Source organism: Rosa rugosa, chromosome 3 (genome assembly GCF_958449725.1).
Source record: "Rosa rugosa chromosome 3, drRosRugo1.1, whole genome shotgun sequence".
NCBI lineage: Eukaryota > Viridiplantae > Streptophyta > Magnoliopsida > Rosales > Rosaceae > Rosa > Rosa rugosa.
This window is the reverse complement of record NC_084822.1, coordinates 1,915,862-1,987,503: the sequence shown is the minus strand read 5'-3', so window position 1 is coordinate 1,987,503 and position 71,642 is coordinate 1,915,862. Positions and strand designations below refer to the sequence as shown.

The window sequence follows — 71,642 nt, the reverse complement described above, 5'->3', positions numbered from 1 at the left end:
CAAGAACCGCCATGAAGGGCCAGGCAGTGGCGGACTTCATTGCTGAACTCACCGAGCGTCAGCCAGAACCCGGTACTGAGACAGAGCCCAGAATAGAAATGGTAACCGTTGGGGAGGCAATTCCCCTACAGTCGGATTGGAACCTGCATGTAGACGGCTCCGCCAGCGCCAAGGCCAGCGGCGCCGGAGTCATCTTAACAGGACCCGGGGGACTGAACGCGGAATACGCGTTGAAATTCAACTTCAAAGCTTCAAACAACATGGCGGAGTACGAGGCACTCATCGCCGGTCTGCTCCTCGCCATTGACTCAGGGGCTGACAGCGTCAACATATTCAGCGACTCCCAATTAGTCGTTAACCAGGTCAACGACAGCTTCCAAGCCAAGGACCAACAGTTAGCGGCATATTTGGGGTACGTCAAAACGTTACATGTCAAACTTGAACTCTAAATTGCAATAATACAAATTAGTCCTTTGACCTGAGACACCATAGTTGTCTTATGAGTGAATGGATTATCTCTTGATGATGCAATAATATTGTGTCCCTTAATGGATATAATAGATGCATTCATTGGTATAATCAATTCGGTCATGGAGACATGTGAGTGTACAACAAGGAATCTCTATCCTTAAGTAAATAAGGAGTATGTTCAAAGATGTGATTCAATGAGTCTTTGGCCAAAGCATTGAATGAGATTTAAAAAGGAGTTTTTAATCACATTCTAAGAATCACATAGGAATGAAAATCACATTAGGGGATTGACATATCAATTCCATACCCCGATGATGTGATTTAGAACATCGTGTTAGAGAAGGACCGTATTGTATTGTAATTCCAATTGAATAGGTTCTTTGTCATTCTACATTAACTAGGGTAGTCATGATATGTTGCAAGACGTCACTCATGACTTGTGAAGTCCCCGAGGATTAATAAACATTTATTATCCTAATAACAAGGGAGAATCAAAAATGGAGTTTTTGATTCGTAAACAAAATAGAATGGTTTCTATAAACTTCACTGCCTTGTTAATTAGAACCTAAGAGATCGCACACCATATAAGTGGATCCTTGAGATTGTATATGAAGAAGATTAAACAAGAGTTGGTTATGAGCAAATAATTAATTAGATTTATTATTTGAACATAATTAGGATTTTCGGGTAAAACCGAACCTATTGGGCCTAAACGATTGTCGGGTTTTTGGTGTGGACTTGGGCTTCACTAAATGAGATTTAAATGAAAGCCCAAGACACATTTTTAGTGCCCAATAACATGTACGGACCAGCCAAAATATTGGCTTTATGAAAGTCAATATTTTTCTTTTAGTAATTGGAGTTATTTCCTATTATATAAAAGTGAAATTATGGACAAAGAAACAAGGTGGTGTCTCCACACTATTATTTTCAGATTAGAGAGAGAGAAAGAGAGTTCTCTCTTGGTCCATTTTTCAGAAATTAAAGGAAAGAAGAACACTTGCATAATTTCTTCTTTTCTTTCATCTTTCTTCATCTCTTGATTCACTTGGTGAAGATCCTTAGAGGCTATATATTTTTGTGGCTTTACTTGTTACATCAAGGAGGAGATTACAAGCACAAGAAGGAGTATAAGAAGGAGTTCTTAATTCAAGGTGCTTCAAGGTGGAGGAAACACACACAAGGAGAGATCAAGGAGAGGAACTTTGGTGGTTCACTTGGATCGGATTAAAATCACGCTCCAAGGGTGAGTAGAACATAAACTCCCTCTTTGTTCTTCCTTACTATGCATGCTATGTTTATATACATATCACAATAAGCCAAGATCATGGGTTAAAGGAATGGATTTTATGTTTAGTTAGTAGTTTAATTGTTAAACTAATTCCGCACTAATTAAAAAGTTTTTGAAATTCATCCATTCCTTCAATGCTTATTGCTTTTAATTACTTTGTTTTGTTAGTTGTTGCTTATTTACTGTTTTCAATAAGGAGATGTGGACGTTGTCCCGGTATAGGCACCTTGCATGTCTTGATTGCCCTAGTTAGGCGGCGAGTTCCTTACTTTGTTAAATGGTCGCAACCTCCTAGTGGCAGGATGAAACAGAGTGTCGCCGGATTAGATTCTGTGTGGCAACATAGTAGGAAAGCTGTGCTATTTGTTATGATGCTTCTCTGTTGTAGAGTTAACTTTCTGTTATGTCACCGCTTTGTCAAAGCGAATAGAGTTGACAGGATCCGCCCCGAAATCTCACCCTGAAATTCGAGGTGGCCTTATGGGACCCACTTGTAAAGAAGGTTTTACCAAAAATTCGGCAGAACCTCCCCTAGAAGTAGGCGACCCAAAACCTGTAGGAACACATTTACACTTCTAAAAATTCACCCTTAATCTCCTGGAGCCACCCTACTCCCCAAAACACAACTCCACATCCACGTAAAAAACCCAACCAACACTCCCACAGTTCACAAAACTATTTGAATTTTAACATGATCCCAAGTACATAAACATCCCTCCCAAAATATAACAATTATCCCAATAGGTAATCAGAGCTATCTAGGGAAACGAACTGAATTACATTACAAGTAGGTTAAGCTAGTAACCTACACAAAATGGTAGCAGCGAAAGGATGCTATGTCTCAACTCCTAAATATGTCGAACCAGCAACACTGTAAACTGGACATTTAAAACCAAAGGGCCCAGGGAAAAGTATTTGAAAATATTAGAGTGAGTGGACAAAAAATAACTAAATTGAAATAAATGAAATGAATAATTTAATACTTTCCTGCTTCAAAAACGCTTTTAAAAACCAAGCATGCGATTCACCATAGTAAAAGAAAAGGCTTTAAATCAACATTTATGAAAACACATTTATCAGACAGAGAAACCAACAATTCAAGACTCACACATATGTTTACCCCAAGTAAACAACAATAGCTCAAAGGGTCCACAAATATACATGTATACATCATTACATAAATCTCCGAAAATGACAATCATTATCTTGGCCTCCAGTACATCCCCTCTCTCGTGGAGCCACCGCTACTTCTACAGTCACCAGTACATCCTCTCTCTCCTGGTATCTCCATTTGAAGACCACTAGTTCATCCCTTCTCTCCTAGTGTCTCCGACTCAACTATATAGTTACCAGTACATCCCCTCTCTGCTGATGCCACACTCCTATGAGACCACCAGTCCATCCCATCTCTCCTAGTGGCTTGAACAACATAAATCATAATTCAACAAACAAACAAATATAACAAGTCAGACAATAACTAACAACATCATAGTATCACTATGGTCCTCATAGCCAAACCAATTTTAGAATCCAACATACCATTTACCGGAAATAAAACATCGAAAGCTCAAAGTCAAACAAATGGTAAAGCGAAATCTTTCCCGAAAGTCAATATCAAATTAAATCACAATTAGGTCTCCAAAATCATCATCAAAAGCAATTCACGAGGTAAATCGAAATTAAATTCCTAATACTTAGAATCGCATGCATTTCAATTCAAAATAAATGTCCACTCACAGTATATATATATATATATATATATATATATATATATATATATATATATATATATATATAGCTAAATCCATCAAGTGTGGTATCCTTTGTTGAGTGATGGCTCTGCAAGTCGTCCTGAACAAATTGCAACTCATAAACCACAATTTCAAATGCTCGACAATAAAAACAATTCGGAAACAAAACCCATAAACTTCTCGTAAATTAAATTCGTCAAAAATCCGAAAATCACATCGGATTCAACCCAAACTCCCATAGTTTTGCCAACTTAATTATTTTAACATCCCAATGAAAATTAAAGACGATTCAACAGTCGGATCTCCTCGAATCACGACCCGAAAATCCAAAACTGAGGAAATCCCAATCGATATTAAACATTCTCCGATTTTCACAAAACACATACTAACATGCTCCACAAGCTAAACTGAACCTAACTAGCAAAATTAGGAGGCCGGAATCGCCCCCATGCACCATCCAAACAACTATGCCAATGCCAAATTCTTCCTCTCATCCACCCAAACAACATTCACAACTACCACAAAGTCCAATTTGAAGCACAAACACTGGAATTTACCTCGAAAGCAAAAGGGGCAAATTTGAAACCCTAGATCTTCAATCCTTCAATTCGTCCTCCACACTACAAATTGGGACAAGAGGATTGGAAGGATTAATGAGTGTTGCAAGAGCTCCAAGACTCACTAAGTATTGTTGTCGGAGGTGGCCGGAAACTCGAGTTCCGACCAAAATCTGAGAACTATGGCACAGGCACTTTTTCTCTTCCTCGCTACGTCTTCTACGGTACAAACCGAGCCACCAAACCACCCTAGAATTGAAGAGGACTGTGAGAGCTTTCCAAAGGTACCACCTAGTGGCGCTCAAATCCGTTGCCGGACAGAGGAGAAATCGCAGGCGAAAGTTGACAGGGTTAGGGAGAGAGAGAGAGAGAGAGAGAGAGAGAAGAGAGAGAAACTGACGGGGTAAGTTTCCGAAAATGGAAACTTACAGTAACTCCTCCTTTTATAGAAGAATTACCATGAACAATAACTTACATTTTTTACCATAACTTTCGCATACGAACTCTGATTTAAATGTGTCACGTGTCCATGGACTCGGTCTAACATCCTCTACAACTTTCATGAAGGAAACTTTTTCAAATTAGGAACGAAACAAGTCAACTTTTTGGTCCACTAACAGTTCGAAATAAAGTAAAAAAAGTGAAGTCGTTTACCGTCCAAATGACTAGTAAACTAGTAAATTGAGGTACGGGACGTAACAAGAGTTGCCAGACGTGCATTCTTTGCTAACTAGTGCATGTTAGAATACATTACATATTGTAATATGGGGTTCAGGCTCTATGTCCCCCCCCCCCATTGTATTCTATGGTTTCATTAATCAAGGCTTAAGGGCAGCCGCATCGGCCCTCATTCAAAAAAAAAAAAAAAAAAAATTTGCCTCGCTATTGTAAGGTTTGATTAAAAAAATATGTTTATTCATGAACCTTCTACAACATTCATTCATGAACCTTCTAAATTTTTTTTGATCGGGAAGTTAGGTTAGTAACACACACCCATGCAGTGGTATCTCAGCACCTGCACCGTCATTGCGGCGAAAGCCAGACTAATCCACTACACCGCAGATGCACGAACCCAAAGGGTCCCTCAAATCTGCTGGCCACGGGATGGAACTGGGATTCGAACTCTAGACCTGAGGGTTCCAGAGTAGGCCGTTCGACCAGCACACCACACCACGTGGTTGAACCTTCTAAATTTTGAAAGTAAATATAAAAATGGATTTGCTAATAAACGTATGTCATTACAAGACTATATTTAGTTATCATGCTAAAGTAATGCGAGACTATTTAGTTAAACGAGTGGGGAATAAAAAGTTTATTGGCGTGAAACTCCTTTTAGCAAGATCTTCATTTTGAGATGGAATACATACAATGTGATAGTAGACTATTATATGAGAAAGGAATTTATCAATTGAAAAAATAAAGTCATATATATATATATATATATATATATATATATATATATATATATATATATATATATATATATATACAGATTCTATCCAGAGCGGAGCTCCGCTTTGAAAATTTATGTGTGAAGTTCGAGTTTTGGGTCACTTTTCGGTCGCATATCCACATCTCAACCGTTCAGTTTTTAGGTACTAGTGTATAGATCCTCTCTGCAAATTTTCAGCCAAATTGATGATCGTTAAGGCATTGATAATTGCCTTAAAGGTAGTACGGTTCAGGTTGACAGATTCAGTCCGTCCATTGGTTTAAGCGAGTTAGATACCTTAACGATCATCAATTTGGCTGAAAATTTGCAGAGAAGATCTATACACTAGTACCTAAAAACTGAACAGTCGAGATGTGGATATGCGACCGAAAAGTGACCAAAAACTCGAACTTCACACGTTAATTTCAAAGCGGAGCTCCGCTCTGGATAGGATCTGTATATATATATATATATATATATATATATATAAATTTGAAAATGAGATATTGAATGAAACTAAGAATATATTTTTCAGTTTTAGTTCTATAAGCCAAGCCAACCTGAGATATTGAGTTCTTCATAATTAATTGTTTTGGTTGAATTATGTCTTAATTAAAAATCTGATTAAGGTGGTGTTTGAGCCCAAAAGTAATTTTGGCAATATCCTTTTAGAGGATTTAGCATAGCAGGCCGATACCTACGGCCCAAAAATAAGCCTACTTGAGTTTGGGTTACAGCTTCACCCATTCTGGGATCCATAAGGAAAACGAACCCTTATTGGAATCAAGTAGAGCGGAGATTGAATAGGAAACTTCAATCAATAATCCTTCTATGGCAAGGAACAGTCGAAACCCTAAGGTATAAATATCAGGTTTCAAGGACGAAAAACAGACAACTCTCTTCAATCAACTAATCGCACAGATTATCAAAGTCTCTCCAGAGCAAACCTACCTGCAACCTAGTTGCAACCCAGCAAAGCAAGAGTAACGCCCTCGCAACCCAGCGAAGCTAAAGTCACGCTTTAGCAAAACCCGTGCTTTCTCCCAACTTTCCAGTGATTGCTCTGCTTAACCTACAACGTTAAGTATCGATTCGGTGAACGCAAGAGATCACAACCAAAGCCCTTACCCGTAAGGCAAGAAGTCCTTTTCCGAAAGGCAGAGAAAAGAACCTTGTGACGAGGTTGGTGCTCTCCTCGTCCACATCGTTTGATCAAGAAGTCAGGTCAAGGGACTCCCCGACGACTGCACCCCACGGTGCTGACACGCCTGCGCACACTCAAAAAGAGATTGTTTGCAACTAGACTGGTTTTGGAGCCAAACAGGTGGCAAGTAAGTTTGAATTTCTTTGAGCATTTCTTTGTCAAAGCAACCCCTCCTGAAGAATTTACCATGCTCCATTGTACTCTTTATATATGTCAGTATCCTCTTTGCATCATAAAGATGTTATTTGGCAGGTATTTTGAGAGTCAAGTTATAATCATGAAGAGTAAACCAATATCGATTTAGGAGTTGTAACCTTGTACATAAATGTTTCAATCAGAATGCATGCATTCTGCCCATACTATCTTACTATATGCCCTCTTGGACAAACTGTTCTTTACTCAAAACAAAATGATAAAGTTAAAAGGAGATTCAATGGTCGTGCGGTTTGGACCCCAATGATAAAGCTTCTTTCCCTACAATCATGAATTGCAAGATTTCTTGAATAGGTGATCTATATATAGCTCATAGTATGATAGCAAAACCAATACCAATACCAATACCAATGCTTTGTCAAAATTCTCTTGGTCATGCATGGTCTCTTTGGTATATATGACTTAACTAGGCACCAATTATAGTCTATTTTCATATGGATATATGTTTGGAACTTTGGATCCTAAGGTTATACACACTATAGTTGAAGATATGGATGCCATGTACTTGTTCGTTGATCAAGTAGTTAGAAGATCGAAATTTGAAACATACTGAAAATATGTTGATATCTCACATAACTCAGTTACTTTCATTTCCAAAATTTATCTGAAGTCAAGAAATTCAAATTTATTCAAGTCATTTGAGTTTAAATTATATTTCTTATAAACCCTAAACTACAGAATGACCGAGGAAACATTTAATTGCTTATATAAAAGTACTTACGTTTGGAAGTGCTTTTGCTAGAAGCGGATAAAGGTTCTACTAAGATTTTTATGCGCTCTCTGTAAAAGAATTTGCATGCACTGATGACTGATCTAAAAATTACAACAAAATTGATTCGCAAATTATTACATAATGTTATTGATTTAAATCATTTGACCGAAATGAATGTTAATCATGTCGAAGCAAAATTCTTCCCCCCTCCCAAACACGAATAAAACGATCCCAAAATACAAATCATCAATAGTTTCTAAACCAAAATTTAAGCCTCATCAAAGGAACAATGCCCCGAGTACTAAACATCTCCCTTTAAAGCCGAAATGATTGAAGTCTTGAAGTCAAATTTTTGAGCATGGAAGTAGTAAAGCCATGAAAAGAAGAGAGAGAGGTGTAGGGAATCCAATGCTTTGCTCCACTATTTGCACTAGCAGCAGCAAAAGTAGTAAACTGAGGGACCCCAATCCCACTTGCCTAGGTGGCGGTATCCAACGGTCAATCTATCTGACGTGGCAACAGATTAATTAGACCCACACAGAAACATCATTATTATTATTATTTTCTTTTAAATAGAACCTCTCTGTAGGATGTTGATGTTGATGTGACTTGGAAAAAAAAAAAACATTTTTGATGAGAAAAAAATAAACATTGATGGTTATTATCGGTTTTGACCCAAGGGATTATTATCGGCAAAAGGTTGGAGTCTTTGTTGACTTTTCTTGGCCGTGAGCCACCGTCAAGTTATAGGGATTCACGTACTGGAATGGCCTCGCCACACTAGGGAAGCATGCATCTAATCTCAAACAGCTTAGAGCATCTTTAATGGAGTAGTTAAAATTAGGGCAGTCATTCGGTCGGTTCGAATCGGACAATTGGTTATAGGTATTACAAACTTCAAAACCAAAGCTTTCGGTTTCAAAATTGAGTTACCAATTATCAACCAAAATTTTCAGTTTTTAATCATATCTACCAAATTCGGTATTTCGGTTTTCGGTATTACCAACTTTAGAACAACTTAGAATGAACAAAATTAGGTTTTTCAATTTTATAACCGTAAACTTCGTATTCATCTACTAATCATAGTTTTCTTTTGTATATATGACATCAAATTTTAGTCATTTTCAATAAAACTAGGTTATTTAACCATCTTGGACTAGGTTACTCAAAATACATGTACTATTAATTATGTAGTATATTGAGTAATGTTCATACTATTATGAAAACTTTTATGTTTGTTTCTTAATATACATGTATGTGTATTGAAAACCATAGTATATAAAGCTAATATTTAGATAATCGGTAGATTCGGTATTTACCAAAATCAAACCAACTTTTTCGGTAATTTTCGATTTCGGTTTTATCGGTCTCAGTTACCAAAAAGTCGGTTTACCAAACCTAAAGTATCGGTTGGTATTCGGTCGGTTTGGTAATTACCAAATCAAGTGGCAGCCCTAGTTAAAATGCTTGTGTTAAATTTAAGGGAGAATATCACAAATGGTCACTCAATTTTTAACTATTCGACACTTTGGTCACTCACTTTTTAAATATATCACTTTGGTCACTCAACTTTAACTCTGTTATTCATTTCGTTAATTTTTTAATTAAAAAAAATTATTTGCCACAATATTAATGATATTTTCGTCCAACCAATTGTGAAAAATTGAGAAATCTGTATTAGAATGATTGGAAAAAGTGATTAAAGTGAGATAAAATGCCCTTTGGGTGACTAAAGTGATTGACAGAGTAATAGTTGAGTGACCAAAGTGATATATTTGAAAATTGAGTGATCAAAGTGTCGAATGAGTCATAATTAAATGACCATTTGTAAAATTCTCCCTAAATTCAAAATCGAAGGTTGACGTAGCAGTGTTATTTTTGCTACACTCCTTCTCCAATAGATTGGTCAAATAATAAGAGTATTTTATTTTTTAAATTGTTTTAATTACTTATTCAAGAAAAAATAAAAACAATTTGTATTATTTACAAACACATAACATCCTTCCGAGTTGTGGAAGGTTTAACGAGATCACTACATACTCCTTTTTGTAGTTCTTCAAATATGAATGAATCATTCTTTTGATAAAAAAAAAAAAAAAAAACATCCTTTCTCTCTCCTCAACTTCTCCTTCTTCTCGACTTCTCTTCTGATTTTTTTTTTCTTTTTGTCTTTTCTATAAGAACAATATCAAATGCCCAGGCTTGTAATCAATAGATTCCAAGATTCAAAACCAATGAAAACTAAAACACAGCAAGAGCAGATCCAAGCAACATCACTGATCAAGGTTTATGTTTCAATCTCTCTCTCCAAAACAAGCTTCGCCGCCGATCTCAACCATCATCTCAACACCGCAATCGCCGATTGACACCACAATTGACCATCATCTTGCCCTCTTTTCGAATTAAAATTGATCTGAAACTCTGCCATGAATGAATGATTATGGTCTGGGATGAATGGTTATGATCTGGTAGGAAGAAACAGAGAGAAGAGAAGGAAGGAGGGAGAAGAGAGAAGAGGCAAGAAATAAATTGACCGTTTCGAGAGAACTGGAATGTCAAATCCACGTCGGATTTAACAGATCGATTGAAGGGTTTTCCTCTTTCATTTCTTACCGTTAAAGCTCCACCCTGTCAAATGACCAATCCATTGGAGATGGTCTTAGGGTTTAGCTACCACCCTATAAATGTATACCCTTTTCATCATTTTTCTTTAGGCAAATCAGTTAACTTTGATTAGCTACAGTTTAAGAACTAAATTTTTATAACTATAAAAAAAGAGAGTCTTATATAGGTGGTGCAAGTGACTCAACACCCATTACACTCTGAGTGCATGAATTCTCAGAGTGGAATGTTTTTGTTAGTCGAGCAACATAATTTATTGTTTGGGAGATACTAGTGTTTTGGTCCTAAGAATCACCTAATTGGCTTATGAGTGATGTAGATAATGATTTGTCAGAAGTCTCCAATTTTAAGATACCGTGAAATGTTTCTCTACTTTTATAGATTTTCTTCTAAAAAGCCATAAAACAGGTTTAGATTAAGTCGGATAATATCAATTTAGGTGAAAAGTAGGTGTTGTCTAACTACTAAGATGATCAGATCAACTGACATTTTGGTTTATTTATTCTATAGTTGTAGATATCAGATTATTGGTAGAAACTAGAAAGACAACGTAAACAATGTTTTTGTCAAATAATGAGCACTTAGTAAATTAAAGAATTCTTAGTAATTAATTTGAAAATTCTTTTATGTACTGGCAGTGCAAGTGATCCAGCACTTATTAGGTAATCTCAACTTTTGATATTTATAGTCAACATTTTTTTTAATAATAATAAAATATATTTAATGTTATCAACCGTTCATTCTTGTTAATACAAGTACACGTCAGTGATTTGAATTCTATCCCGTCAATAAAATTATGTCAATATAGAATGCCAAGATTAGTAGATGATAGAGTGCAGAAGCAAAGCATAATTATACGACTTGCAATGGAATTATTTCTTTATTTTTTTTGCAACGGAATTATTATTATTATTTTTTTTTTTGCAACGCAATTATTTCAGTCTCTGCTAGGCTATAGTTTCTTTCCTCACAGGAAACAATATAATTGAGAGGGACTGACACAGTAGCTAGAGAGCTCTATTATTTTATACTTGTTGCTCAGTCTCTCTCTCTCACTCACTCTCTCCCCAAGAATCAAAATTGTCGTTTTACCTCACAAACCCCAAAACCGGCCACTTCCTCTGTTCCTCCTCAATCCCCATTCGCCATTCCTCACTGCCTCACTGCCCCATCTTCCTCTATTTTCCCATAAACCCTTCTGCATTATTCTACCCCAAAACCCCATTCTGCTCCAACACAAAAATGGACAACTTAATTCTCAGCCTCCTTCTCTTACTGGTCACCTCCAAAGGTAAGTAAAGCTTCAATCTTTCACTCTCACTCTCTGCTTCAAGGCTTTACAGTCACTCCAACTGGGTCTCTCTCAAAAATCGCATTTCTTCATGGGTTTCTGTTTAACTCTTCCGGGTCTCTCACAAACTCTCTCGTTTCTCTCAATGTTTTGCACTAACCACTTTATGTGTTGCAGGCGTTTCCGGTGCTACATTCACCTTCGTCAACAGATGTGACTACACAGTCTGGCCCGGGATTCTCGCAAATGCAAACAGTCCTAGGCTCGACAGCACAGGATTCGAGCTCCCAAGACAAACTGCCAGAACATTCCAAGCCCCGACCGGCTGGTCCGGCCGTTTCTGGGGCCGAACCGGCTGCACTTTCGACGGATCCGGGTCCGGGTCATGCCAAACCGGCGACTGCGGCTCCGGCACCGTGGAATGCAACGGCGCCGGAGCCGCCCCGCCGGCTACTCTAGCCGAGTTCACCCTCGGCACCGGCGGGCAGGACTTCTATGACGTCAGCCTCGTCGACGGGTACAACTTGCCCGTTTTCGTGGAAGGGACTGGCGGGTCGGGTCAGTGCGCTTCCACCGGGTGCTCCACGGATCTGAACCTGCAGTGCCCGACTGAGCTGAGGAGCGAGGACGGGAGCGCGTGCAAGAGCGCGTGTGAGGCGTTTGGGAGCCCTGAGTACTGCTGTAGCGGCGCGTATGGCTCACCCTCGACTTGTCGGCCGTCGGTTTACTCCGAGATGTTTAAGGCTGCTTGTCCCAAGTCGTATAGCTACGCGTACGACGACGCTACGAGTACGTTTACGTGCACCGGAGCTGATTATACGGTGACGTTTTGCCCTTCATCTCCAAGGTAACTAAAGCTTGAAGCTTTGATTTTATGGTTCATTTGCTTTATTGTTTCACAAGCTTTTATCTTTGTGCTTAGTTTTTAGTATTCAAAGATTGAATCTTTGAAGGTATATTTAGATTTTTATACTTTAAACTTGTCAAATTAGGCTAATTAATATTCTCTAAAAAGCAGATTGTTTGTTAATCTATCTTTTTCTGTTTGTTCTTGGTGATTTAGTGGCAAATTGCCAATGCCATCCTGCCAAAGATTCTCTTTTTAGTGGTGGCCGGATGGAATTCCTTATTGTTTTGTTTAGTATATTAGGGTTTCTATTCAGGATTGTTGGGTTGGTTTCCTTGTGAAAATAGTTTTATGTTTATCACTCTCAACTGTCACTCCAAAGTAGCTAATTAACAATTATTTGGTTCCCAATAATTGAACTTGTGGTTTATAGTTTTCTTAACATTTCATCATGCGGTTCATGTTCTTTGCTAATAAATGATCACGTGTTTTGCAGTCAGAAATCTTCTAGAGATTCAACACCAACGACAGGAGGAGCAACTTCACAAGATGGGGTTGCTGGGGCAGACCCGGGGTTCACTTATTCGGGTTCAACTGCAGGGTCGGTTCCGGGTACCGGGTCGGTTCCGGTTACTGGGTCAGGAGGTTCTGGATCTGGTGAGGCAATGCTGGCAGATGGGTCATGGTTAGCTGGTTTAGCCATGGGAGACTCACCAAGGGCATTGTGTCCCTCAACCCTAATGACTTTATCAACTTTATTTATTATCTTGTCCTATATTGTCTTGTAGCCCCCTAACTTTCTCTCTGGCTTTTGCTCTTAAATCTGAACCCTTCAGAGAGATTTGCAGTGCTTGTGGTCACTGGAGTTTTGCCTAGCCTTGGTAGAAAAGCTGAACATTTCATCAAGATTGTAAACCACATCCTTCAAGATTCCCTCTAGATATCATTGTAACATAGTTCACTTTAGTATTTTATGGGAATAGTAGGTCACTTTTTCTTTCCCACTCAAGCTTTTTTAGGGTTCTGTTGCTTTTTAGGTTTTGTGTCTCTGTTTGATTTTTGATTAATCAAAAAAAGGAGCAACATGTGGATTTTGGATTTTTCTCCTAAAAGGGAGTTTGTAATGTGAATGTGCAAGTAAAATGGGGAAGAGGATTGTATGCACCGACAGTGCAAGTGCACTGTCAGTTATTTTAATCTCTAAAAAAATAACAGCCACTCATCTAATCTACTCCTTTATATATTTTAATATCAAAAAAATTACATCCATTCATATTGCAAGTACCCATGCACTGACGGTGCATGGAATACACTCCCGTAAAATGGTGGCTTTAGATCACTTTGCGGGTATTTCAAGTTTATGTTAGCTTTGCTGTGTCTGCAACTCATTTTACAAGTTCCATGCTCCGTGTTTCTTGGATAACAAGAAAAAAAATTTATGCTAAACTTCCTTGATAAAGGCTCAAGTAAAATTTGAATATGTGCAATATTCCCAAACTAAATGTACTGCATTAGTTAAACCCGCTTGTTTATGTGTTCACGATGCTTCAAAATGGAGGATGTTCTATTTTATGTCGAGCTCATTACTCGCCTTAATGCATTGATTTGATCGAGTAATGATTCTAAAAGACTCTCACCAAATGTCTTTAAGGCCTCGTTTGGTTTGCAAAAAAGAAATTGGTTCATTGGTCTTACCCATGACTATGAGCATGGGAAACTAAATTTTCCACTAGTTTTCCTTCCAATGTTTGGGAATTTTACGAAAGTAATCTGAAAATGTATTTTACTTTCCTTTCTAATGTTTGGTTTGTGCATGAATAGGAAAGTAAGCAACATCAAATTTCCAATAGTATCCTTAATTTTCAAGATTCAAAATTTTCTGAGATAAATTAGTAATAATAATATTTAAAATAGGTATTTAATGTGCAATTAATGAAAGGAAAGTAGAAGAGAAAGTGAATCCCATAGGGTGTGGGAGGATCCACTTTCCCCCCTATTTTCCCTTCATGCAGGAAAGTTGTTCATTTCTTTGAGCGTGCCAAACACAGGAAATGATAAAATTTTCATTCCCAAACTTTCAATTCCGCGAACCAAACGAGGCCTAAGAGCTAAAGAGTAGTAATGAAAACCCGAATGTTTGTGTACTCAGGATTCAAATTTAGAAGGTTTGAATTTACAGCTACTTTAATTACTCACTATCCAAGTTCAGGTTCTGTCGATCGTGTTTGGTGGAATGTGAAAGGGTTGAATTCGTTTGTTGAGTTTTTCAGAGGATACTAACTTAAGCTGTCAGTGGGGGTTGGCTGGAGGGGACAAAGAACAAATGCAAATCAAATCTTTACGAGAAAAATAAGAGGGAATATGGAGGAAAAGTGAGACATTCGTGTAAAAAGATATAATTAACTGCAATATCATTGTTGATCTAATCATAAGACCTTTAACTTTTCTTCGGAAAATTGGCGGAAAAGGAACTTGATTTGGACATTGTTGAGTTAAGAATATATGTTCAATGTCCCACCTTGAAAATTTTCATCAAACACTAATCCACTTTTTCAACCAGTCTAGCCTGATTTACGCAATTACGCTATCTTCATGTTCGATTGATGTAAGCTTAAAAGTCTGATACTTTGATTAGCCTCAACTGTGTTATTTTGGGTTATCAACATTACAAATGACATTTTGAAACCGTTTGAGAGGTTGAAATTGAAAGAAACGTAGTGTTTTGGGTTTGTGCCGATCTTAATTGAAGAAGATGTCGGTAACGTGAGAATGAATTTGGTCTAGTTTCTTCATTTACTTTGTGAATTGAATGAATCACGGATGGCTTGTTCTGCTATGCTGGGGACTGCAGCCATCAGAATTGAAAGAACAACAGGACTCATATATCTATAGCATTTTGCATTTACTCCATTAATAAACATGTGGGTCATAAACCACTAGCTAGAATCATATCCTTGAAATGATATTCAAACTGATTAGAAAATCCCATGCCATCAAGTTTTTCCATTAGTCTAATGACCCTTCAATGTGGCCTGGAGGAGGTCTTTCCCAAACAATAATGACCGTCCAATGCTTCAATTATTTACCAGCAATTGGTTGTAGGATGCACTAATGAAAGATTTAGTCTTCTGGGAATCATGGTATCTTATAAAAGTATTGAAGTTGATTTGTGCAGTAAATGTGAGCTTCAAGCTGCATAGGGAGAAAACGATGTGTCCTGCATCATATGAAATGCAGTAAGAATGAAGTTTTTCAACAAAACTCCGATCAATTTTCCTCATTAGCTTATAAGTTTCTCCTTCTATGCTCAAATCTGTTTGTAGAATTTCTATCACAGCTGCATGCTAACATGTCTAGGTTCTTCACCTTAACATAGTGAGAATGTTGAGTTTGTAGTCCTATTTCCATACTTGACACTGACCCAGTACTCACCACAAAACACGAAAAAGGTATGCGATCCAGGCTTATCGGTCTGAGCTTCTGTCTCCCAGGTTTGCCATTCCTTCAAGAGTTGTCCACCACATAACCGGCTGGTAGACTTTGAAGATTATAATCTGTCAGGCACATTTGGTAGCACCCATTAGCATGTAGAGCAGTCCAAAGCATTATCCCATTCATAGAAGGATGAGAGAAACCTTCTCTTACAACTTGCTCTAGATAAATGGCTCGCCCACAAAGTAAACTATTAATCTTCAACAGCAGATTGAATTCTTAGCAATATGTAATAAGTAACACTTTCTTGTCAGATATTTGACATGTTATGTTGTTAGACTGTCAATCCGCACCATAATATATTCAAATAAGAATTTATTTAATCAATAATCTAAATTGACAACTTGACAATATAATGTGTCAAATTGTCTATCAAGAGAACATTTTAAACATATTACACTTGGTTTACCTACATTTCTTTATCCAGAGTATTGCTAGTATCAACATCTATGAGCCAAATAGGAAGGCCTAGTGACTTGTCCGTAATAGCTCTCATTAGAGGAGGGTTTGGTATTGTAAAATGACCCACTATCTAATCCAATTCCATCCGTTGAAAATCCACCTTCTTGAAGTTCTCTCAGGCATGAGCCCATGAGACATCAGAGTTGATCTGGAATCTACATCACTGTAAGTCTCCACCACATTAAACTCATTTATAAAAAGGGTGGCCAAAGAATTCCAATATGAAGGAAAGGAATCAAAACTGATACTATAGGATATGGTAGAATAGCTGTAAAGATATGTATGAAAAGGTTCTGATATTTTACCATAGTTATCCCTACTTTCACGTAGGAAAGATTTGCATGAAGTTGTACATAATCTTGTAACCTGCCCTACTTTGAATACAATACAAGAAACGTATTATTATCCAAAATCTTTATGGTATCAAAGCGTGCGCGCTTCTGAGGACCTAGAAACCCTAACAATCCCAACGAACACATTTACCTCATGGCTGGAGACGAAGAGAGGGCTATCGTTCAAAATCCTCACGATCAACAGACCTCCAAGAATGCTGCACCATGGGAGAATTCCAACCATCCACTTTTTCTCCACCACTCGGACCAGCCAGGCGCCATGCTGGTTGCACAAGCCTTGGTGGAAGACAACTATACTACATGGGAACAATCGATGCTTATGGCACTAACAATCAAGAATAAAAAGGGTTTCGTCGATGGGACTCTAGTAAAACCAACCCACAATCCTTCCGAGCAATTGCAGTGGGAGAGATGTAATACCTTAGTGAAGACGTGGCTGCTGGGAGCCATGTCAAAAGATATCTCCAGCAGTGTGATACACTGTAAAGATGCACGTAGCATGTGGCTGGAGTTGAAGGAAAGGTTTTCACAGGTAAACACAGTTGCTCTATTTCAAGTTGAGAGCGCTATTCATGGCTGTGAGCAAGGAGGTACCTCGGTGACTTCATTCTTCACCAAACTTACGGCATTGTGGGATGAGAAGGACTCTCTTTGCTCTTTCCCTCCTTGTAGTTGTGATGCCGCTCCAGAAGTTAAGTCTTTCATCGAGACTCAGAAGACAATGAAGTTTTTGATGGGATTGAATGAAGGATTTGCACAAATAAGGAGCAATATCATCAGTCTTGAGCCCTTACCAACACTGAACAAAGCATACGCCATGGTACTTCGTCAAGAGAAACAAGTAGAAGCAGTTGCAGGCAAGCATGGATCAATGACAGAAGCTTCTGCCTTTGCGGTCAAGAGGCCAGAAAAATTCGAGAAGCAAGAGAAGAATGCTCCATCCTTTTCTCGTGAATCACAGTTCATGGGAGGAGAGACAAAGTATTGTGAGAAGTGTCATATGACCAATCATTACACAAAAAATTGTAGGGCACATCTCAAGTGTACCTACTGTGATGGCAGGGGTCACACCTATAACTACTGCAGGAGAAGGCAGAGAATAATGGGAGAAGGATCAAGCAATTCAAAGGCCAACCATGTTGGCACCATGAGTGAAGGGAAAGAGGATGCAGTGGACTTTCCACTCTCCAAAACGGAGTGCAACCAAATGCTGGAGCTGCTAAATCGTATACAAGCAGCAGGAAACAAGTCAAGAGATGGCAATCAACTGCTAGAGATGCTGAATACCAACAAACCATCCACGACCAACTTTGTGGGTAACATACCAAACCTTGAAGAAATTCCAGGTACAATTTGTGCACTTTCTCGTGATAACAAGGATGTAGTATGGATTTTGGATAGCGGGGCTAGCGATCACATTGTATGCAATGCAGTTTTTCTCTATTCTTGTTATCCCGTGCACAATAGGACTGTGCGGTTACCCGATGGGAAAAGACTTCCAGTGTCACACATTGGGACAGTGACTTTTTCACCTCATTTCATTCTTCATAATGTCCTTTGTGTTCCCACATTCTACCTGAACCTCATCTCCATCAGCAAACTTACTTTGGACTCATTTTACATTACTATATTTCTCAAGCATGTTTGTTTTATTCAGGACCTGCGTTCGGGGAGGATGATTGGGACGGGAGCTGAGAGTGAGGGACTATACTGTCTCAACATGCCTAAGGAAGGAACGTGCAATGCGGTGAGAAGCAAAACCGACGACCTATGGCATTGGAGGCTAGGGCATCCGTCAAGCAAAGTATCTTCATTTTTCCCTTTCTTGCAAAATAAGTCATGTGACACCAGCCATTGTTCTATCTGTCCTTTGGCCAAGCAGACTCGAAAGCCATTTCCTTTAAGTACTTCTTTGAGTAATTGTTGTTTTGAATTAATTCATGTTGACATATGGGGAGGATACCATGTTCCATCCATTTCAGGAGCACAATATTTTCTTACTATTGTAGATGATTTTTCTCGTTACACTTGGATTTATCTCATGCACAATAAGTCTAAAGCACGAAACCTTCTTATGCAATTCATCATACTTGTTGAAAATCAGTTTGATAGTAAAGTTAAGATTGTTCGTAGTGACAATGGACCTGAGTTCAAGTGTTTCCAGTTTTATTCCTCAAAAGGTATCTTGCATCAAACTAGCTGCATCAATACGCCACAACAGAATGGCGTAGCTGAGCGCAAGCATCGACATTTGCTAAATATGGCTCGTGCACTCTTGTTTCAATCTCACTTGCCAAAACCTTTTTGGGGTGATGCAATACTTTCAGCTGCATATTTGATCAACCGAACACCAACACCTCTTTTACAAAACAAAACACCTTTTGAAATGCTCTTCAACAAAGTTCCCAACTACTCTCATTTACGAGTTTTTGGATGTAAATGTTTTGTTTCCACTCATCCCTTACGTCCTACAAAGTTTGATCCTCGTTCTTCCGAGAGTGTATTTCTAGGCTATCCCAATGGGCAGAAGGGTTACAAAATATATCGTTTACATGATGCCAAGGTTTTGGTCTCTAGAGACGTTGTGTTCTTTGAAACTGAATTTCCTTTTCAAACTAGGGTTTCTTTGCGTCATAATTCCTCACCACCACATAGCCCGTTATTTCCTAACCCACTCCTATCTTCTTTTATCGAAGATGATCCTGTGAGTGCACCACATCTTTCTGATTCTGTCACATCTCCGCATCCATCACAGAATCCCTCGGATTCCATCACATCACCGCATTGTGACTCATCAGTTATCGAGATCTCTCCTTCACCAACTCTAACACCAAACCTTCCCACTTCAGATACCATTCCTATCCACGCTTCACAACCTTTGCCACGCCGCTCCACACGTGCAACAAAGCCCCCTACCGCATTGCAAGACTTCCACGTTGAGATGGCCCTGCCTTCCCGCTCTGCGTCTCCATCTTCCACGAACCATGCAGTGTCAGGTACGCCACACTCTCTCTTTGAGGTTCTCTCATATGACAGGTTATCCCCTAAACACAGAGCATTCACTGTCAACCTCTCTCTCACACGAGAACCTAAGTCCTTCTCTCAAGCCATCCTTGATCCTCAGTGGCGTGTAGCCATGAATGAAGAAATTCAGGCTTTGCAGAACAACAAAACATGGAGCATTGTTCCTTTACCTCCCAACAAACAACCCATTGGCTGCAAGTGAGTTTATAAAGTGAAGTACAAACCAGATGGCACCGTAGAGCGTTATAAGGCTCGCTTGGTGGCAAAGGGATATAGTCAAGTTGCCGGAGTTGATTATGGTGAGACATTTGCGCCTGTAGCTAAGCTTACTACTGTGCATGTTTTGTTAAGCCTTGCAGCAATAAAAGGTTGGCATCTTCACCAACTTGATGTTAACAACGCTTTTTTGAATGGAGACCTCACTGAAGACGTGTACATGAAACTACCTCCTGGTTTTGGAGGTAAGGGGGAGAATCAGCATGTTTGCAAGCTCCATAAGTCGTTGTATGGCCTCAAGCAAGCTTCGAGGCTGTGGTTTTTAAAACTCTCAAGTGCATTGCAGGCTGGAGGCTTCACTCAATCCTGGTCAGACTATTCTATGTTCATTCGAAAGTTTCAAGACAAGATCACAATGTTACTTGTGTACATAGATGATGTCATTATTGCAGGAAATAATCTGCAAGACATAGAAGCTACAAAGCAGTTTTTAGCAGGCCGTTTTAAACTCAAGGACATGGGAACCCTGCATTATTTCCTTGGGATTGAAGTGGCACGTTCAAGGCAAGGTATAGTGCTTTCACAGCGCAAATATGCACTAGAAGTGCTTGAAGATGCTGGATTCTTGGGTGCCAAACCATCTAAATACCCTATTGATCAGAACTTGGTCTTAACTAAAGATGATGGAGTTTTGTTACAAGATGCTTCGCAATATCGAAGACTTGTTGGTAGGCTCATTTACCTAACAATTACAAGGCCTGACTTGGTTTATGCCGTACACATTTTGAGTCAATATATGGACAAGCCTCGACAACCACATCTTGAAGCTGCCTATAGAGTTTTGAGGTATGTCAAGCACACACCAGGTCAGGGAATTTTACTACCTTCTCATGGACACCTAGAACTTACAACATATTGTGATGCTGATTGGGCAAGATGTAAAGACACTAGACGTTCTACAACTGGATATTGTTTGTTCCTAGGGAAGGCACCAGTCTCTTGGAAGAGTAAGAAGCAAGGAACAGTTTACAGATCGAGTGCAGAGGCAGAGTATAGATCGATGGCTACTACTTGTTGTGAGATCACTTGGATATTGGCATTATTGCGTGATTTACATGTTAATCACAAAGAAGCAGTTCAGCTATTTTGTGACAATAAAGCAGCAATCCATACTGCTTCAAACCCTGTTTTTCATGAGAGGACAAAGCACATTGACATTGATTGTCATGTTGTGCGTGAGAAGGTTCAAAGAGGACTTGTGAAACCTATTCATGTTCGGACTAATGAGCAGACAGCAGACTTGTTCACAAAGCCTCTTGGTTTGAAGCAACTTACAGCTCTATTAGGCAAGTTGGGTGTTATCAACATACACACCAACTTGAGGGGGAGTATTAAGGAAAGGAATCAAAACTGATACTATAGGATATGGTAGAATAGCTGTAAAGATATGTATGAAAAGGTTCTGATATTTTACCATAGTTATCCCTACTTTCACGTAGGAAAGATTTGCATGAAGTTGTATATAATCTTGTAACCTGCCCTACTTTGAATACAATACAAGAAACATATTATTATCTAAAATCTTTATCCAAGGTGATTCCTGCTCCTCGAAAGCAAAGTGAAGCATTTCATTGTGGACATGCCAATGGATGAACTCTTCTTTGTATTGGCTCATAAGGCTTTCTCGAGAGATGGCGGTTGGTTTTAGCTTATTGCCTGTGAGGTTTCGAATCCAAGCTAGTGTATATTTAGGATCTTCCCAGAATACATTGTGCCCTCTAACAGTGATTTGGTTATCTCGAACAAATTGCAACATCTGAGACTGTAGTGTAGTTGATTTGTTTAGATTCTGTTGCATGCTACTTGACTTCTTTCTCAAACACAGCAGCATTGAATCTCTAAACAATCCCAACCTGATTGTGAAGATCAAGCATAAAGTATTGTACGTATACGCCTGAAGGGTAAAGGAACAAAAGAACAAGTCAACTACTGAAGTCACAAATGCCTCTCATTCCAAATTCAATTAATAACACCAACAGCTCTCTCAACTACAACCTCACCATGATCATCACAATCACAAACCCCAACAAAAGGGCGGGCATACACTATGCTCGCATACGTCATTACCAACTATCAAAAGAAGAGATTTGCTCGTGTGACTTTGACTTTGCTACCATTTTACCAAGGCCACAAGAACACCACAGATATGATCAATTCAGGGTCACAGTTGACGAAGTTCGGGAAAAGTGAGATTTCCCTTTTAAACTAGGAGACTGCTGCTGGGTATTATGTTTACCTTGCTCTTTGGATAAAAGCCACAACTTCGGCAAGTTCAAGTCACACAATTTAAGCCGTATCACAAGATCAATTGCACGCTTATGGTTCCGGTGGGTTCTGTTAAACAGCGACAAGCATGACCCGTGGTCCACCATTGTACCGATACTGTCCCAACTTAACCACCTGTTAGGTGTTGGGTTTTAATCACAAAAGGCCTCGGTACAATTGGGTAAGAGCCACCCACTTATAAGTTATATTTTATTTGTCACTTTTCCAATGTGAGATCTTTCCTCTCCAACACGCCCCCTCACGTGCAACCTAGCTCTAGGTCTGCACGTGAAATTAATTAATCCAATTCCGACATTGGAAATTAGGACACAAGCCTCATATCGGAGACTTGGTCAATACAATCCAAGGCCTACATCGGACACTTGGTAACAATCCAATCGGAATTTTCCGATGGCAATATAAGGAACCCAAATTTAGGCCCATGACAATTGGAGACGCAATTGGAGAGGGACCCGCTCTGATACCAAGTCAAATATTGAGAAAATATTTGTGAGTGAGAATTCTTCTATATTATTCACAATTGTGTAAGGGATATATATACAAAACCCTATTGTACTATACTTGTACTACACATTAGTACAATCTAGTATAGGAAACTAATTCCTATAAGGAAACTACTGAATACACATATTCTCTAGATGACTCACGCGTCAACTAATAATGACTAACATGTCAACATAATGACTCACACGTCAACACTCCCCCTCAAGTTGGGGCATAAACATCTCGAAGACCCAACTTGCCTAGTGAGTCATAGAACAACTTGCTGGATACAGCTTTGGTGAGTATATCTGCTAATTGTTCCTCAGTAGGAACAAAAGGAAAGATAATCAACCTTGCGTCCAGCTTTTCCTTAATGAAGTGTCGATCAACTTCCACATGCTTCGTTCGATCATGTTGCACAGGATTCTGAGAGATTTCAATTGCAACTTTGTTGTCACAATACAGCTGCATAGCTGACTTAGGCTTAAAACCCAAATCTCGGAGAAGATTACGTAACCATAGGAGTTCACACACTCCATGTGTCATACCTCGATATTCAGCTTCAGCACTTGACCTTGCAACAACCTTCTATTTCTTGCTCCTCCAGGTAACAAGGTTTCCTCCCACAAAGGTAAAGTAGCCAGATGTAGACTTTCGGTCTGTGATACAACCAGCCCAATCAGCATCTGTATACCCACTAACATCAAGGTGTTGATGTTTTGAGAACATTAAACCTTTTCCTGGTGCAGACTTCAAATACTTCAAGATCCTCACTACCGCATCCATGTGTCTTTCACTTGGATTGTGCATAAACTGACTCACAACACTAACTGCATAGGTTACATCAGGTCTAGTATGTGATAAGTAAATCAGACGTCCCACTAACCTTTGGTACCGAGGTTTGTCAGTTGGAACTTGATCAGGATATTCTGCCAGTTTGTGGTTTTGCTCAATTGGAGTATCAATTGGGCAACAATCTAACATGCTTGTTTCTGCCAAGAGGTCCAGCACATACTTTCTCTGACATAAGAAGATACCATCTCTCCCCCTGGCGACCTCTATCCCCAAGAAATACTTTAAGTCACCTAGATTCTTCATCTCAAATTCGGATGATAACCTCTCCTCAAGGCTTTCAATTTCTGCTAGATCATGCCCTGTAATCACCATGTCATCTACATATATGATTAGCACAGTCACCTTCCCCTTTTGGTGTTTCAGGAACAAGGTGTGATCAGAATTGCTCTGCTTATATCCAAAGCGTCTCATGGATTGAGTAAACCTGACAAACCATGCACGGGGTGACTGTTTCAGTCCATAAAGGGACTTCTTCAACCTGCACACAATATCACCTGGTATGTCAGGTATATAACCAGGAGGTAAGTTCATGTAAACTTCTTCAGTTAGCTCTCCATGAAGGAAAGCATTCTTAACATCAAACTGATGGAGTGGCCAATTCAAGTTTGCTGCCAGTGACAATAACACTCGAACAGTATTCATCTTGGCTACTGGAGCAAAAGTCTCATCATAGTCAATCCCGTACGTCTGAGTAAATCCTTTAGCCACCAACCTTGCCTTATGTCTGCTTATTGTGCCATCTGCATTATGTTTCACAGTGAAGACCCACCTACATCCAACTAGCTTTTTTCCACGAGGTAGTGGTACAAGTTCCCAGGTGTGATTCTTCTCTAATGCCTCCATTTCTTCCTCCATTGCCTTGGCCCACTTTGGGTCTCCCATAGCCTCCTGCACTTTGTTAGGTACAGATACAGTGGATATTTGATTCACAAATGATGCATAAGGTTTGGATAACCTATGGTGTGACACAAAGTTAGCTACTGGATATTTGGCTTTAGCAGTTATGGAAGGTTCATACCTTTTTGTTGGTTGACCGCGGGTGGTTCTACTTGGTAACACATATGTAGAAGAGACAGACTCTACTGGATTACCAGATGGAGATACTGGACATACCTGAGTTGGAGCTTCTTGACCAGAGATTTCAGCATTAGGGGGTGGAGTATCAGGTAAGGGGGAAGCCTGTATAGAATCTTCTTCAACTTCAGAAGTCGATTGGTTGACGTCGATGTCTTCTTGTCTGGGGATTGACATGTCAACTCCCCCTTTTTTTGATAGGTCGACTGTAAGATTTCTTTGACTGATAGGTCAACTCCCCCTGTCAACTGGTCATTAACGACTTCAAGTCTAGGGATTGACATGTCAACTCCCCCTGTCAACTTTGGAATGTCAGCAATGCTTTCTTCTTCTGCATCTTGATTCTTCTTCAATGCTCCACCAACATACATCTCTTCAAAAAATTCATTCTCCCCCTGAAGAGAGTTGTTGGTGGGGGAGAAATAGCACATGTCTTCATAGAAAGACACGTCCATGGTGATGTAGAACTTCCGTGTAGGTGGGTGATAACACTTATATCTTTTCTGATGAGAACCATAGCCTACAAAGACACACTTCAGAGCCCGGGCATCCAACTTTGACCTCTGATTTTTTGGTATGTGGACAAAGGCAACACATCCAAAGACTCTGGCAGGTAGGTTATGGAATGAAGGAATAGAGACATGGGTTGACAAGACTTCGAAGGGAATACTCCCCTGAAGGACACTAGAAGGAAGACGATTAATGAGGTGGGATGCAGTTTGGATCGCTTCACCCCATAGATACTTGGGCATATGGGCACCAAATAATAATGCTCGGGCTATGTCTAAGAGATGAGGGTTTTTATGCTCTGACACACCATTTTGCTCTGGTGTATGGGGACAAGTAGTTTGATGAATTATGCCTTGTTCTTGGAAGTGCTCCTGGAAAACACTATTGACAAACTCCCCCCCCATTATCAGAACGAAAAACCTTGATAAGGCCATTAAATTGTGTTTGAATCATTTTTTGAAATGCTTGAAATGCAGGGAATACAACATCCTTAGACTTAAGCAATGCAACCCATGACAATCGAGTACAATCGTCAATAAATAGAACAAAATAACGCATTCCAGAAAGAGTGGGTTCTTTGGAAGGTCCCCACACATCAGAGTGAATAATTTCAAAAGGAATGGAACTTTTATTAGAAAGACTCAATGGGTAACTGACTCGATGACTTTTTGCCAAAACACAAGTTTCACAATGTAAGGAAGACTCATTAATGCCAACAAATAAAGAGGGCATAGTTTTACGCATTACACTGAAAGAAGGATGCCCTAAGCGTCTATGCCATAACCAAACTTCATTTAATTCTCTAGAATTCAAAGTCAAAGCGACTGATGCAGTTTTCCTTGGCTTCTCCCCAGCATATGCTTGGTCCTGATGAAACAGTCTTCCCCTCAGATACCCCCTGCCGATTACCTCCCTGGTCAGAAGATCCTGAAAAAGAACATACATAGGAAAGAATGTTACAGAGCACATGGATTGAGTATTGAGCTGGGGAACCGAGATTAGATGATGAGACAAGTCAGGCACATATAAGACATCATGTAAAACTAAGGTGGGTGTGACTCTTATGGACCCAACGCCTAGGACAGGGAAGGACTCACCATTGGCATTTATAACATGTGACACACTAGGAGTGGATAAACTAATAAAGTATTTCCTATCATAGGTCATATGATCAGAAGCACCAGAATCAATAATCCAAGTATCTGAACCTACAAAGTTTGAAACTTTTAAAGCAATACCAATCTTACCAGTACCTCTACCAACCATTGATACTGAAGGATTGTCAACTCTGTCTGTGGTATGATCTTGCCCTGCAATACCAAGGTACTCCGAATTCTGAACTAGATGGACAGCTGCCTTTCCTTTCCCTCGAGGTCCTGTTGGCTTAGGCTTGCTGAAATATCCAGCTGGATACCCAACCAGCTTATAGCAAGTTTCCTTGACATGTCCAGGTAGATTGCAATGCTGACATACCAACCCAGAATTGGCTACTGATGAAGGAGCCTGAGTCATGGGACGAAGTCCTGAATGTGGTGCAGTGAAGCCAGGAGGTGGACCTTGAGCCCGTGAAGGCTTAGCTTGGACTGTCAGGCTAGAGATTTCAGAAATAACTCCCCTTGCGCTATCCTGTTGAGACTCATCCTTACGGATGTAGTTAAACGCCTCAATAAGGGAAGGAGACTCTTGCCGACGTAGCAGCTCTCCCTTGGCACTGTCATGTCTAGCATCTAATCCACTGAGAAACTGGTGCACACGCTCCAACTCCTTCTCCTTGACATACCACGCTATATCCTCAGCATCCTTCAATTTGTTTGGTCGCCGCTGATCAATCTCAGCCCAAACGTTCTTCAGCTGAGTGTAGAACACTGAAACCGCTTGTCCATCCTGCTTCATCCTCGTTGCCTTGCACAACAACTCATAGATCTGAGAGAAGTCAGATTCATTTAGATAGAGATCATTAAGCGTCTTCCAAACTTCTGCAGCCGTATCATACCCAATGATCAATTGGACCACCTCATCAGTCATGGCCTTGTATAGAATTGACAGTACAAGTCCATCAGCATCTTCCTACTTGACATATTCTTCACTCTGATCATTCGTCGGTGCCTTAATGGTACCAGTGACATGACCCATCTTGTGGATTCCACGAAGGTGGGCTGAAATCATCTTCTTCCATGTTCTGTAATTCCCAGGTCCATTCAATTTTGCTCCTCCGAATGAACCTGAGGAAGAATCCGGATTTTGAACAGAAACTTCAACTTTCTGAATACTGGAATTGCTGGTATTCCCTCCTTCGAGAAGTGGAGTTTCAGGGCCAGCCATTGGAATACCAACAGAAACAATCGTGCAGCGGAATTGAGATAGAAGGTAAGTTGACAAGTCGAGAGGGATTAATCGACTAGTCAAGAAACAACAGTAAACCTTCTAAAAACCAGAAAACAATCCTAACCCTCGAATTCGAGGAAGGAACAATCTCACCCTAGAGTGTGAGGAAAGAAGAATGAAGGGAAAAACAAAGAGACAAAGTCCTCTCGGATCTTTGCTTTGATACCATGTTAAACAGCGACAAGCATGGCTCGTGGTCCACCATTGTACGTATACTGTCCCAACTTAACCACCTGTTAGGTGTTGGGTTTTAATCACAAAAGGCCTCGGTACAATTGGGTAAGAGCCACCCACTTATAAGTTATATTTTATTTGTCACTTTTCCAATGTGAGATCTTTCTTCTCCAACAGGTTCCAATGAAACATATGCTAGTGGCTTCAAGGCTACAGAGTGTGGAAGCATTTATTGCTTTGATACTTCAGAATGGTCACTCTGTTTTTCCATTAATCTAATGAAACTTTAATGTTGCCTCGAGGGGTCTTTCCCAAACAATAAAAAAAAAACCCCTTCAATGCTTCAGTTATTTCCTAACAATTGTTTGTAGGATGCAGTAGTGAGCAATGTTTTAAAACGCTGAAGGCGTACCCGAGGCGTTTTCGGGAGAGCCTTGCAGCCTTGAGGCATAAGGCGCATAAGGCGTAAGCCTTACGTATAAATCACCTATTTTCATGTCATTTCTACTCTTATACATACCACATTATGATTCAACCAAAAGAACATTATAATTGTCATTCACTCACAATAAATGAAGTACTAGAAGCATATGATTCAACAAAATTACCAACATCTTAATTTGATTTAAAGTTCAAACACCAAAGATCAAGAAAGTTCTAACACCAAAGATAAGAACAAATGTTGAAATCTACTTCATGCTTGGAAATCATCATCCTCATCAACTAGAAGATCACCATCCAAACTATCACCACCATCACTATCATCATCTTGGTACTCAAAAGAGAGGATTAGTATCTTCATATGGATTAGTATCTTCATATCAATTAAATCATGCAATTAAATCATGCAATCTGCCATAAATCACAACATCACTAACCGAGCAGCATATCAATTAAATCATGCAATCTGCCATAAATCACAAAATCACTAACCGAGCAGCATATCAATTAAATCATGCAATCTGCCATAAATCACAACATCACTAACCCAGCAGCATATCAATTAACAGTTAACACTCTAAACTGGTATTATATAATTGGTATTAACAGTACGTTAACACTCAATATCTTCCAGCTGCTACTTCAAAGCATTCACGGTTGGACAAAAAGGCTGCTGGAGAAGCCACTCCCCAAGCATTCACGGTTGGACAGATTGACAATATCAGATCACCCACAAAATCTGCAAAATTGACAGTAACCCACAAACAAGAATATCTAAAAGATCAAAATCTGCAAAATTGACAGTAACCCACAAACTATTGCAACCAAATTAATGGGGTTGCTGGACATATATGATTGTCTAGACAGGAACAACTCAAACCCAAGTAAATATAGACGGGAAATCGGGAATCATACCTTCAGAAGTTCAAATGGCCTGCTGCAAATCGACCTCCAATCAAGCTCAAGTTGACTGTTGCGCAATTGAAATCGAACTCCAATCAATTCCAATGAAATCGAACTCTGGGTTAGGGATTGAATTTACCTTTTGGAACAAAGAGGGGCAGATGTTTTGGAACAGAGAGGGGCAGAGGGCAGAAACCGGATCTCCAACACCCCAGTCGCGACCTAGAAGGCTAGAAAGCCTTTAAACCCAATCTGTTTCAAAACGACGTCACTGCTCTTTTTTTTCTGCGCGTACGCCTTTCCTGCCTTGGAGGACGCCTTTCACGCCTTTCGCGCCTTGGAGGACGCCTCACCAGCGTCGTCGCCTAACCCCTGAAACACACTCACTTTCTGGCCGGAAAATCGCTTTCTGCGCCTCAGGCGCGCCTGAAGGCGCGCTTTTTTACTCACTACTAGTGAGTATTCTCGAATCATGGTATCTTAGTCTCTTAGAAAACTATTGAAGTTGATGTGTGCGGTAAATGTAAGCTACAAGCTGCATAGGGAGATAACGATGTGTCTGCATCATAGAAAATGCAGTAACTATGAAGTTTATCAACGATACTCTGATAAATAATTTCACATTAGATTATAAGTTTCTGCTCCTATGCTCAAAGTAATTGATTCTCTGTGTAGAATTTCTTTTACAGTTGAATGCTAACATGTCTAGTTTCTTCCCCTTCACACAGTGAGAATGTTGAGTTTGCGGTCCTATTTCCATACTTCACACTAACCCTGTACTCACCCAAGAACCCGAAAAAGCTATGTGATCCATGCTCATCGATCTGAGCCTCTATCTTCCCGGTTTGCCATTCTTTCAAGAGCTTGTCCACCACATCACCAGCTGGTAGATTTTTAAGGTTATTATCCGTCAGGCACATCTCGTAGCACCCGTTAGGATGTAGAGCAGTCCAGAGCATCATCCCATTTACAGATGGATGTGAGAAACCTTCTCTTAATACTTGCTCTAGATAAATGGCCTGTACACAAAGAACCTATTAATCTTCAGCAGCAGATGGAATTCTTATTAAAACATTCAATATGGTAACACTTTTTTGTCAAACAATTTGGCATGTTATGTTGTGAAACTGTCAATTAATTCGGACCATATATTTGAACAAAAATTCATTAATCAACGGTCTAGATTGAAAGCCTGACAATATGACATGTGAAATAGTCAAGAAAAAATTTCCAATATGTAATGTTTTTTTTTTTTTTTTAATCAAGATCACACGGTATCCTCAAAGACTTTCTAGGCCTAGAGACCAATACGTAATGCTTGTTTACCTGTGTTTCTTTGTCTAGAGTATTGCTGATATCAACCTCTGTGAGCCAAATAGGAAGGCCTAGGGTAGCCAACTTGTCTATAATAGCTCTCATTAGAGGGGGGTTTGGTATTATAAAATGACCCTCTAGTCCAATCCCATCCATTGATACTCCACCTTGTTGAAGTTCTCTCAGCCTTGAAACATAGGTATCAACTGTGGAATTCACATCAGTGCAAGTCTCCACCACATTAAAGTCATTCATAAAAAGGGTTGCCAAAGGATCAGATTTGTGTGCCGTCTGAAAGAAATCCAAGGTGGCATTGGGGCCAAGTTGTTTCTCATAGAAATCAAAGTGAAGCATTTCATTGCTGACATCCCAATGAATGAACTCTTCTTTGTATTTGCTCATTAGGCTTTGTATCCGAGAGTTGACAGCTGATTTTAGCTGATCAGCTGTGAGGTATCGAACCCAAGGTGGTGTGTATTTGGGATCTTCCCAGAATATATTGTGCCCTCTAGCAGTGATTTGGTGAGCTCGAACAAATTGCAACATTTGATCTGCTATAGTGTAAGTGACATTGCCTTGATTAGGTTCTGTTGCATACCACTTGAGTTCATTCTCGAACACCGCAGCATTGAATCTCTCAACAAACCAATTCTGAATGTGAAGATCAATCATAAAGTATTGTAACTAAGTATAAAGGAAGGGTAAAGGAAGCATATCAACTAAAATATGCCTGTAATGTTCTAGTGTTAGTTATAGGGAATGCTATGTTACCACATCATGTCTCGACCACAATTTTGATAAGAGTACACTTAATAAATAGTCAAGAATAAGAGTTTGACAAAATAACTAGATAAATGAAAACCTATGGACTTAAATACCTGGTAGGGTAAATTGCCTAGAATGGTCTTTGAAATTGCAGATCCAAATGGAAAATCTTTGGAGACTTGCTCTACGGTAATTGCAGCTCCTTGCAGCCCCTTTCCTTGTCCATTTGAGACATGGACCGTCACGGCACGCTTCCTTTTCTGAAAGATATATAAGACAATTGCTGTCTCAATTTTTGGAACCAGAAAATCATTTACTCAAATTAAAAATGATTCTGGTCTTCTGGGTTGGAAATGTTCAAATGTTGTAGTACTTACAGTGTTGATCATATATTGGTGATATGTATTCCATTGCTGAACACTAAATGGCTGCAAAGAAGCACTTGCAATTGCTAGGCCGACATCTCTGCCATCCGTATTCTATGTAATCACAGCTACAATCACTTTCTACTTGAAATATACGTAATGTGTGTTGGGGAAAAAAAGAAGTTTACCTGGAAGAATAGTATAGAGAGATTAGGTGGTGAATTTAGGACAAAGCCACCCTTGAGGAATGACCAGCATCCCCGCTTGGCCAAAACAGTTCCTATACAATTGTATGATTCATCTTCTGCCTTTAGACTTGCCTGTATCAGTGCTGAACCTGCACCCCCTATCTTCACCCAACCTGTTAATCAGCTTCATAACGTAAGTAACGCAAGTATATTTTACTTTCTCCATGAATAATCTACTAGTGACATGTGGATTTGTGTAAAGGCAGATGGACTGATTAAATACTTAAAATCAGCAGGATATACCAGTAATCCGTTGTAGTCTAGTTGGTCAGGATATTCGGCTCTCACCCGAAAGACCCGGGTTCAAGTCCCGGCAACGGAATTTTTTTTATTCGATTTAACCCCAAATTGTGCAATATAAATTCACTACCCTCCCGACTGTATCTAACAACGCTCTTTTTTAGTAAAGTCAAGTCCCAAATAAATGCTGACCTTATTTGCAATGCCAACATAAATTGACTACCTAACATTTGAAAAAAAGAAAGATGAGATACCCAACTGGAGAAGCTGTAAATGGTGCCGTTGCCGGTGAGATTTTGGAGTAGGAATGCCGGTGAATAAACGTCCCCATTGTCTGTGTCTACAACAGCTGAAGGCTCATCAACAATGATCCCTCCACCATAGAGAGGCTTCTCTGGCTGCCTTTTACACTGTCAAAAACAATCAACGAGTGTAAAATTAGTCACTGTGCAAGTGCAACTCAAACGAAATTGATCTGGGAAAAATGAGTTCTGTTTCACCTCAGTGTAAGCAGTAGAGTCATATAGTGGACCATCTGCAACACCCATCAAAATCAAATCAGTAAAAACAGACGAGGCAATTGGCCATGTACGTTGTGGAAGAGAAAAACAAAAACAAAAAAATGGGGCAGAGAGGAAAGGAAGGGGAAGATGAAAAACCAAAGGAAAAAACAAAGGGTGAACCCATGAGGAGAATGAACATAAGAAGCTGCAGCCTGACGAAGGTGAGAGTAGTGTTTCCCATTCTCTTGTTAGTATTGGAGGTAGCTAGCTGGGTTATAATTATGTAGTATTAATGAAGTAGGTTTGTAAATAAGAAGTGTTACTATATATATCTATCCCCATTGGCATAGGCCATTCCTTATTCAAGCAGGCTCTCCCAAAATAATGGAAGTATTGGGCTATAAGAGAGTGAGGAATGTACTTAAAGATGAGGTGAGCGGTCACAAGGCCACAGTAGGCAAAGGACTGAGTACTAGCCCGTGGGTTACTCACATGTATGTCTTGTTGGTGTTTAGCTTCATGTGAATGCATCCTTGTCTTGTTTATTTGACTAGCTCAGTACATTTTTAGCTCCATCTCCATGTTTTTAGCGTTGATGATATTCCCAAACTAATCATATTTTGTTTTGATAATAAAAGTACACTACGAGTTCAATCCAAGACATCGTATTCTTTTTCTGTTTTGGCTTCACCTATCTTTACCTCGGTTGCTTCATGTTATTTAGTCTGTCCAATACTTGATCAGTTTCAAGTTCCAACTCTATCAGTCTCAGACGAAATACATTGTTGGCTTTACATATCAGAATACGTCAGCTAATTATTTATCAAACACGATATTATTGGCTCCCAAATATCTCAGTTTTTGGTATCCATTAAGGGTTAGGGGAAGCGTTTGGTGAAGCCTCAAATAGGCATGCATACATAAGCTACGAGAACGATGAGACTAGTGATTTCAATATCAGAAGCTTCTTTATGGCACGATTGGCACCCCCGTAGAGACAAATTTGTGGCATTGTTCCGGCCCTTAGTTGTTAGGCAAGTATGAATTCCCAACCTAAGTTTAGGAACAATTGATGAGGGTGGATGATAATTTATTACTTAAGCTCTTTATAATATCCCTTTAGTGACAAATTCGTGCCCCTATAACTAGTTGTTCGCAATTGAGTGATGAGGTGCATGTTGCTCAATTTCATAAGCTTCTTAATCACACCCTCATGGTGACAAATTTGTGGCTCTATCACTAGTTGTTATGCAAACTAGCTATGAGTTCGCAATGTGTGATTATACCCTTAACAACCTCAAAGTTCAAAACTAGCTAGGACAGTATGGTAAGGGCTAGTGGTGAATGATGATAGTTCCATTTAAGGCCTGCACAATGCTTTAGCGGCAAGTCTTGAGTGTCTCATTGAATGACGCAATGCTTTAAATCCAACTAAGTAACGCATGTTTGCTTGAAAAGCTTTCATGGCGGATTGGCTTTGAAGCTTCACGCGTGCACCACTCAGGAGAGAAGCATGGATGTTTAAACCACATGCTGTGTTGATTGATGATGTTAAACAATGGCAGATAGACACTTACTACAGATTAAAGAATTTCACCATGCACCCTGATATATATTACAGATATCAGGCTAAAGTGAAACTGTAGGCTTTGTTCCCCTATTATTATGTCAATCTATTAAAGCCCCGAAAGAAAAATAAGAAGCTACAAAAAGTAAAAGTGAAGATCGAGATCCACAAGCTTGAACTTGCTTGAAGTTACAGAAAACTTTCAAATCTTTCATTCCACTTCAATTTGGACTGCCTCACCCTGCTTCCTCCTCATTTCTTAAATTTGTTTCTTTGCACTCCTGTCTTGAGACTTTTTGGTTGTTTGCTTTGATCTTCTTCTTCCTGTTTTTTTTTTTTTTTTTTTTTTTTTTAATTTTTTTTTTTTTTTTTTATGAAGGGAGAGGGGGGGCGATTTGAACCAGAAGACTTCTTTCGTTGAGAAAAAAGAGAGAAAAATTGTACCACCAACATCGTTTATCAATCCAATCCAAACTTTAAAATGGGCTTGGGTTTAAATGATTACACCTTCAATGTGCATGGACAGGTTTGGAAAGAAGCATTCTTACTCCCAAAAACAAAGGAACATGCATTTCAGTGTTAGATCCAAATTAAATATCGACATATAACCGGATGACATTGATTACTAAAGTTCTTGAGAGATTGCCGGAGTTTTGAAGAGAATCCATGGGTAAGAACTTTTCGTAAATGCATCGGTGGGAAGTGAAAGATAGTCTCAAGGCTTACCATTCATCCATGTGTGGGGATCATTTCAGAAGCCAAAGAATTTATAATATTAGATGAACTATTTATGAATAGGGTAAAATCCTCAAATGGTACCCAAACAATTACGAAATGCACTTTTTGGTACCTACAAATTTTCAGAGAGTCTAGTAGTACCTGTAGTATCTCTCCGTTAACCCTTTTAGTACTTCCGTCAATTATTCCGTTAAAGTAGGGATAAAATTGTAAAAACCCTTTTTTTTTTACAATTTTTTTATAAAACTAAATTAAACTTGGTTTAAAAAAAAAAAAAGAGCTAGAATTGAATTTAATTAGTGAATATCTACATTTACCATTTACTTACTACTTCCATTGGTTAATCCTATTAATTGTTTGAGAAAAAATTATCTCATTAGTTGACCAAATGAATATATATTAATTTTTATAAAAAATAACTAAACACAAACAAAATACTTAAATTAATTACCTCAAGTAACCCGAGAATAGGGAAGAACGGATTGGGTATTATTTTTATTTTTTATGTGTCAAATTACTTTTTAATTATAGACCTTCAATATATTATAATACTATAATTCTATATATGAATGAAAATACTATTTTACCCTTGTTATTTTACTCACATGAGTCTCACATGGCCGCCACGTAGGCATTTTTAACGGAATAATGGACGGAGGTACCATAGGGGCTAACGGAGGAATAGTGTAGGTACCACTAGACTCTCTAAAAATTTATAGGTACTAAAAAGTGCATTTGGTGATAATTCGGGTACCATTTGAGGATTTTACCCTCATGAATACATAGCCTATTAGGTAGGCAAGAAATTACACGCACTTATTCAAACAAATATGGTGGTGCGAAGGCCTATCATACAACTTAACCACATAAAATTTCGCAATGATCTAGATTACTAATTCTCCTTGGCCTGATCTCATGGAATGATATGAGCAGATAATAATTTAGCCGGCAGCTAATTCTAGATGGAGGACATCATTAGGAAAAATAACCCATCAATCCTCCTCAGAATTATAATCTTGGCCTCCCAAATCCCATTTTACTTGTTAAGATGTGCCATTAGAAACTCTCTTTGTTTTCTTGCCAGCTTGAATCTTCGTGTAAAGCCGCCTAGTTCTGATGGACAACAAAATGTCCAAACCAAACCCAACAACACAGGCAATGGCCATGACAACAAACACAAGCCTGTAACAATGGGCCCCAATGCAGGTGTTGCCACCTCCGGCCGTTGGGGTAGCCTCCATATCGTATAAAAACCCGGCAAGGAGGCCTGAGAAGAGTAAGGACCCAAGTGGGAGATTGAGGATCAGAACGTTGTAGATAAGCCCATAGTATTTGAGACCAAATAGTTCAGATGCTGCTGGGACTGTGATAGCAAGACGAACTCCATAGCAGATTCCGACCACCATTGAACCAATGTAGAGGGAGCCAGGCATGGCAATGGCGAGGAGTATGTATCCAACAGCCATCAGAATCTGAGAAGCTGCATTCCATAGTGGCCTTGGTATTGCCGCTTTCCTGTCATTATTGAAACACATCGAGTTAAATGTTAGTTGACAAATTGTACTGCTAGATCATTATGCACATAGAGAAATTATCCAAAGTTCCAAACATGTCAAAACCAACTGGTCCATGGGGTAGAATTAGTGAAGATTTAATAACCACCTGCACTCCATCTATTGGCTTGTACAAAGACCTAAGGAACCAAACCCCCCCCTCCCCCGTTAGGTAAGCAATTAAGTGACAGGAGAAATAGAAGCTTAGGACCAAAGTCATAATAAACAAGGCTAGGATTGGTCCTGATGTGAAGTGGTGAAAGATCAACACCAAGTAGCTAGAACAGAAGAAAACCTCAGTAATTGACCAGAATGAGTTGAACGTTGGTTGAGAAAGGCTACTACTAAATCAATCATACCTAAATTATCTGAAGTTGTAATCAAGTTAAATGAAATGGTCCATGGAACTAGCTAGTAGAGCAATTTAATAGGTCTGATTAAAATGGTGGAGTGAAAAAACAAACGCTTGATGCTTTTTAAACAAGCTTGATGCTTTTTTAGCAACTTGCACCATCGATCATACAGTGAGCAATAACTTAAAGACGAAGAAAATGAGGTCAAGCATTAATTTTTGTAAACTACTAGCTTACGCCAATGTGAACCGAATAGAAAACTGCTCACAAGAAAGTATAATAACAAAAGAATGATAGAGAAGGGGGATGAACAAGTAGACAAACTTTTTCTTTTTTTCTTTTTTAATACAAAGTAGACAAACATTTTATGGAAACTAGTTATTAATATTTGGAAAATGTCAGCCGTTGAGAAAGAACAAGGAAGTAACGCAAATTACAAAAGGCCAATATATATCTTAGTGGTGAAGTCACCATCTTCCAAAAGCATCCCAGAAGAATAGAAATGAAACAACTATTTCATGAGGTGATGATGCAGGCCACTCAATACAATAGTAAATTCTTTTTTCTTTTTTTTTTGTTGCCTATTTGCAATAGTAAATTCTTAGTTCAGAGAATAAATATCTAACTTTAGAAATCACTTTACATCAAGTAACATGGCACGCAAGACACGCATAGTACAAACACATCATAGAAGAGGAATTTTCTAATTTGGATGGAAATTATTCTATTGCCATTTCAATATTTCAAAGAAAAATCATTAGTTTAATGAGTTAGTGTGTTTCATTGTACTTAAAATTGACGGTTCATCCTTTTCTTGTGTAATATTATAATACCCATTTGTCTATAGTCTAAATAACCATAGATCTTCATTTCCTCCCATCCTCTCCACATCGGCATATCCGTAGACCGTAGTCTTTACGCCGTTGATTTTATAAATAAACAACAAGTCACAACTTACCGACAATTTAAAGAAGAAAAACTCGTTAAATATCTTAAATTTTTTGTTTGACTTGTAACATTGACAATGATATATAATAAATTTCTTTTTAATTTTGAATAGACATTAAATTATAATTTATTGAGGTGAAAGCAAGAGGAATGGGTAACTGACCTGATGAAGTACTCGGAAACCATACCCGAAACGATTCGCCCGAAAAACCCCCAAATACTGGTGAGCGAAACGAAGATCGAAACGTCGGCGTATCCAAGCGCCAGCCCAATCTGGCCCAAATTGTTCATAACCGCCAATCCAGTCCCCACCCCACACAGAAACGACACAAAAAGTATCCAGAAATCCAAAGTCCTCATCGCCTCGAAAATTGTGTGCTCCTCTCCGATCACCGGCCTCCTCCTCCTCTCCACCACCGCCACGTCATCCTCCGACGACGATGACGACGACGGAACCACCTCCGGCTTTTCCGCCGCCAGCAGCGGCTCGTCCAGAACCAAAACCGGAACCGGCTTTTCCGGATCCGACGACCCGACCCGGTTCGAGGCCCGCGCGTTGAAATATGAGTAGGCCGGAACCACCAGCGGCGAAGCGAGGAGGAGTAAGAGAGTGGCGGAGAAGACGTAAGAGAAGAACGTGGAGGGGTCCGGAATGAAGTCGTAAGCCAAGAGGTAGAGAGCGACGAAGAAGGCGAGGCCGTTGAAGAACCAGAAGTATCGAGACTCCTGCTTGTCCTCGGCGGCGGAGGACGACGGAGGGATTTCGCGGAGGAAGACCATGGCGGTGAGGCAGACGGCGAAGGGAGCGACGGCGAGCATGAACAGGAAGCTGGCCGAGTTGTTGTTAAACAGAGCGGTGCAGAGGTCGGTGAATATGGCGGTGCTCAGACCTACGTAGCCTTTGAGAATGCCGGAGACGGGTCCTCGGTTGCTCCGAAAGTTCCGAATACACGTCACTAATACGGCCGTGTTCATCCACGTCGTGCTGTTGCCTCCCATGCACAAAAATATGCACATCTGTCGAAATTGCACTATTTTATCAACACCATTGTCATCCTAATGAATTTAAATTACAAATTTTGATGGTGTGGTTAATTACCTGCCAGTACGAAAGGGGTTGAATTTTTTGGCTGACGACGAGCCACTGGGCGCCGTAACCGACCAAGCCCTCGACGGAGCCGATGAGGAGGAGGACCCAGGTGGGGAAGCGGTCGGAAGCGAGGCCGGCGAGGAGGCCGAAAGCTTTACCGACGTCTTTGGCGACGGAGAGGTTGTTGAGCTCGAGCTGGGTGAGGTTCATGAGGGTTTTGAGAGCATCGGAGTAGTTGGAGAAAGTGTAGTTGTTGCCTGAAATGGCCTGGACCCAAATGGCGGTGACGAAACCAAGCCATTTGATGGTTGATGAAACAGAAGGTCGCTCCAAACCAAAACCCATTAGGCCAAGGCGGTAAAGATTTCTGGTGTCAGCCTTAGATACTCTGTGAGCTACTGGGATGCTACTGGTAATGGACAATTGGGTATTTAAAGAGATATTTTGGGAATTAAAAAAAGAAAAAGAAAAATTAAAAAAAGAAAAAGAAAAAAAAGTGGTTCAAGGTTTTAGGTGTTGGCCGCCGTTGATATCAAGTGGACACGTCGGTTTAGAGGGTTTCTCTGTTGTCATCTCCATAGCTATTTACCGTGGTTCGTGTCTGAGAGGGGTGTACGGATTTCATAAGCCGTGGACTCGTGGTACAGTCCTGTTTGCCTCGGCAACTGAAACAGTGTTTGCCTCGGCGACTGAGCACCGAGTAGCTATATGGTATTGCATCGTATAAAGTATAATTTTTTTGTGTACAATGCATGAGTACTTTTTCTTCAGTGACAAAAGAGACCTAGTTTTTTTTTTTTTTTTTGGAATAAAGGGTGGTGCGGCTGCCCTCAAGCCTTCATTAAAGAAACCGTCGAATACAAAGGGGGGACAAAGAACCAAAACCCCTGATTACAATGCGCATCTAGAGAATATCCTGAAATACTATCATGAGTCTCTACTGAATAACTGTATTCAACTAAGCACCAACTAGCAAAGAGCGCTCGGATGGCGACTCTATTTGCTTTGACATAGGTCACACAGCGGTGACACGACGGAAAGATAACTAGATCTGCAACTCGATTACAGCTAAGCATAATATCCATATGACCAGCTTTCCCATGCATCATGTTGCCACTGGACAAAACATCCAGTGACACTAAGTTTCATCCTACCACTAGGCGGCAACGACCATTTGACCACGCAAGGAACTCGCCGCCTGCCTAGAGCAGACATTTTGCTGTCACTGGGAGGTTGCGACCATTTGCTAATGCAAGGAACTCGCCGCCTACCCAGAGCAGACAAGGCACATAGAGTGCAAAAACAGACACCAAGCCCGACTATCCCTACACAACTACTGTAGAGACTTATTTTCAACAAAGCAACAACCATAAACAACCAACAGGAAATAAAGCAACTAGAAATGAAAGACCACCAGCAAGGCCCAAAAGCAAAAACTCGGCCCACCCACCATCTCCCCCGAGGACCCAACGTTGCAGTCCACCAAGCCTGCAGCCGACGCCGTCCGCCGGAACCAGGCCGCCTCCTTGGAGCAAAATACCGCCGCGCCGCCTCACCACCACGACCCATCGTCGGCCACCCAATAACCCGAGCAACGACCGAAACTAGATCCAAGAACGAGAGAAGCCAACGCCAGGCTCATCTCTGCCTTGAGATCGAGATCTCAGCCGCCACACAGATCCCAGTTGCCGCTGTGACGCTCGGCTTCGCTTCCGGCAAGTCGCATCCCAGAGCTGCACCGCGTTTGCCCTCACCCACGATCCCGGAAGGACAGATCGACATCGATCTCCCCACACTGAGATCGGCCCTTCTTTCTCCAGCCGTGGACCACGCTTCAACCCAAGAACCCCACTGCAATCCCAGACCAACATCCTCTCCCGGACCGAAACGCAGCGGCGGGGGTGCCGGCGGCGTTCGGCCGGGAGAGATCTCACGAACCAAACTTTTCTCTTCTCTCTCGCGCGTGGGGCGCGTTCAAGCACTGCTCCGCTTTTCTTTTTATGTGTTTTTCGTTCCTTGTCTTAAAAGAGACCTAGTTACTATGCTGAATTTGGTGTAAAAATTGCTAAAATTATTATATAGTCTCGTATCATTCTATTTATTTATATTAGATTTTAAACAAAATCAGTCTTTTTAATAAATGAGTGATATAAATGTAATTAACAAAATAAAATAAAAACAAAACAAAAAATATTGAAAAGGAAAAAAAAACTTTATCTGCAGATAACTACCCATAATCTGTAGATAACTACTCATGCCTATTATCTGCAAATAACTACTCATATGGTCATACTCACTATCTGGGACTCGGGCAACGCGTCAAAATGTTCCTTGATCCCCTTGTTGTTAGAGACATATCCCTTTTCAATATGGGTCTTTCTAAATGTACCCAGTAAATTTCTATGTAGACCCAACAAATCAATTTTACATGAAAAGACATTTATATCCTCATACGAAATGACAATAATAGTCATGGTAAATAAAAATAATAACAAAATAAACCATAAAGTTTAAAACTCTTTTTTCTATTTGTACCCAACAGTTCAGTTGTACCCAACAGTTCAGTTGTACCCAGCAGTTCACTGTGTTTAAGTTGTTGCGTTTACGTTGTTTATTCTAACAAAGCCTTAAACCCAAATTTCACTTTCCTTTATAATTGCTTCAAGGGTTTAATACGCATGATATTGACAAAGATAACAACAGAAACCACTTTCAAGCATTTTTCTTGTCTCCCACACTCTCCCAAATTCATCACGTACAACTCTAACTTCCCCTGCCTCATCACGATACTTTTGCTTGATTTTGGGAAGAGAGAGAGAGAAAAAGGGAAGACAATGGAGTGGGAGACATGAATTTCAAATATGGCAACAGGCTTTGATTTTGAGAGGCACTCCCTTCCTTCCATAACCAAATTTCTACACCTTAATTAGGGGAGTGTATTCCATGCACTGACAGTGCATAGGTACTTGCAATATGAATGGATGTAATTTTTTTTATATTAAAATATATAAAGAGGTGTGATTAAATGAGTGGCTGTTATTTTTTTTTAGATTAAAATAACTGACAGTGCATACAATCCTCTCCACTTAATTAGCATGATTTTTTGTGTTGCTCATGATATGGCGTCAAATGGGGTTTTATGCAATGTTGGGTTATGTGCTTCTAATCTGCAATCTCTTGCGAACTAGGGATACCACTAATGTTGGGAATTCCTTCATTGGTGACTTGATGAGTGGTTCTTTTGATATTACGTTTCCCAGTTTGCACATTATTATTGTTGTTCTGTGTCTGTCACAACTTTCATGGGCCCATGCATCTATAAAATCTTACAGTAATCGATATGCAAACAAAGGCAGATGTGATTCAGTGGTTTCAGTTATCTCTCACCTTCAGAAGCGGTTCTGTTTTATTCAAAAGACAAATGAACTATAGGAGAAAATGGGAACTGAAGATGTGAACAGAGAGATTTGAAAATTAATCTCGATGCCTGAACGTGACCCAAACCAAATTCTAAAAGCGATGGATAGTATGAATGCGCAATGGTTAACAGAACGAAACTAATCGCATGCCTGTACGACCCTTCCACACGCGTGAGCACGGTCGTCTATAATGATGCTCTGGACGAATTCCTCAGTTGGGGAACGATCTTGAAGCAACCCACTCATTGACGCGGAGATAATCGGGGTTTTGCTGGGTATGAGTTTTGGGTGTGAGATTTGCTGGGTATACGTTTTGTTGGGTGCGAGTTTTGCTAAGGGTATTGTTGGAAAAGTTGCTACGTACAATTATAAATTTTATTTTTTTATTGAGTGTAAAAAACTTGCTGGGTCTACATAGAAATTTGCTGGGTCTATTTAGAAAAACCCTTCAATATTCCTTTTGAAGACTCTGCATATGAATTTGTTTGGAGTCCGGCTCCTAATGGCCGCTTTTCTATTAAGACGGCTACTTGGATCCAATCTAACCAGGAAAGCCACCCTAAGGCTAGGCTTCTGAATAAAATTTGGAAACTCAATCTCCCTCGTAAGCCTAAGATCTTCTCTTGGCCTTTGGTTAGAGACGGATTAAAGACTAGAGCTAGAATATATATCTTGTTTCTCTAATAGCATTTTTTTATTTTTTTTTTTTACTTTGTCAAGGGGAACCCAAAGACTTGCCTAAACCCCTTCGGTGCATGTGAAATGCTCCAATTGTGCATTGCAGCACAGTGTCTGGCCACTTTGACAGTTTCGGGATTCGAACCTAAGTTGGGGAGCACATGCACCCAACTAGGCAAGAACCACTAGACCACTTGCAGTGATTATTTCTCTAATAGCATTAGTCCTTTTTGTGCTTTATGTGATAATGGTATAGAAGACTCTGATCATATTTTTCAGTCCTGCCCCAAAGTTTCTGAGGTTTGGAACTTGTCTGTTCTTAATTGCCTCCCAAGCTCCTTCCCTAGCCTGGAGAGCTGGATTAATTGTTTGTTTCAAAATATTGATATTGTTGTTTTGGAAAACTGTCTTACAATCTGCTGGCAAATTTGGAAATCTAGAAACCATGTTATTTTTCGATCTGCCCCCTTTGTTCCTGCGGCTGTGGTGCACTCTGCTGGCAATGGCTCCTCCACTCCGAAAATTTGGCTTAATAGCCTTCCTGTAGTTGCTCTCCCAGCCTTCTATTGGGACCAGTTCTGTTTTGGTTGCCTAGAGGCTTTTCTTTGTAATAGTTTTCTTTTCTTCTAAAATAAATAAATAAAAATCACTACTTGCACATAATTTTGTTTTTTTTTTTAAAAGTAATTTTCACAATTTTTTTTCAATTGAAAAATTTTCTTACACATGCCAAGCATGTGATTGCAAGCAAGTTTAATAGATTATAACTTGACAGTACTTAAATTAGTTCATAATTAGCTATCACATAGAGCAGCAATGTCCATAACTTGACAGTAACCTATTAATCACGGTAGAAAGTATGTCCATAACTATCACATAGAGCATCTTTAGCAATGCTAGCTAGTCAGTTTTTAGTCAAGTTTAAGCCAAAGTAGCTAAAAAGTCATTTTGGCTAACCACTTTTTAAATACGTCTACATCAGTTCTCTCAATTTTAGCTTATTTTAAATTTATATTATTTATCGAATGAAGAAAAACTAGTTTAAATGTACTTATCAATTAAATATAATAACCTATACGGAATTTTTTAAATTAACAAAATAATAGAGAGCATCATCTCGCTTTCTATATTTAAGAGCGATATAGGTAAAAGTTAAAATGGAGAGTCACTTGGAGCATCTTTAGCAGACTCTCTATTTTGGCTCCTTAGAGCATCTTTAGCAGACTCTATATTTTGGCTCCTTAGCTATTTTGGAGAGCATGTTTAACTTTTTATCTATTTTAGCAGCTGCATCAGACTCCTAAGTGGTTCTCTATTATAACGTTTAGCTATCTCGCTCCTAAATATAGAGAGCGAGATGAGCCTCTCTATAATTTAAAACATTCATTTTGAGTTATTTTATTTAATTTATAAATACATTTAAACTATTTAATCATCATTTAAAAAATAATATAAATTCAAAATTAGCTAAAATAAAGAGCACTGATACAGACGTATTTTTAAAGTAGCTAGCCAAAATGACTTTTTAGCTACTTTGGCTAAAATTTGACTCAAAAATGGCTAGCATTGCTAAAGATGCTCTTAGCTATTTTGGAGAGCATGTTTAGCTTTTTATCTATTTTAGCAGCTGCACCAGACTCCTAAGTGGCTCTCTATTATAACTTGTAGCTATCTCGCTCCTAAATATAGAGAGCGGGATGAGGCTCTGTATAATTTAAAATATTCTTTTTAAGTTATTTTATGTAATTTATAAATACATTTAAACTATTTAATCTTCATTTAAAAAATAATATAAATTCAAAACTAGCTAAAATAGAGAGCATTGATGTAGACGTAATTCTAAAGTGGCTAGCTAAAATAACTTTTTAGCTACTCTAGCTAAAATAACTTTTTAGCTACTCTAGCTAAAATAACTTTTTAGCTACTTTAGCTAAAATTTGACTAAAAAATGGCTAGCATTGCTAAAGATGCTCTTAGAAGTCTGGTGCAGCTGCTAAAATGATAAAGAGTTAAATATGCTCTCCAAAATAACTAAGGAACTATAATAGAGAGTCTGCTAAAGATACTTTATAACTTTTTCTCCAACTTGTAACTCTGTAACTTAGTCGGCTGCCAAAACAAAAATATATATGCTTCAACTTTACTATATTTCTTCTAAGCATTGTCAATTCACCTTTCAAAAAAGCTTTGTCAATTCATTCTTTTTGACCCATCAATTTTGATAATTTCAACATATTTTCGGTAGATCTCACTTTATGTGTCTAATATCTAAAAAGTATTTTCATAATCTTAAAGTCTTCGCTTAAATAAAAATGTTAAGGGTTAATGCTCATACACCCCAGATTCCTGAGAATACTTCTCATACACCCCAGTGTCTTATTTTTATTCCTCTTTACACAACTCTTTCTCTTTTCCATTCTCACCAACCCATCTTATCAAAATTCTTACCAGTAGTACCCTTCTTTGATGTCTCTGTCAGTTGGTTTTCTTTAAATGTCTGTTTTCTATTGTTCTGTTGAAACGTGGTGGGCCCATAAGAATTATATTTGTTTAAATATATACAGCCGTTGCATTCATCCTCTATTTCAAAGGTAAACAGTACACTTTACTATTCAAGATTTCAGCCATTGACAAACTTGAGCTAAATGCTATCTGCAAAAATACTAGCAAAGAACTGCATAAGGAAAGAGAAAAGTTGACATCCCTGGTCTTACTACTGGATTCCTCACCAGTCAGAAGAACCATTCACAACAAATCCACAAGGTTACTTGGAATGAAGTAACTTTTCCTATTGAATGGAAGTTATCTGGTCCGAAGCTACCAGCAGAAAGTGCAAAAGCTAAAGTTTATGAAAGTAGAAAGACTGGAGAAATCAGTCTAAATTTTGAAAATCACAGAAAAAGTGATGTCTGTCCTGAAAATATCAGGATAAACAAAAATCTTCTCAGAAGAAGTTACAGCACTAGAGAGGCTAGTGTTAGTGGCACAAAGAACTCTGAAGAACCTTCAGAGTCCATCACTGAAGAAGAATTAGAAGCTGATCTAAACAGACCAGTCAATATGCTTAGAGCACAAAAGCTCTATGAGCTCTATGAAGAAGCAGAATTTTGCGAAAATCCTGAAAGATTAGAAAAACTAATCGAAGAAATGAAAAACTTCAATCCAGGAAAGGAAAGAAAACTCCTTCCTTACCAGGATGTTGAAATGGAAGACGGAGATAGCTCCAAAACTTTCATCACTAGAGAAAAGGGAAAAGTGAAACTCCCTCTACAGAAGGCCCCTACGGGCAGAAATGGAGAAAGAAATTCTCAAAGGTTTGTCCCAGAGGACAACATACCCAGAGTACCAATTTCCAACTATGGTATCTGGCTAGATCTAGATAAAGCTCTAGACAAAAGAAAAACTCTTGACCAATGGGTAGACAGCCTGATGATGGCATCTGCTCTAACCCTTCGAAAATTTGAAGCTCCTGATCTTCAGATGTACTTTGAAACTACTCTCACAGGAGTAGCCAAGAAGTATTACTATTCTTTCAAAGAAACAGCCAGAGGAAAAGAATGGCTGGAAGAAATCAAAACTTCAAAATCTCCGTATGATTTTGCAGCACCTCTGTACGATCAGTTCTGTGGAGATCTTGCAAATATGAGTGAAAAGGCTAGAGAAACGGCCAAATCAAATATCTATGCTCTCAAAATTTGTGACATGTGATATTTTGAAGAATACTTGAATGAATTTCAAGAATATTACTGTACAATTGGTGAACTAGAAAATACTGATCTAGTCAACCTGTTGCACAGGAAACTCCCTGAACAATGGAGAACAGCTGTGCGAGAAAGCATAGCAGAAAAACCAATTGAAAGATTTTCAGTTGGAGGAATTGCCGACAGAATCCGGCAACTATTGAAAGAACAATGCAAAGCCAATCTTAGAGCTAAGATGGCCAAGAAACAACTCAAAGGAGTTGAAAATTTCTGTTACGGAATACTTGATATGCCAACTAACTGGGGATGTCATGAATCCAAGTTATACAGAAAGAAGAAAGAAAAATATTAATCTAAAAAATTCAAAAAGAGTAATCAAAGAAAGAATTGGAAATTCAAGAAAAGTTCCAATTACAAGAAACAACAGGATGAATATCCTAAAAAGAAATTCTTCAAGAAAAAGAAGAATACTCATCAACATAAACAACCTAGCAAGAAAGCTTGCAGATGTTGGTTATGTAAAGCTGAATGGCACTATGCCAATGAATGCCCGGAAAAGGGTAAAAGATCTACGAAGGCTCTCTTTGAAGAATATGAGCAGATAGTAGAAATAGCAAATATGAAAGGCTACGAAATAGCCTATTCTGATGATGAAGAAGACGACAGGTCAGTTTACTCTGCCTGGTCTGAAGAAGAAGATTCATCTGAGTCTGAGACAGATTCTGAAGTAGAATACTTCGAATCCAGACAAATGAATGTTTTGAAAATCAAAAACTGGGAAGAAAGTAAGACAGAATCTTTAATGTCTTCTTATCAGGTGAACCCTGGTACATTCGTTTGTGACTACTGCCTATGTCACGAAAAGAATGGTCTCCCTATGTTTTGTGAAGAGTCAAAAAAGACTTATCACAAAGAATGCTTCATAGCTGAAGCAAGAAGAAAAACCAAGAATGGCCTTGTCAACCAATTGGTTGAACAAGAATATGAAGAATATTTCTCTGAACAAAAAGAGAAAAAGGTAGAAGCCTTGTTCCAAGAAATCATGGAACCGTCTTCCTCGAAAATAAAGGAAGAACTCATCGATGAAGAAAAAATCGATGAAAATTTAAATTTTGAACTGGTTGAACCACCAGAAATTATTCTAGAAGAATGTAAACCATTCATTCCAAAGGACCAAGCTCAAGAAAATGAGCTTCAACAATCGAAAGTCGTCTCTACGAGTAGATATAGCAACTACATAGAGATTGGACTAAAGTTCCCTGATCACAAAAAACATCATCTACATGCCTTTGTAGATAATGAATCAGGATTTACTGTTGCAAAGAGATTTGCAATTCCAGAAGAACTCTGGAAAGAAGATAAGAAAAGAACTGCTACTGGTGTCACATTTGATGGAAGCCATCTCACCATGAATAAAGTAGCAAAAAATGTTCATATCACCATTGGTGGAGGAACATTTATCATCCATAATGTCTGGCAATCTGAAGGCCAAGGCTCAAATTTCTTGTTGGGAAATGATTTTATTCTCCAACAGAGATTTATTTAGGATGAAGAAGCAATAGGCTTCAGAAAAGGAGAACGGATGTTCTGGGCAGATAGGCTTACTCAAGCCAAAAGTGTTGTAGGTCCACACTTTACTACACAATATCAGAGATCGCAACAGAATAGTGGTGATCTTACCCCCTACAAACCCAAATTTGAACCCATACTCCAAATCAAACAACAAGAAGAATTACTTGTTGAAGAATCTTCTGAAGAAGAAGAAGAAGAAGAAACTAGTGAAAAAGAAGAAGCTAGTTTCATTCATGAGCATAACCTCAAGCACTTTCAGAATAAGCTTGAGTCTCAGAAAATTCCCACTCTTGAAAAAATCAAGAAACTACTCGAGCAAAACATCGATGTAGACCCTCAGAAGTTTTGGGAAAAAGACCCAGTGGTCTGTGAATTAAGATTACATGACATGAATGCCATCTGTCATGTCAAAGCCATTCCTCAATACAAAGAGGAAGACCAAAAAGAATTCAGAAAAGATATTGAAGATCTCCTGAACAAGAGATTAATTCAACCTTCCACTAGCCCTCATCATGCTCCAGCATTCTACGTGAGAAATCATGCAGAAAATCTAAGAGGAAAAGCTAGAATGGTGATTGACTACAGAGATGTCAACAAAAAGACTGTCAAAGACGGTTATCAAATTGGTCAAGTAAGAGTATTAATCAACCAGCTCAGAGGAGCCAAAGTCTTTTCGAAATTCGATGCAAAGTCGGGTTTCTGGTAGGTCAAAATGCATCCTGAGAATGTACCTCTCACTGCATTTGGAACACCACAAGGACATTACGAATGGTTAGTAATGCCTTTTGGTCTAAAGCAAGCTCCCTCAATCTTCTAGAGAAAAATGGATAATATCTTCAAACATATTGCAGAGTTCTGCGTCGTCTACATAGATGACATTCTGGTCTTCTCCAAAAACAGAGAAGAACACATGAAACACCTCCACGAGGTTGTAAAGCTGATAGTTCAGCATGGAATTATCCTAGGTGAAAAGAAAATCTTCTTTATCCTCGATGAAGTTGATTTCCTAGGAATAAATATCAAGAATGGAGTAATAAAACTCCAACCTCATATACTTGAGAAAATCTGGAAATTCCCAGATAGAATTCCTGATGCTAAGAGTCTAGAGAGATTCCTTGGTGTCCTAAATTATGGGAGATATTTCATTCCCAAGATCTCAGGGTTAACAGCAATGTTATCTCCTAAAACGAGTTCCAAAAGAAAATGGAACTTCACAGAAGATGATGAAAAAACTGTGAAGCAGATAAAAAATCTCTGCAAAAACCTCCCTCCTCTTCAACAACCAGAAGAGAATGATGAGATTATGCTCAAGATAGATGCGAGTGATAATTACTGGTCCGGTGTGGTTCTGGCGAAAGCGCCTGGAACTAACATTGAAAAGATCTGTAAATTTTGTAGTGGCAAGTTCAGCCCTGCAGAACTGAATTATCCCACAGGGGAAAAATAAATTTTGGCTATAAAGAAAACAATTTTAAATTCTCCAGCTTTTCTGGGAAAACCCTTTACTGTTCGCACCGATTGTGCCAGAGTAAAGAACTTCAAAAATTTCAAACTTGATAAAGCTGCTGATAGAGGAAGGTTAGCTAACTGGCAATTATTTCTTAACCAATATGATTATGTTGTTGAATTAATTGCAGGAAACAAAAACTATATTCCAGACGCCTTGACAAGAGAATTAGCCATGTTCAACAGAAGAGATGACGACGAAGGTCGCAATCCCAGAAGCAGAAGGCCTGGGAAAGAACATGAAGACATGGAGGATCCCAAAGAAAAAATCCTCAAAAGATTCCTGCTAGGTCCAAAAGGACCAGCCACAACTGATCAATCCCAGGGTAAAGGATTGACTAGCCCGTCTCAAACGGCAGACGGTAAAGGCTCATCAAGACCGTTGACGGCTGTTGCTTTGCCAAAAATTAACGTTTGACACTCCTGTGTTCAGAACTGGCAAGAGACTCGCTTACCATCAGAAGGCAATTCTGGATAATCTTTTATTTGCCTTCCAAGAAAGAAGCAGTGGTCTAATGTTCCCAGCCCTCTTCGCCTTAGCTGAAGAACTTTATGAAAATGGCAGGCCACAGTTCGAAGAACTACAGCAGAGTGCTGTCAAGAAAGAAAAATTAACTTCCTTGAAAGCCCAGAAAGTGCTAGGGTCCCTATCATGGCACTCACTGAAGCAGACTGGCATAAATTCCACAATCTAATAGGAAGGCACAATTCAGAAGACCTAGTTCCTCCAACCCTCTTCATCATCGCGGGACCATATGTGAGAAGATACCTGGTAAATGTTCAAAGTGAACATCCTCAAGAACACAAGCTTTGGCTTGTTGAAAATGGTTTTGTCCATAATCTATGGACCAAAACTAATGATGATCTAAAAGGTTTGCCGCCCATCATCGTCAATACAGTCAAGAATGTTAGAAAAATTGACTGTACGCTTCGTCTGAAGTTTAGATCCACTCCTCCGGAATGGATCCAGCAAGCAAATGGGGAGATTGAATACATTGCTCCATATCACTATGTGAGAATTATTCCGAGACAATATCTGCAACCTGCCTGTGTTGGATAGAATGGCCAACCAAACTCTAGCATCCCATGGATGAAGGCCATGGCTCTGGAATACATGAAGAAGATCATCTCTGAAGACCTCAGCAATACCTTCCTGGCAGCAGGAGAAAAGACTATTATCACTGCTTACGATCATCCTGACGTAGTCAGCAGTGACCTATTCCTATCTCTCACCAGAAAAGAGATAGACTCAACAATGGCATGCATGCAGTGGGTGGACAAACTTGAAAACGATAACCACTACAAGATGTATGTCGACACAGACGTTGAAGACAATGCTACAACAGTCAGAATGGCCCAGGCAGACAACAACTCCTTTGTCTTTGGCCACAACTCGGAGACTGACGACAACATGTAGCAGCTGGTAAAGAAAAAAGTACCAAAACAAAAAAGCAACTGTTCCCTTTTTCAAAAAGATACTTTTGCTTTTCAGAAAATAAGAAGGTGAAAAACATTTCACCTAGATGCTTTTGCTTTTCCCAGTCCGACCTCCATCATCAGGAGCACTCAGAAAAGCAGAAGATCACGGAGTTGTTCTGTACATTTTTGTGTTTTGAATTCCAGTTTGAGTTCCGCTCTCTATATAAGGAGCTTTAGTTTCATTTGTAAGGCATTCGAAAACGGAAAAGATCAATCCGATATTCGAAACTAGCCATAATAGTGTGCTTCCTTTCCTATCTAGAAGTGAAGTAGTGTGCTTCAGTACAAGTAAGTACCTGTTCTCATTCTTATGAATAGCTAAACAGCTTTTGCTGTTTGCCTGAGAATGAGGCTCTGAATGTTTAACATGTATATTATTTGAATAAATGAATTCATGTGGTTACTCATCCACCTCTTCAACAAGTATCGTTGTCATAATATAGTGTTATCTTCATCTTTATCGTTGTCATAATATAGTTATCTTCATCTTTAGGTCACTATCTAAATGTCTGCATCTTGTAGAAATCTAAGGTTCTGATTGTACTATTTAACCGAAAAAACCAGTTTTAAATCCAAAACTAAGACAAGCAGCAGTGATTCCGCCTGTTGAAGTATCCGTTAGGCAAAAGGCCGTTAGGAGAAAAACTTTGGCATGTTGAAGGCTAGTTTTGTTTTGTTTTGTCATTTAGAATGAAATTTTTTTAGTCAAATGGTATTAGCAAAACCACAGGTTAATATAAGATACAAATGACATTTAGATAAAGACTTATCCATGTCAGTCTTTTCTTAAAAGAAACAGTGTAATACAAAAGTGTTGGGTAGTTGGGAAAAATACTGGTGCCTTTTGAGTACACGGGAAAAACCCCATTAAATATCATACATCAACAAAGTGAGTATTTACATGCAATATAATGGCTCAAAATGACTTTTCAGTTTTCATGAGCACATGAGTGACATAGGCTTAATTCGAAAAGAGAAGTGCAGAGAGGGGCAAGAAAAGAGTAACAAAAACTTGTAGTGAAAGTAAATGATATCGTATTTGAATCAATAATTTTCCGATTATAGATAGCAATAGGCTCGCCGTAAAGTTTCAATTTCCGAGACAAACTATTTCCGAGGAAAAAGATGCGGAAACGATTTTATATTGATAATATTGACAACGTAGGAAAAAAGGGCATATTCCGACATCGCGTGACGTACCAAAACAAAACAAAGCGAGATGGATGTGGTTACTATTTGGCCGACCTCCACGCCACGTGACCCATGACGTCTACGCTTCAATGCTTGTACATTTTAGTCAACTCGCTTTGATTCCTTTTTTGACTGATCTCATCTATTAATTCTTCATTCATTTACTATATTTACTTTCAGTAATTACTACGTGGAGAATTATCATTCTTGTATCTAATTACAACAACTTGTGAATTATAAGAGCCGATCGAAGGTTACACACTTCTGTTACATTCTTTTTTGGTTCTTATTCCCCTATTTTAGTACTTTTGATGACCTCTTGGGTTCGTGCAGCGGTGGTGGTAGCTGTACTGGATAACTAAGGCGGTGGCGACTATGTTATTATTGTAAGAAATGATGTCTTACACTTCTTTGCCTTGTCATATGAATATGGTTAGAGTTGTAATTTTTCTCTATCAGATTCTCATTGGTTATACTCCCTTTGATTAGTATTAATGAAGTTTTATCATTTATCAATTTTCTTTGTTTTGGCTTCCCTCATTGGTTATACTCCCTTTGATTAGCATCAATTGGATTAGGACAACCACCAACAGCAACCACTAGTGCTCTGTGCTGCTACCACGCTTGCATTGCATGCACAAGTCCAACCCAAAACTAGCAAGCAAAACCACCACCCATCGGAAACACAACTCCAACCAAATACCGCTACATTCAGGATTGAGACATCATGAGGCCGGCGAGCGACCACCAAACTCCACTAACCTCATGCCAACATCAAAGCAATGCCGATCAACACTACCATGAGTATGTCAACTAGAGGGGAACCTCAAAACTCTACGGATGTGTCGAGAGCCTAAAACTTGCTATAGACTCGATGCATGAAGAAGAAAATCGTCTCACTGCCATCAAAGCAAAGCCGTTCAATACCATTATGAACATGCCAATCATATATATTTGGGAACATCTAAACTGTACGTATAGATGTGTCGAGAGTCTGAAACCTGATACGAACTTGATGTACGTATGAAGGAAAAAAAAAAGTCCAACTACCATAAAAAGCAAAGCCAATATGCAAATTCATCAACCATAGGGGAATATCAAAGCCCCATGAATGTGTGGAGAATTTGAAACCTAATTTTGACTTAATACTGATAACATAATCTAGGCTTTACATCCAAAATTAATTGGCAATGGATGGAGTTAGACTCAAACCCTTATAAACTTATAGGCAAGGTCCCTATTTTCCCATATATGGAATTCATACTCTTGATCAACACGCCCCCGCACAATGAATCTTCAAGCCATAGACATGAACAACATGTATTAGGTGACGTGGAGCCTATGTGACTGTGAGGCATGCGCAAATGAGATAACCTGCTTTGACACTATGATAAACTGATAAAGTAATTTGGCTTTCACATTCAAAATCAATTGACAATAGATGAAGTTCATCCAAAGCCCCTTATAAATCCATGACAAAGTCCTCATTTTCCCATATAGGATTTTTACTCTCAACAGATCGATGCGTGAAGGATAAAACTGTTTATTGTGACTTTGAGCCAACCTATAATATCATATTATCCAATAACACAGTACGGTTGAACTATCGACATCACCATTTGATGTGTCTTAGCAACATCTTCATCTGTAAAAAAATATATCATCAATCTGACTACCGAATAAAACAACCACCACCCTAGAATGAATGACTACACCATTAAACTGGATTCAGTCTAATCAGGTCCGTCGTTAAATGTAGGATTAAATTATGTTTAGTCCCTGTACTATGACCCTTTTTTCGTTTCAGTCCCTGACATTCTCAATTAATTTGAAAAGTCCCTAACGTCAAAATTTCCGTCCGATTGGTCCCTCCCGTGTCAAATTAAGAGTTGGTCTTAGGTGAAATGTCCAATATACCCCTTTGTTATTTCTTTTTCCTTTTTAATTTCTTTTTTCTTTTTAATTTCTTTTTTGCTTTTTCTTCTATTTTTTCTGGTTCCTTTTTAATTTTTTTCCTTTTTTTCCTTTTTAATTTCTTTTTTCCTTTTTCTTCTTTTTTTCTTGTTCCTTTTTAATTTCTTTTTTTCTTTTTGTTTTGCCTACTTTCTCCTTCCTCAACCCACCAATCCCATTCCGATCAAACTCCACAACCCATCTGTTTCTCTCCCCAAATTGAAACCAAACCCAGCAAAGACCTAGCTTGGCGGTGCAGAGATGGACATCGAGCAAAAACAAGAGGCTAGGAGCTGATCGATCACTTCTTCACCTTCTCTGAACCATCTCCCTCTGTTGGAATCCGCCCTCGCCTCCATCGTCGCCGACACCATCTCCCAAACACAAGCAGATCCCAATCAGCTCGGAAATTTGCCGCTAAACCACTCCCCTCTTGTTTTCACAGCCTACTTCTCTCTCTCCCACTCAAATATCACTTTCTCTCTCCACATCCGCCTCAATTTGGAAACTTTTCACTGAAAACTACCATTTTTTCAGACCCTAAGGTTTTTGGGTCTTGCTCAAAATTGTGATTTGGATTTTGGGTCTGGTTGAAATGATGGTTTTTAATGGCCAAGTTGACCAAAACCAGAAGTAAAGAAGAAGAATAGTGATGGAAAAGAAAAATGGCCGCCGGCCTGGAGAACAATAATTGGGGTTTCGGGTCGATCTGGATTGGTTCGCTGACGTGGCGTTACCGATGCAGCAGGATACGATGGTCATTAAAAAAGAAAAAGAAAAAAAAAAAAAAGGAAAAAAGAAATTAAAAAGGAAAAAAAAAAAAAAAAAGGGCCGCCAGCGTGGAGAACAAGAATTGGGGTTTCCGGTCGATCTGGATTGGTTCGCCGACGTGGCGCTACCGATGCAGCAGGATACGATGGTCATTAAAAAGGAAAAAGGAAAAAAAAGAAATGAAAAAGGAAAAATGAAAAATGAAAAATAAAAAAGAAAAAAAGAAATTAAAAAGGAAAAAGAAAAAATGAAAAAAAGAAATTAAAAAAGAAAAAGAAAAAGAAAAAAAAATAACAGAGGGGTATATTGGACATTTCACCTAAGGTCAACTCCTAATTTGACGCGGGAGAGACCAATCAGACGAAAATTTTGACGTTAGGGACTTTTCAGATTAATTAAGAATGTCAGGGACTGAAACGAAAAAATGGTCATAATACAGGAACTAAACATAATTTAATGTAAAACAGTGAAGACACTCGACTAATAAAGTCGAGATTTCGAGCTGCACCACACAAATTATTTCTCAACTTCAACGACGTTGGAAAATCACAGCATAGTATAATGTTGGTATCATATTGGTAGGATTCGAGCAGAAAACATGACGAGCTAGCTGTATCATTTTGGCACGGTCTGCATGTGGGTTAAGAATCGGCCCTCTCCTTCTGTGGTCCTTTGGGTCGCTTATCAGAGTTGATTCGAAGTGTCACTTTTCAAATTCCAGAAGAAGATATAAATAAAAGCAACCCCACTTATCACATTATAATATCATCCCATTGCCTGATAGCTGATAAGATGAAGTACAAAAGCATCACGTCTGTACAGACTTGCTCGACAGGTCTTATCTTCACTACCTTACCCTTTCATTCTAGGGTAAGGGTTAACGATTACGATAGAAAAGACGCATTATTAATCTGTAATAGCTTGATCTTGAACTTACTTGCAGCATTATATTCTTTGTAGCTATGTCTGAAAGTAGTACAAAGTATATGCTCGAAGGAATATTTGGCAACAACTTGCCCAAGAATTTAAAAAGATCTCTTATAATTTTTTAGGGAGGTAAGTAATTAGTAATTGATTTGCTAACATATTCACTTCTTGAAGAGCATTTCAAGTGAATATATGGATCGAAACCTGGATTCCACCAACTTATTAGCATCCTTAAGAATGTTAATTTACGTCAAAAATTTGTGAAGATATTTATAAATTTTAAGTTGCATTATCTGTAAATATTGAGTGATATTAATCTAGCGAGTACTCTTCAATTATAGCAACTAATTATATATGCTCTTTTTTCCCAGTTAGTTTCTAGCTCTTGGTTACGGGTGAGTCTCACTAGCTAGTGATGTAACTTGATTTGGGTCTAGATTTGATCGTCTTCCCGCTGGGAAAAATTGACTTGCTAGACCAAGAAAGATAAGGATAAGTGCGTAATGCATGGTTGTGGTTGTGCTAGTGGTGGTGGATAAAGATGAAGAGGTTTCGATGGATAAGCCGATAAGGTGATGAAAAGGTTTCAAAAATGAAGAGGAAAAAAAGAAAAGAAAAGAAAAAAAGCATGCCTCATTTCCTTCTTTATATTCACTCATACTTTTGGCCAATGTATAAGATCATCCATGTTTTCCATGCAACAGTTGCTACCAATCGAAATATCATCAATTATTACGACCCTACTAGTGTCCTTGATCACAAGCAGGAAATAAATCCGGTTGCTAGCTAGCAAATCACTCAGTTTTATGAAAACCAAGATGCATGCAACCGAAGACTCACGTTTTTAAAACAAGTCCATAAGTTTATTAGCTAGTAGATCTTTATATACGCACAATCTTGTCCTATCGATCGATGCAAAATCTGATCATAATTGATGTTCCATATTATTGCCAAAATATTATCGTTTGCCAAAATATTATCGTTTAAATGTTAATACATATTAATGAACGGTTCATGTTAGATTAATTTAATTTGTTTGTTTAGATGTTAATACCTATTAATGAACGGTTCATGTTAGATTAATTTAATTTGTTTGTTTAGATGTTAATACCTATTATTGAACGGTTCATGAACGGTTCATGTTAGATTAATTTAATTTGTTTGTTTAGATGTTAATACCTATTAATGAACGGTTCATGTTAATACCCTATTAATTTATTTGTTTAGATGTTAATACCTATTAATGAACTGTTCATGTTAGATTAATTTAATTTGTTTGTTTGTTTAACTTGTATATAGGCGACAATAATCGTTAATAGTAAAGTGATCAAGTCGTTCGACTACTTGTCCGAAACCCATTCTCTGATTTACTGTTTTTGTCACCATTAATTGCGCCCAGATTTAAACAGACAAAGAAAGATGAAAGACGCACATCGTTTTCACGTTGAAAGTGGAAACATACGTGAGCCCATATCTGAAAGCTACTTGCAGAATCGTCCAATTCCAATTTGAATGTCAAGTGGGCCTACAAACCAGTGAGTGGGTACGGTTTCATATCGACCGTACGTATAGCTTTTAATGACGTCAGCAACAAGTTGCCAAGTTGGGTTTCCCAATTAATTAATTAATTATTATTATTATTTTTTAGAATGATTTCCCAATTAAATTATTTATATACTAATCAACTAATTAATTAATTTGATTACAGGATCTGTTTTCTTAGAATCTTAGCTGATCTAACTGCAAGTAAAAGAAAAAAAAATATTCAGGACAACATAGTATGGTAGAATTTTCTATGACGATAATACTTGCATCTTCTGTATTATCACGGCTGCTGTCGCAGAATGTTTATTCTACAAAACTTTGTCAAAAAAAGAAGAAGTTGTTTTTATTAAGTAACGACATTTGCAAATCAAGTGAAAATCAAATCAAAAGTATCACAGAAAATATTTTTCTTTCCATTACATTATCTTATCTTGTGGTTCTTGACTTTTAGGGCCCCAAAAAGTTATCCCAATTCAAGTTGAGACCAAAGAACGGTTTGAAATTAAGAAATATGGAGCAATCAATTAGACTCATGCTTACTACGAAATGAGACTATTTAGCTCATAATTGTTTTTCAAAGCTGGAATTTTCCTCATAAGTAACTCAACGACTAAATAGCCGGTCGGCCGGTGGCCTAGCTGGTGATCAACTGCGGGAATCCACAGCCACTTAATAATTCATTGTTGGTTGGCTGTCTATGGCTCAAGATGACAACACATTCCGTTCATCATGTGTCTATCAAAATTGTGCACGATTAATGCATGCTATAGATAGACTCATTCTGTTCATGCAACTCGTATCTACAACCACTGGCTAGTAGTGATCCAGTTATAGCTTGATAAGTCGTAATATTGACGGATTTATAAACTTTTCTTCTACTAACTTGAGTAAAGTTACTTTACCATATGCATCCACTATCGATGTACGCAAAAATACACATTTTTGCCCTGTTTTCCAATCAATACTTGTCTCTGGTGAGATGATCAAATTTCTCGTTTTATAATCATATCAAGCTCTGAAGTTTTCATAATGCACGTTCTGCTGATCAGTTTCTCCACATTAATGAAATTCTGCTCATGTTATCATAGTTTTTTTGGAATGCCATGTTGGGTTATAAAACACTCAAACTATTGACTAAGTTAAACCGCACATGATCGAGCGAGGGATGGAACCAGACAATTGTGCTTATCATCTTTTATAGCTAAACGATTAAGATAAATTTGTCGATTTTGCTTTTGTCCTCCTTCCGGTCAAATACCATCAACTTAATACTTCTGATCGAACTCTTACGCCATGTTTATGTATGGTATGGAGCTATAGCTGGCCTGCCTGCATATATATAATTTCAATCGTAACAAATATATAGACCACCATCCATGCATGCATGCACATAATCTGGTTTTGGATCAGTATTTTTCCGCACCAACAATCAGCCAAAAAAGTGCCAAAAGTTTGATGGGATTAATTGTTGAATGTGGACTGAGCTATGAGAACGAGATGTGTATCTGATCTGATCGATCAGCCAAGTTAGAAGAGGCCGCCCTTTCTTTGTCATATATTCTCTTTCGTGACGAATAGACCGTTCATAAATTGGAAAGAGTCTAATGCCTATATGCTTGTTTCATGCCGCCATGCACAGTTTCTGGTATAAGCTTTATCTTTTTTGGTAATAAGGGCAGTACTGTTTATCTTGCCAGTAGCCAAAAGCTGCCAAAAGTGTAGTTATAATTAAGGGAGTAATTGTCAAAAACAGATCGATTTCTCCTTCATTATGTCGCAGAGTGATACTGATACACGTACATGTCTGAGCTGATCGAGCAGCCTAAGTTAAAAAGAGGCCGCCTCCGATCCTCTTGTTAGTTTTTGTTCCATATTTTGTTCTATATACAATTTGTTCTATCTAGGTTAATGTACATTTAGGGAAGTTGCCAAGCAGATTCATGGAAATGGTGACGGAGATGCGACTCATGCAAGTTGCTGTGTCTGTTTCGAACTTTCGATCGATCGCTCTGCCGTCCATGTTCTTGTTCTCTCTTTGGTTCGGAGGCTTCGGATGCGTCCTATTAATTATTAGTTACTGACTACAAAACAAACTACAGGAGGCTTGGACCATGCTGTGTTTGAGCATATTTGAAAAAACATAATTGACTATAAAACAAACTAACAAAGGCTTGGACCACGCTGTTTTTGAGCATATATAAAATTATAAATATAATATTTCCCTCTACTTTTTTTTATTCCCAATTGTAATTTTTCAGTGCGACACTGGCGCAATCGTTTGTTCAAATGTAGTGATATTATAAATAACGACTTATCTGTAGAGGAAAGAGCTAACCACTACTTAAACTAATTCATATGCTCAAGCGGGGCTAGCTAGCATAAGCCACAAGGGAAGATCAAAAGTATAAATCATGATATCGATGATAATACAAAATTAATTTGGAAGATATAACATTCTGCGAAGCTTTTAGTAAAAAAAAAACTTACGAAGAGAGTCCCAAACTCTCCCAGTACTTCGTTCGAGCAGCCTAAATTACTAGACCAACACAGCACCTAAACCCTAGACCATTCGTCACATCCAACCGTTACACAAGTATATAGTAGAGAGAAAGAACGACTCTGCCACACACACCATAAGGTGCCAGTTAGGGAAAAAAAAAAATCCTACTAATTAAACTTGTTGTCTGCAATAGTCGTGAAAAAATAACAAACCTATAACAGAGAAAACTTAGTGCTGAGGTTTTGGGAACATTAAACCTAAGTGATGAGGTTTAGAAACTTATAACTCAAAAATATATCTGAAAAAGAAAAAGAAAAAAAAAAAAACAACCTAAGTGGTTAGGTTCAGTGACACTAAAACCTTGTTTGGAGAAAAATTGGTGGCAACCATCATCTTTTGCATCCGATCCACTTCTCCATACAATCAGGTTAGTATGGCTTAAGAGGATATTGATGGAAAAGCCCAACGATAATGTATTTCCTTTTCAAATGAAGTGTTTTTTTTTTTTTCTTCTATGCGTGAGATAAATTATATTATACTTTGGATTCGCAGTAAAATTTGACTAATAGCTTACCAATTAAGAATTGTTTTAACTTTTAAACACAATACCAATCCGATTCATAAATAATGGCTTGTCTCATGGCGGCGATGCGACATCGGGGTTTCACGCCTGGTCGGAATCAACTAGATGCGGTAGCACAGATCCTGTGGCGTCTCCATGGCTAGTGGGCTTGGATTTTGGTCCGGGTGTTTGACGCGGAAACCAGTTGGCCTGCAAACTATCTCTTTTGCTGCTGTGATTGCGCGGGCGTGCCAGCACCGTGGGGTGCAGTCGTCGGGGAAGTCCCTTGACCTGACTTCTTCTTCAAGCGTTGTGGACGAGGAGAGCACCAACCTCGCCACAAGGTTCTTTTCTATGCCTTCCGAGAAAGGACTTCTTGCCTTACGGATAAGGAATTTGAGTGTGATCTCTTCGCGTCACCGAATCGATACTTAGTATTGTAGACTAAGCAGAGCAATCACTGGGAAGTTTGGAGAAAGCACGGGTTGCGCTAAAGCGTGACTTTAGCTTCGCTGGGTTGCAAGGGCGTTACCCTTGCTTCGCTGGTAGTAACGGTAGCAGTTGCGCTAGCAGTCGGCTCCTGGGGAGACTAGGACTGAAAGTACGGTCGCCGGGTTGATCTGGTGATGCTGACAGTCGGCTCTTGGAGAGACTAGGACTGGTGTGCGGTCACCGGGTTTCAACGAGGTTGAAGGTTTGCTCCGGGGAGGCTTTGTAATCGCTGGGATTGATCGATTTGGGAGAGGTCCTTTATTCGTCCTTGAAACCTGGTATATATACCTAGGATTTCGACTGCTCCTTGTCATAGAAGGAATATTGATTGAAGTTTCCTATTCAATCCCCGCTACCCGACTCCAATAAGGTTTCGTTTTCCTTATGGATCACGGAATGGGTGAAGCTGTAACCCAAACCCGAGGATGCTTATTTTTGGGCCGCAGGTATCGGCCCGCTGTGCTAAATCCACCAAAGGAACTTGCCAAAATTACTTTTGGGCTCAAACACCGGGTTTGGATCTTGGTCAACTGTATTAGATTTGGGGCTTGTGGATGCTACACCTAATTTTTTCTAGCCGCACCCTATTGTCACCATACTAACTACTTTGTCCACCCTACATTCTCTTCTCACCCTACGTATATTTTTTTAATGTCAAGTTTACTTAGTTCACCCATTTGCAGTACCCAAAATACAATTTTCCAATGTACGGTTTAACTCGAATTCTTTTTCTATTTGGCTTCCTCTACGTGTCTCTCAGTTCTTTTTAGGGCATAAAATGTATTAGCACAACATGAGAACGATTGAAGATGATAAATGCTAAGACGAAAAGCAGTTAGGGTTTAACGATGAATGAAGAGATTAAGAATGATGTTTAAGTACGTAATCTGTCGGGTGTAATAAGAAAAACAAATTGTAATTTTTAATAAGATATTGTCCTTTATTATAATTTTATATTAGGATATTTTAGTCTTTAATAAATCAGAAATCTATAGGGTGAACAATGTAGTTAGTATAGTGGCAATAGTCGCACCCTTTTTTATTTCTTTTGTTTGAATAGAAGGGCCCTTCTTTAGAGAATTAGGGTTCTCAGTGCTACCCTGTGGCAGGCTCTACTGTATAGACCGAATGAAGAAACTATTCAAAAGTTTTGAGGTAGTTATGATGACCACATTGTTATATAAGAGAATAGAGGTTGATTTTTTAGTGTGCTCTGAACTTTGTTAGTTTTTGTATGTTTATGAGCGGCTAGGCGTATGCTGTATTATGTGTGAGAGACTTACTTTTACTAGCTACTACGTGGCAAATCTCTTTGTAATGCTATCACATTATCAATAAAGTTATCATTTCTATTAAAAAAATTAAGAACTGTTTAAGCTCGAAATTAGTAAGAAAGGAGAAGAATGTCATTATGCAACCGTGTGATGGAGCAATGATGTAGAGACGAGTTTAAATCCACATCCTCCTTCGAACAGAAAATATCATTGTACTAGACAAAGTATAACACTTAAGTTATGCCAAAGGATAAGAATTCATGGATCTAGTTACAGTCACCGAAGGAGGGCTTTCCTTTGTATTATTTAATTTGAATCATAAATACTACATGCATATTTTCATTATATATACATGTTATTACACTATCTGGTCACTCTTGTTTGAAATGAACTACACAAATTTCATTTTTTTTTTTTTTTGAAATGGGGCTGGTGCGGCTGCCCTCAAGCCTTGATTAATGAAATTGCAGAATACAAGGGGGGGACGTAGAGCCTGAACCCCAGATTACAGTAAGCATAAAGAGAACATCCTGAAATAATACCAAGACTCTCTACAAAATCTATGTACTCTGACAAGCACCAATTAGCAAAGAGTGCACGAATGGCTACTCTATTTGCTTTGAGATAGCGGTGACATACCGGACAGATAACTCTATAACGAAGAAGCATCATTGCAAATAGCACAGCTTTCCCACTATGTTGCCACACGAAAATAAATCGGGCGACACTCAATTTCATCCTGCCACTAGGAGGTTGTGTCCATTTGATCAAGCAAATAGCTCGTCGACTCACTAGGCCAGACAAGGCACACCGAGTGTGCAATCCAGGACAAAGGCCACGTCGCCCCACCAATATTCGATAGGGACTTATTTCTGGCATAAAGCCATGTTTAACAAATAGTACAAAATAATAGAACAAAACAGAGAAATAATCTAAATAATAAACTGGGCCTAGAGCCAAAGCCCAGGCCCATGTACCGGCAAGTCCAAGTCTATGAAGAGAAGTGCAGAGAGCACGACGCATCCATCTCGCCTGCTCCTCCCACGCCGTCGCACCACCGGCAACTCCATCACCGCCAACTTGACGATTTGCAAGAGCTATCTGACCCTCCAAACCTCCATCCTCCCCACAACTCCGGCAAGCCAGGCCACCCCTCCCCATCTCCAAGCAAACCTGGCCAAACCCGATCAAAGCAACCTGATCGGGTCGGAAACCAGAGGAAGCCAGCGACGCCATTCGGTCACCACCAGCAGACCTCCGATCTCGCCAACCACCACGCCGTCCGCCCGCCATTCTAGGAGAGGACAACCCCGCCTGCCTGCCCTCCAACCACTGCAGCCCTTCGCCGTCAGAATCTCCAAGCGATCTGGAAAGCGCCGTCAGCCCCCAGCAACATCTTCTCCGACCGGACAGCTGATTCCCGGACACGAGGTCCATTCTGTCCCGTCCGACGACAACGCCGTGAGGGCGCGCCGCAGGACAGGCACGATTCCCTGTTTGCGTTTTCTCTTACCTAGGGTTTTTCTCTAGAGAGAATTTTTGTTTATTCTTCATTTTAGAATGCATGATTTTAGCGTGATAGCAACCCATCTATAAATGCAAAGTTTTATAATGATAAATGTATCCTTGTTGATATTATTGAGATTTGAACGTATAACTGACATGTCACAACACAACCGATTAAGCTATAGATAAGATATTGAAGAAAACTAAATATGTATATTTTTCAATTAAAGATAGTTAATTAGTCTAGCTTTTAAGTTATGTGGTTGCGATAAGATAATGCACAATGAATTCTAGTTATAAGTAGATGGAAGATGTTAACGAAGCACAATGAATTCTAGTTGTAAGTAGATGAAAGATGTTAATGAAGCACGAATCGCAGTTAACGAAACATGAACTGAGAAGTAAATGCAGTTACAAAGAGTATCTCTAGGGTTTCCATATGCGTTTCCTTCTCTCAGTAGCGACTGAAGGTTGAAGAAGGTGTTTGGCTCCAGTTTTGTTGCAGCTGGTCAACAGTCTCTTTTCTGCGCGGGAGTGCTAGCACCGTTCTCATTTTGGGTTCAAACAGAAGGAATCAACTATTGCGAAAGTGAGTGAAGGGGAAATGATGAATTTATAAGGGGGAGGGGGGCGATATGATCATCATTTTGTTGTTAGTAGATGGAAGATGTTAACGAAGCACAATGAATTCTTGTTGTAAGTAGATGGAAGATGTTAACGAAGCACAATTAATTCTAATTGTAAGTAGATGGAAGATATTAACGAAGCACGAATCGTAGTTAACGAAGCGCATGAACATAGAAGCAAACGCTATGTCCATATAGTTGCGGTGGTTAGGCGTCCTATCAGCCAAATAGCCACCCTCAAGTATAAGGTATACAAATAATAGTATAGAGATTTAAGAAATGTTGTTGAACCCATGAGGATTAAATTCCTTTCACTAGCTAGGGTGTGAATCTTAAAAGAGCTAGAATACACAAATGTACAACCATAAGGAAATCTAGGTTGATGGTGAGTATGTGTAAGATGGAGTAATGATTTGATTTTGGTTTTTTGAATATAGTTTTGAATTGAAAACAACTAGATGCTCAAATGTAATCTAAATTACTATAAACTAAACTAGTGACCAAATGGATGAAAGTTAGGATTCAGATTGTCTACCACTAACCTCCTTTGCAAGTATTGATGCATTTCAATATGAATGGTGCTAAATTAATTAACCAATTTCTCTCCTTGTATCCCTCTCTGGTATGACAAGGAACAAGCTGCTTTTGTGATATCAAGCAACCCCTTTCGGTGTAGTACTTAACTACTTAAGTTATGCATTTCAATCCGATTAGGTACCTAGTGTATTACCCTAAGTGCATAAAGTTTGGAGATGAGTAAATCATGCAAACCAACCAAGCTTATCTCTAACTGATTGTTATTCACAACCCTTACATGCACACCTAGTGTGCTTTCATACTTTAACATTCAAAGGTTACTAATCTCTAAACATTATATCATGAGATGGCAAACACACATACTCAAAGCGGTAAAGTCTAAGTATATGCATTCAACTCTTGAACTAGCATGTAGGCATGTTAAAGAAAATTGCATCACATCATATTATAACATCAATCCATACAAGATTGGCCAGGGCTTTCAACCCTAGCTCCAACAAAGTAACTACTTAGTCATAATCATATAAATTAGCATCAAATATGTAAAATACATCAAGGTAAATTAAAGAGTGAAGAAGAGAATGAACTAGTTGAAGCTTGAAAAATCAATGGCTCGCTCCTCCTTTGTTTTTCTCCTTCAATGCTCCTTGGATCCTCCTTGATGGTGGAAATAATGGATGATGGACTTCTTGTTGATGATGAATGGAATGAAGATGAAGATATGATGCTCATTTGGCTAACTTTGAGTGGTAGTGATGGAGTTTATAGTGGTGGAAGATGGTAGTTGGGGTGGTGATGATGGAGGAGATGGAGTTGATTGGATTATGAGTTTGAATTTTGGGAGGTGGAGATAGAGGTTTTGTGGTGGAGATGGAGAGAAAAAGAAGATATAATAGGGTAGTATGGGTGATTGTTGAAGAGTGTAATGAAGGGATCCTTATATAAGGAAGAGAAATGTGTAAAATGATGAAGAAAGGCAAATGGAGCAGCTATGTCTCTTGGAGGAAAGGAAAGGGGCAAGAAGGTGGAGTGTTAGAGTGAGTTTAGGTCTCAAAACCAAGGAAATGATGGCGGTAGGTTAAAGTAGGTAATAATGGGTAAAAGATGGTGATTAAACCTTACAAAACATGGTAGATTTTGTATGCTAAGGGTGGACTTTTGGGCCACTTAGGGAGTAGGGTTATTGTGTGAAAGACGGAAAATGAATGAAGTTGATTTGGAACAAAAAAGTTGAGATTTGGTTAGGATAGAATGATGGTGAATGGATGTAATAAAATTGGTGTAATGCATGTTACTCATCTTGCTTGCTTCTCCACGAATATAGCAGAAAAATACATGGCACCACCATAAGTGGTGGTTGGTCGCGACTTGTCCCGCCAAATGTGGTGGTTCGCCGGAATTTAGAATTTAACTTTTTACTCCACATTTGACCATCATTCTTCTTATCTCCAATTCTCCACTTCAAATTCAAAATGGATGTTTCCTTCACTCTTGCAATATTCCTAGATAAATAAGAAAATAATTTAGTGAAAACTAAAATAAACTCAAAAACAAGTTAAATTCAATATTTAGGAGAATGCATATATATGTAAATTATGATCTAACACGTCTTGTTTTGTATCTCGATGTGGTTAGATCGACGTAGATCTGAGAGCTTCCGGGCGTGATCACATTGCCCGGCTGCGTTGCAACGGCCACAGATTGATGTAGGTTTCACGGCCGTGTTGTGTGGCGGTGCATTCTTACTCGAGTAGTGGAGACTCTTGTCAAGGGAGGATCTTGGTGAGCGTAGAGGCTTTTGCTAATGGTTTGTGGCATGTCCGACTGTTGGAGGTCGGGTGGTGGTGATCCAAATTAGTGCTCTGGGCTATGTCTTTGGCCCTGAACCACATTGGCTATAGTTCTCTTGTCTGGTCCAAATTAGGTGGTAAGGAGAATGAGTTTGGGCTCTAGGCTCATGGGCCTATGATCTTTATTCCTTTCTCTTGCTAATTTTTTTGGAGTATTACTTGGACTTTTTGATGACATATTGTGGCAGGCTCATTTTGTTTAGTAATATTGATGTACATCAGTTGTGGTCTATAGGCGGATGTATTGGTTGATCGTTTGTGTCATGTAACATCAGTTAGGTCAAGATCTTTTAGTATTTTTCTAATTCGTCAGTCGCTTCAAATAAGTGAGCAGAATGTATGTCTTTTTTTCCGTTTAGGTCGAAAATGTATTTGACAATATATAATTTTCTGAAAGAAGGAAAAAAAAAAAAAGGAAAACAATTTCTCAGACGTGTAGGCGCGTGTTGCGACACCAAATAGTAAAAACGAGGGCACCAAAAGTTCTGTGCGTGCTTGTTTGACCACAAAATTCTCAGGCATTTGCACCTTCTCGCAGTCTGTCTGAGCTCAGATGTCACTGGCAGCATAGCACCGCATTTTTGGTCTTTCTTCTATTTCTTAAAGAGAGAGAGAGAGAGAGAAATTAATATTCTAATATGGAAGATCAACAAGTTAGATATCTTTTTCTTAATTAATCACACTCTGCACCCATTTACGAAGCCCCCAGAAGAGAGGTTCGAACCGACGATGCCTCGAGCCATCTCCGTTCTGCTCCAGCCCAGATCCCTCCTCCTCTTCACCGTCGTCGGAATTTTCCTTATTTTCGTTTTCACTTCCACCCAGAAAAAGGTAAGTCTTTTCCTTGCTTTACTTGCTCTGTTGCCAATGATTTGTGGATCTGGGTAGTCAATTTGTGCTGGAAATCGTGATTTGCAATGTGGGTTTGATCGGTTTTGTTGAAATTTCGGTGCTTTTTTTTTACTTGAATGCTTAATATGAAGTCCCATTTAATTGGAATTGGGAATACAGAATTTGCAATTATTTGAATTGTTGATAAGTAATGTATTTCATGAATGCTGAATTAGGTGCTAGTGATTTGGAATATGTGAATTAGGGAAAGGGTGGTTGTTCTGAATCTTGAACTCTGCTGATTGAGTGGAGTCTTACATGTTTGGAAAGCTGCTAAATTCCTTAGTAGTGTGATTCTACTACTTTAATCGTAGTACATTTCAATTTTCGGCATCTCGTTTCTCGAAGCATTGTTTCTAGTTGTGGATTCTATAGAAGCATTGTTTCTAGTTGTGGATTCTAGCCCCGTTTTTGATCTGTAAGTTTGGGGTACTACTTGTTGGTTTGCTGAAAATAGAGACAGGTTTCTAGAAAGCAAGAATGGGGTGGCTAGTTGGCAGTGGGGGATTAATATTTCAGTAGTGTTGTGGTGTTTGGTATCTGTGTGCGGGTGTTTTTGAGTTAATGCCTTTGTTAAGGATAGTATATAGGGATGACTCAATTTGGCTGCATGTTATATCAGTTCTTTAGGTTGACTAGCTCTGTCTTGGTGGTCTATAGTTTTATCCTCATCTTATTGAGTATATTGGTTTAGTTTCCTTTTTTTTTGCTTTAATATTAGTATCTATGAAGAGATGAGTTTGTAGTCTCTAATATGAATCATTTCATTATGTAGGAGGAAGAGAAAGTAGAAGAAGTACCTGAAATAACCCATAGAGTATACCTGGATATTGATATTGAGGAACAGCGCTTAGGTACAGTTTCATGCCAATACTTTCACGTGAACTACCTTCTGCTGACTGCCGATTAATTTCTTATCCACTGATAACTTCCTATTACTACTTTTCATTTGCAGGTAGAATTGTGATTGGATTATACGGTCAGGTTGTACCAAAAACTGTTGGTATGTATTGATCTTATATCTTAACATTGTCTTTTCATCAGAATCTTAGAAACCTATCTTATTTCAACTTTCAACTTGTCACAAACTTGTTGGTTGAAGATAATCTACCTTTGTTGACGCATGCAAATTTGATAGTTTCTAGTCCTTTACTTCATTTGATATGATGGCGTTGGAATATGAACTTTATTTTCATATCAAAGTATGTTGAAAGTTATTGAGACAATACTTTATAATGCCCGATTACTCACAACTTCAGTTACAAACCATTGCACATGCAAACTCTGTTTCATATACTGACTGCACTTAACCAGCAGTACTAAAATTGTGCACTAATGTTGTGGCAATTTCGTGCTGATTTTACTGGTATTTTAGAATGAATGTTACCTCTTGCTTTCCTACTTTGCAATCTGCTCAACGACAAAAGCAAAGTTGCAGTTTCTTGTCAAATGATCAAGGTTATCTCATACCAGTTAACTGCCTAATACCTGTATCTTTTTTCTCCTTTTGCAGAAAATTTCAGGGCATTGTGCACAGGTACTTGGACCTGCGATATTTGATTACCAACAGAACCTGTTCATGTTGTCATTATGCTTATTGAAACTTGCTTTAAATGCAGGAGAAAAAGGTAAAGGTGTTAAGGGAAAAAAACTCCACTATAAGGGAACGCCATTTCATCGTATCGTATCTGGGTTCATGATTCAAGGCGGAGATATCATTCATGGTGATGGGAAGGGATATGAATCGATATATGGTGGCACCTTTGCTGATGAGAATTTCAAAGTGAAACATTCACATGCAGGTGTTTAACGTCAATGTTTTTGGCTGTCACTTTTGTTTCCTGAATGATCTACAGTTTTGCACTAGATTTTTTTATTAGTATTAAAACTCTGAAACTGTATCTTCTGTGCAGGTACTGTTTCTATGGTGAATACAGGACCTGATTCCAATGGGTCACAGTTCTTTATCACCACAATCAAGGCTAGTTGGTAAGCTATTCTTCATGTTGAAATTCTGAATATTAAGACATGAGTGTAAGTAATTGCTTCTGCACAATGTATCTGAGTCCATACAGTTGCAGCAAAAATGCAAAATTACCCTTAGATTGTACTATACTTGGATTCAACAATCTTCTCCAACTTCCAATTTGGTTGATAGTAGTCTATTATTAGCTCATCCTGTGTGATTGTCAGACTATATAAGATGGCATGCTGCATGTGTCTAAAATTTCTCATGGATCTGTGATGCTGGTCTTTTTGGCATCTTCTGTGGGATTTACGCTGATGTTTCTTAGGATAATCAACATACATCATCCTACAGGACTCAAATTACCTTCATTTGTACTGTTAATGTTATTGTAGCCATTGTAACACGGCAAAGAAAATAAACTTACATAACATGTTAATGGTCTGAGGCTGCCGTGCACATCTCACCCCGCAGGCTAGTTCTACAATGACAATGTATGGTATATGTTTTCCAGGTTGGATGGGGAGCATGTCGTCTTCGGCAAGGTTATACAGGGCATGGACATGGTGTATGCAATTGAAGGAGGGGCTGGAACCTACAGTGGAAAGCCCAGAAAGAAGGTTGTTATTGCTGACTCAGGAGAAATACCCAAGGACAAGTGGGATGAGGAAAGATGACACTTCTTACCGAAGGTTTTGAAGTTGAGTTGAGTTTATTAGATTGATTCTTAGATGACTGATACTCATTTCTTCCCTTTCACCAAGTTACCTCAGCTTGGGCTTATCAATGGAAATATTAGTCTCTCTTTTGTAACCGGCAACAGTTGGTAATACAAACACGTTTTCTGTAGAGAAACATGGTAGAAATCATCTCCTCTTTTTTTAGTTCTTCTCCATCTTTTCGGGCATGTATATTCGACTTTCAGTCTGAGTACAAATCAGTTGCTGTAGCCATATTGACAACCTGTTTTCTTGTTGCGACAGTTTCCTATTGCACAGTTTCTCCACTTGATAACTCATCAAAAATAGGTGATATGACATTATGATGGCCTTAGATAGGTTAGGTGTACTAGGTATTCATGTCTTTCTACAAGCTAATCAAGAGAATAGGGAAAACCTTTCTACACCGACCATTTCAGCGGTAGATCAGCCCTCCAAATAGTATATGAGCCTCAGGACTATCTTCCACTGTAGGCTGATCTACCAACGCAAAGAGGTACCCAAATTAGGAGAATATCTTGGGTAGGGGGGCCTTGCCTCGTGGTAGGTTTTCCCACTCAATCAAAATCCTCCTTTCCAAAACGCCATTCTCATACAACCCTTGCTTTTGATCTGTGTAACATCGAAATTATTCTTACTACTTGATTGGTTAGTCGGACCAACCCAATAATCCAACTTTCATACCGAAGTTCTTCTTCCGAATTTATGCTACGAAAATAACAGTTAGTTAGTCGGACAAACCCAATGATCCAACTGTCATACCAAAAGTTCTTCCGAACTCACGCCATGAAAATAACAGACGGAAGGACTATGATATGGCCCTCACGTCAAAGACTAGGACAATTCAGTTGAGCACAACAGACTTAAATTGGAGCATCATGCAAGGCTGTATTGATGTATATATGTCCAGGATATTCATACACAGCCAAGGTGGCAGCAATTCCAGGCTAGCCATCAACCATCAGAGATCATATGATATATAGAATTGTATAGAAAGGTCTACAATATACTCTCTCAAAACCGCCCAAATGCTTTCCAACTCATCGCTCTGATCATCAACATTATCATCATCTACTATTCCCAACTCACTCTCAACTTACCAGTCAACGCCATATAAAACCCACCTCATTGTCATCTCCCACTTCTCCAAAAACCCAGACTCTGCCACACCGCTTCTCTTTCCG

At 39.0% G+C, this 71,642-nt stretch overlaps 5 protein-coding genes, 1 non-coding gene and 1 pseudogene across 6 annotated transcripts in view; 4 read left to right on the top strand and 3 right to left on the bottom strand.

The window, feature by feature from the left end:
- Positions 1–11,265: 11,265 nt before the first annotated feature.
- Positions 11,266–13,489, top strand: LOC133740753 (thaumatin-like protein 1). The gene is made up of 3 exons (XM_062168705.1): positions 11,266–11,544; positions 11,722–12,391; positions 12,888–13,489. Exons 1-3 carry the CDS (start codon positions 11,496–11,498, stop codon positions 13,177–13,179), a joined length of 1,011 nt encoding a protein of 336 aa, XP_062024689.1. The 5' UTR covers positions 11,266–11,495; the 3' UTR covers positions 13,180–13,489.
- A 2,233-nt stretch (positions 13,490–15,722) lies between these two features.
- On the bottom strand, positions 15,723–22,062 carry LOC133735995 (endo-1,4-beta-xylanase 5-like; annotated as a pseudogene).
- A 7,582-nt stretch (positions 22,063–29,644) lies between these two features.
- Positions 29,645–32,941, bottom strand: LOC133739294 (endo-1,4-beta-xylanase 5-like). The gene is made up of 8 exons (XM_062167038.1): positions 32,701–32,941; positions 32,542–32,576; positions 32,301–32,451; positions 31,742–31,914; positions 31,566–31,667; positions 31,302–31,448; positions 30,436–31,074; positions 29,645–30,128 (listed from the first exon to the last, which is right to left on the bottom strand). The coding sequence occupies exons 1-8, from the start codon at positions 32,783–32,785 to the stop codon at positions 29,793–29,795; spliced, it is 1,668 nt and encodes a 555-aa protein (XP_062023022.1). The 5' UTR covers positions 32,786–32,941; the 3' UTR covers positions 29,645–29,792.
- TRNAE-CUC (transfer RNA glutamic acid (anticodon CUC)) lies at positions 32,051–32,123 on the top strand. Its single transcript has one exon. It is a non-coding gene; the product is annotated as a tRNA-Glu (tRNA).
- A 2,574-nt stretch (positions 32,942–35,515) lies between the features above and the next one.
- LOC133739295 (protein NUCLEAR FUSION DEFECTIVE 4-like) lies at positions 35,516–39,207 on the bottom strand. Its single transcript, XM_062167039.1, has 3 exons — positions 38,803–39,207; positions 37,867–38,720; positions 35,516–36,364 (listed from the first exon to the last, which is right to left on the bottom strand). Exons 1-3 carry the CDS (start codon positions 39,136–39,138, stop codon positions 35,893–35,895), a joined length of 1,662 nt encoding a protein of 553 aa, XP_062023023.1. The 5' UTR covers positions 39,139–39,207; the 3' UTR covers positions 35,516–35,892.
- A 28,137-nt stretch (positions 39,208–67,344) lies between these two features.
- LOC133739300 (peptidyl-prolyl cis-trans isomerase CYP21-1) lies at positions 67,345–70,721 on the top strand. The gene is made up of 7 exons (XM_062167043.1): positions 67,345–67,713; positions 68,549–68,627; positions 68,729–68,776; positions 69,287–69,310; positions 69,393–69,575; positions 69,687–69,762; positions 70,254–70,721. Exons 1-7 carry the CDS (start codon positions 67,612–67,614, stop codon positions 70,414–70,416), a joined length of 675 nt encoding a protein of 224 aa, XP_062023027.1. The 5' UTR covers positions 67,345–67,611; the 3' UTR covers positions 70,417–70,721.
- A 577-nt stretch (positions 70,722–71,298) lies between these two features.
- Positions 71,299–71,642, top strand: part of LOC133739296 (uncharacterized) — a 4,029-nt gene continuing 3,685 nt past the window's right edge. Inside the window, exon 1 of the mRNA XM_062167040.1 lies at positions 71,299–71,642. This exon is cut by the window's right edge and continues 1,028 nt beyond it. The gene's annotated coding sequence lies outside the window, so the exon portion shown is untranslated.

Excerpts from the sequence above, each read along its gene's own strand:
- LOC133740753 (XM_062168705.1), top strand. The coding sequence starts at position 11,496 with ATGGACAACTTAATTCTCAGCCTCCTTCTCTTACTGGTCACCTCCAAA. Across the intron at positions 11,545-11,721 it reads CTTACTGGTCACCTCCAAAG|GCGTTTCCGGTGCTACATTC; the intron begins GTAAGTAAAGCT and ends TATGTGTTGCAG. Across the intron at positions 12,392-12,887 it reads TTTTGCCCTTCATCTCCAAG|TCAGAAATCTTCTAGAGATT; the intron begins GTAACTAAAGCT and ends CGTGTTTTGCAG.
- LOC133739294 (XM_062167038.1), bottom strand. The coding sequence starts at position 32,785 with ATGGGAAACACTACTCTCACCTTCGTCAGGCTGCAGCTTCTTATGTTC. Across the intron at positions 31,449-31,565 it reads ACCAATATATGATCAACACT|AAAAGGAAGCGTGCCGTGAC; the intron begins GTAAGTACTACA and ends TATATCTTTCAG. Across the intron at positions 30,129-30,435 it reads CTCTAGACAAAGAAACACAG|GCCATTTATCTAGAGCAAGT; the intron begins GTAAACAAGCAT and ends CTTTGTGTACAG.
- LOC133739295 (XM_062167039.1), bottom strand. The coding sequence starts at position 39,138 with ATGGGTTTTGGTTTGGAGCGACCTTCTGTTTCATCAACCATCAAATGG. Across the intron at positions 38,721-38,802 it reads AACCCCTTTCGTACTGGCAG|ATGTGCATATTTTTGTGCAT; the intron begins GTAATTAACCAC and ends CAATTTCGACAG. Across the intron at positions 36,365-37,866 it reads GTTTCCGAGTACTTCATCAG|GAAAGCGGCAATACCAAGGC; the intron begins GTCAGTTACCCA and ends CAATAATGACAG.
- LOC133739300 (XM_062167043.1), top strand. The coding sequence starts at position 67,612 with ATGCCTCGAGCCATCTCCGTTCTGCTCCAGCCCAGATCCCTCCTCCTC. Across the intron at positions 68,777-69,286 it reads GGTTGTACCAAAAACTGTTG|AAAATTTCAGGGCATTGTGC; the intron begins GTATGTATTGAT and ends CTCCTTTTGCAG. Across the intron at positions 69,763-70,253 it reads ACCACAATCAAGGCTAGTTG|GTTGGATGGGGAGCATGTCG; the intron begins GTAAGCTATTCT and ends TATGTTTTCCAG.